Source organism: Ceratotherium simum, chromosome 10 (genome assembly GCF_057802395.1).
Source record: "Ceratotherium simum simum isolate JZ-2026a chromosome 10, ASM5780239v1, whole genome shotgun sequence".
Classification (NCBI taxonomy): Eukaryota; Metazoa; Chordata; class Mammalia; order Perissodactyla; family Rhinocerotidae; genus Ceratotherium; species Ceratotherium simum.
Genome location: NC_141909.1, coordinates 79,993,967 through 80,066,055, shown reverse-complemented (window position 1 = coordinate 80,066,055; position 72,089 = coordinate 79,993,967).

Below are 72,089 nucleotides of genomic sequence, written 5' to 3'. Positions count from 1 at the left end.
GGAAAGCCAGAGCAGAAAACTCTACAAAGCTCAGGGCCCAGACCAAGTCCCTGTTGCCTAGGTCTAAGGGTAGGATTAGTCCAAGTTTATTATCAGCCAGAGCAATTTCAAAATAAAGGATAAAGCACAATTTTGGACATATCACTTCTCATATCATTTTGAGTTCAGAACGAAGAAGTGATGCCTTTCTTATTAAAAGTTCTTTTGGTCTATCTTTGTTATTTTATATGGGGGGAATTTTTTGTGCTTTTATTTTTGTCTTAAAAAAAATTGAAAAATCCTAAAACTCATATTAAAAATAATACTGTAGGGCCGGCCCCATGGCTTAGCAGTTAAGTGCACACGCTCTGCTACTGGCAGCCTGGGTTTGGATTCCAGGCGCGCGCCGAGGCACCACTTCTCCGGCCATGCTGAGGCCACGTCCCACATACAGCAACTAGAAGGATGTGCAACTATGACATACAGCTATCTACTGGGGCTTTTGGGGAAAAAAAAAAAAGGAGGAGGATTGGCAATAGATGTTAGCTCAGAGCCCATCTTCCTCAGCAAAAAGAGGAGGATTAGCACGGGTGTTAGCTCAGGGCTGATCTTCCTCACAAAATAAATAAATAAATAATAATAATACTGTAAATAAATATCAGAGCAGTAGATTCTCACCTGGTAAAATAAGCATCAATTTTGTTAAACTGTTACTATCCAGAGAGAGACTCTCCAAAAAGCATCAGTTCAAAAATTATTAATTTTAAAAATATCTAACTTTAAACATTTTAGGCTATAGGCAATTGCCTATATATAAAGTGAACAAAAATTTTAATAGATGATTGTAATTACATAAAAACAATAGAATGAAGGTGAAAAAATTCTTGCTATTCTCAATTTATAGCTACATCTTTTAGATGCAATGATTTCAAGAAAAAAATAGAAAATAAATGACCAGTATCACTTAAAGATTTTTATCATACGTTTACCTTTACATCCAATTTCAGATAGGAACAGTATATAGATAGTTTGTTTCTAAATTGCATTGGTAAAAATGATATCACTACAGGAAAAGAAATGAAGGAGGACTTCTGAAAGTTACCTTTCCTGGAAGTGTGTTCAGTTGATAATCATGGACTTGTAGGCTATTTTTCATAAGATAGAGTACCAGTTGGTTCAAGTTTGTTTGGATAAATGAGGATGTTTCATCTGTTTTCCTAGTACTTTGTTTTTGATATTACAGTTCTTGGAGGTATTACTTGATCTGGTCCTCAGACTTAAAGTACAAGTGGGTAGTATTTCATTTGGAAAGGAAAATGTCTACTTGGTATGCTTTTCCTATTAATTTCCACGTAGGATACTGGCTTGTTATTATATACTGACAGAGAGATATAGAATTTATCTTCAAACACATCTACATTTTCTCCGGAAGATTTCTGAAACAGAGGTTAACGTATTTGGCAAATGATTGTAATTTTTTCATATTCATTTAATCATAAAGGGAAATACAAATGTGCAATGCCAAAAGATGTGTTCTTTATATAATGCAGCTTTTGGGTGCATTTTCTTCACAAAGACAGATCTTTCAGGTTAAAACTCTGTGGATGATGATAAAATGGTATTTTCAGTAGCTCAACTAATTAGAGAGTTAATAAGGCAGTTCAAGTGTTTGCAGACATAGTGCCTCACTGATGCTTCATAGAGATTGTCATTCACTTTGTTTTATTCAGTTCTTTATTCTGAAATTTTTTCTCTTATTAGTCCATTGTATCTTGTGTCATTCTTTCCCCACTGGAATCCTTAAAAATCTAGCTATATTTTAGCATAGATTAAGTTCATCTCAACAGAAAAATATAGTCTCTATAGTAAAGAACACTACTACCTCTGCTAGCCAACGTATTTTTTAAAATAATCTGTTCACTTTGCTCCATAATATGAGTAAGAAGCTTGTGCAATAAGAGACTTTATTTTCTAATTTCTACAATTTTAGTTTACTTTAAAAAAGAAATAAGTAAACTATAATACACAAGGGTTTATTTTTCAGAGGATCTAGGAAATCATTGTGATAATACTAAAAGAAATTTTGAGTGAAAAGGAAAGCAGGCTGCCCCCTATATAAGTGCCAGTGGGGATATAAAGACGAGAAGTAAAGAAATGAGAATAACACGAAGAAAAAAATTGCTAAAACCCTTCAGATTTGCTAAAATTTGCTAAAACTCTTATTAAACAGGAGGTATGAGGTTCTAGTTAATTGATTTTTGCAACAGGGGTTTGATGACTCAGTCAATAAGCTTTTGCTGAACACTTTACACTATATGGGTTCTGTAGATGTAGAAAGAATTATGCATGAATTGTTACAGGGTTCAAAATGTTTATAGTTAATTTAAAATATATTTTAACCATTATTATTAAAAAGTAGCTCTAAAATATTAGTGGTAACTCATGCTGTTATGTTTTTATGTATAAGATTGTTAGCATGGTGCCTCAAAGGAGTGCTTAGTGAATATTCAGCAAATACTTGTCGAGTACTTACTATGTGAAGAATACGATTTCAGTCATTTAGTATATAATCATGTCAGAGACAGCTGAGGTAGAGAAAGACTCTCAAATCTGATGAGCTCGTGGTTACCTATTATCCTGCTCCCTCCTTAGAAACTCACATCCTACTTAGCTTGTTGAGGAAATATGTGTAAATGTTGCACTAACCCAGTGTGTATGTGTGTCTTCAGTAATTTCTCTTGGTATCACCTATACTGGAAACCTAGGGAGTTTACATTTAAACTTGAGTCATTGCTCAAAATAGCATAAAATAAAACAAATTCTACTACTTAGGTGGAATGGGCAAAATTCTTGAGTTAAAGCCATAAAAATTCTAGAAAAGAAATCATAGGATAATACATTATTAACAAAAGATTTCTTAGATCAAACACAAAATGAATGAGTCATAAAGAAAATATTGATAAATTTGATTTTTTCTAAATTAAAACTGCTTATCAAAGGGTATAGATAGAAAATTAATAGGCAAGGAAGTGACACCAGCAAGATCATGGAGTAGGAGTTTCCAGCCTTCATTGTCCCACAAAAAACAACGATTAAACAGCTATCCATAAATAAAAATAGCACTGGAAGAGCTCAGGAGTCCAGCGAAGAAGCTGCAGCAGCAATACAGCACAAAGCAAGAATAAATATACAGAAAGGGTAGGAAGAGTGGTTTCATTTTGCCTGCATCATATGCTCCCCTAAACTGGCACAATTCAGTGTTAAGAAGGATCTCCTTGGCCCCTTAGTCCCCCTTACAGGGGAAAAGGACAATGGGATAAGCAACCAGCTTCCCCAACCTTTCAGGACCTTGTCTGAAGGACCCACTTTGGTTTCACTTCACCCAGATCACTGGGGTATATCAGCACAGCTGAGACATCTATAGTCAGCTAGTAAGAAAGAAGAATAGCAGATGCTATCAATGTCAGCCACACAGTGGGTGCCATCACGGTTCCCGGTGGTCTACTCTGCAAAGAACTCTAGCAGCCATTGCAGCTGGCAATCAAAAAGCCCTCACAGCTGCAACTGACCCTCCCCAAGGCGTTCACCACTGAGGACCCCTCAGTGCTCGCCATCGTGGACCTCAGTGGCTTGCTTTGCAGAGGACCTCAGCAGCTTAGCTGCTAAGGAGACAAACAGCCATCACAGCCAAAATAGAACCCCCACAGCTTTGGCCACCAAGGGCCTTGCAGTTTTCACCTTCAGCAACTCCAATTGCCTGAGCCACCATTACCTCCATTCCCTGCCCCCAGCAGAGCCTCCCCCGCCAGCACCACCACAGGTGCCTTTGCCTCCGCACTGAGTACAAACATTGCACATGTGCCTGCAGTCAACTTCAGCCCCTGCTGCATGTACAACTGCAGCCAGCCCCTGAAGCCATGTGCATCCACATTGCCAACTCCAAAGAAATATCACACCTTCAAAGGAGCACAATAAACCCATTCCAAAGAAATGGAGATCCATGAATTGTCTGACATAAAATCCAAAATAATTGTTCAAAAGTTCAGTGAGCTACCAGAGAACACAGATAAATAATTCAGTGAAATCAAGAAAAAAAAAAAGAACAAAATGAGAAGTGCAACAAAAAGATAGAAAAAATAAAAAGAAATCAAACACAAATTCTGAAATAATACAATGACTGAACTAAAAAGTGCAATAGAGAGCTTCAGCAGAAGACTTGATCAAGCAGAAGAAAGAATCATCAAACTCAAAAACAAGTCATTAGAAATCATCTAGTCAGAGGAGCAAAAAGAAGAAAGAATGATAAAAAGTGAAGAAAGCCTATGGGAGTAATGGGACTCAATAAAAAGAAACAACATACTTAATATGGGAGCCTCAGAAGGAGAAGAGAAGGAGAAAGGGGCAGAAATCTTGTTTAAAGAAATAATAACTGAAAACTTCCCAAATCTGAGGTGGGAAATAGACATCCAGACTCAAAAAGTCCATAGGACACAAAATAGATTGAACATAAAGAGGCCTACATTAAGACACATTATAATTAAACTGTCAAAAGTCAAATACAAGGAGAGAATTTTTAAAGCAGCAAGAGAAAAGCAATTCATCACATACAAGAGAATCCCCATAAGACTATGAGCATATTTCTCAACAGAAACCTTGCAGGCCTAGAGAAAGTGGGATGATATTATTAAACTACTGAAAAAAAAATGCCAACTGAAAATACTATACCCTGCAAAGTTATCCTTCAAAAATAAAGGAACAATAAAGTCTTTCCCAGGCAAACAAAAACTTAGAGACTTTATCACCACTAGACCTGCCTTACAAGAGATGTTTAAGGGAATTCTTCAAAGGAAATTGAAAATACAATAAACAGCAACATGATAGCATATGAGAATATAAAGATTTTTATTATCAGTAAAGATAAATATATAGTCAAATGTAGAATAATATAATACTGTAGTGGCAGTGTGCAAATTACCCCTAACATAAAAGGTACAAGACAAAAGCATTGAGAATAACTATAACCACAAAAATTTGCTAATGGATTAATAATATAAAAAGAAGTAAACTCTGACTTCAAGAACACAAAGTGTGGGAGTGGAATAAATGTGTAGAGTGTTTGTATGCACTTGAACTTAAGTTGTTATCAAACTAAAATAGATGGTTATAACTACGAGAAGATTTATACAAGCCTCACGGTAACCACAAAGGAAAACCTACGGTAGATACACAAAATATAAAGAGAAATGAATCAATCAAATCATTACAAAAAAAATCAAATAACAAAAGTAAAGATCAAGAAAGGAAAAAAAGAACTGCCAAATGGACAGAAAACAATTATCAAAATGGCAATAGTAAGGCCCTGCCCATCATTTATCACTTTAAGTGCAAATGGATTAAGTGTTCTAGTCAAAGGACATAGAGTCACTAAATGGACAAAAAAAAAAAAAAAAAAATGATCCAGTGATATGCTGTCTACAGAAGACTCACTTCAGATGTACAGACACACATGGACTGAATGTAAAGGGATGGAGAAAGGTAGTCCATGTAAATGGTTACCTAAAGTGCAGTGTCTATACTTATATCAGACAAAATAGACTTTAAGTCAAAAACTTAAAGTCAAGAAAAAGAAAGTCATTATGCAAGGGTAAAAGTGTCAGTTCAACAAGAAGATATAATAATTATAAATATATATATGCACCCAATATCAGAGCACCTAAATTTATAGAATATTGACAGATCTGAAAGGAACAATTGACAATATAATAATAGTAGAAGACTTTAATACCCCACTTTCAATAACAGATAGAACATCCTGACATAGGATCAATAAGAAAACAGCTTACTTGAATGCCACTATAAACCAAATGGACCTAAGAGACATACACAGCAGTCCACCCAACAGTAGCAGAATACACATTCTTCTCAAGTGCATGCAGAACATTCTCCAGTATAAATCCTGTGTTAGGTCACAAAACAAGTCTTAACACATTTAAGAAGACTGAAATCATACCAATTATCTTCTCAGACCACAATGGAATGAAACTAAAAATCAATAACAGAAAGAAAAAAGGGAAATTCACAAACACATGGAAACCAAACAACCCATTCTTGAACAACAATTGAAAAAGAAAAAAATCAAAAGAGAATTTTTAAAAATACTTTAAGACAAACAAAAATGAAAATACAAGTTACCAAAACTTATGGGATGCCGCAAAAGCAGTCCTATGAATGACGTTTATAGCATTAAACATCTACATTAAAAAAGAAGAAAGATCTCACTTAAACAAGCTAACTTTATAACTCAAAGAACTAGAAAAGGAAAAACGAATTAATCCCAAAGTCAACAGAAGGAAGGAAATAATAAATATTAGAGCAGAAATAAAGAAATAGAGAATAGAAAAACAATAGAAAAAAATCAACAAACTAAGAATTTGTTTTTTTAAAAAAGATAAACAAAATTGACAAACCTTAGCTAAACTAACTAAAAAACAAAGAAAGAGCACACAAATAAAATCAAAAATGAAAGAGCAGACATTACAACAGATGACACAGAAATAAAAAGCATCATAAAGGACTGTTATGAACAATTATAAGCCAACAAATTGGATAAACTAGAAGAAATGGATAAATTTCTAGAAACTTACAACCCACCAAGACTGAATCAAGAAGACTGAACAGATCAATAACAAGCAAGGAGATTGAATCAGTAATCAAAAACCTTCTAACAAAGAAAAACACAGGACCAGATGGCTTCACAGTTGAATTCTCTCAAACATCAAACAAGAACTAATACCAACCCTTCTTAAACTCTTCCAAAAAACAGAAGAGGGAATACTTCCATACTCATTTTATGAGACCAGCATCACTCTGATTCCAAAGACAAAGACAATGCAAGAAAAGAAAACTATCAGCCAATATCCCTGATGAACATAGATGCAAAAATCCTTGATAAAATATTAGTAAACCAAATTCAACAGCACATTAAAATGATCATACACTACAGCCAAATGGAATTTATCCCTGGGACACAAGGATGGTTCAACATCTGCAAATCAATGAATGTGATAAAACACGTTAAGAGAATGAAAGACAATAACCACGTGATCATCTCAATATTTGCAGAAAAATTATTTGACAAAATTCAACATCCTTTCATGATAAAAAATCTCAACAAAATTGGAACTTAACACAACACAATAAAGAACACTTATGAAAAACCCACAGCTGATATCATAATCAATGGCTAAAAATTGAAAGCTTTGAGAAAGACAAACACTGTATGACTTCACTCATATGTGGAATATAAACTACCACATGGACAGAGAGAACTGTATGGTGGTTACCAGGGGGAAGTTGGTTGAGGGACGGGCACAAGGGGCGAAGGGACGCATTTATATGGTGACTGACAAACAATAATGTACTACTGGAATCTCACAATGTTATAAACTATTATGACATCAATAAAAAAATTATAAAAAATAAAAAAGAAACTGAAAGCTTTTCCTCTAAAATCCAGACCAACGCATTGATGCCCACTCTTGCCACTGCTTTTTGTCATAGTACTGGAAGTCCTAACCAGAGAAATCAGGCAAGAAAAAGAAATAAAAGCTATCCAAATCAGAAGGGAAGAAGTAAAATGATCTCTGTTTGCAGATGACATGATCTTATACGTAGAAAATCCCAAAGACGCCACCAAAAAATTATTAGAACTAATAAAATTCAGTAAAGTTGCAGGATACAAAAATCAACACACAAATATCTGAGAGAGAAAATAAGAAAACATTCCCATTTACATCAGCAATAAAAAGAATAAAATACTTAGGAATTAATTAACTTACCCAATGAGGTGACAGACTTATTCACTGAATATTATAAAACACTGATGAAGGAAATTTTAAAAGACACAAATAAATGGAGATATCTTATGTTCATGGATTGGAAGAATTAATATTAAAGTATTCATACTACCCAAAGCAATCTACAGATTCAGTGCAATCCCTATCAAAATCCCAATTACATTTTTACACAGAAGTAGAACAAACTGTCCTGAAACTTGTGTGAAACCACAAAAGACCCCAAATAGCCAAAACAATCTTGAGAAAGAACAAAGCTGACAGCATCACCTCCCTGATTTCAAACTGTATTACAAAGCAACAGTAATCAAAACAGTATGGTACTGGCATAAAAGCAGACATATAGATCAGTGGAACAGACAGATCCCAGAAACAAACCCACGGATTTATGGTCAACTGATCTTTGATAGGGTGCCAAGAGTACACAAGGGAGAAAGGACAGTCTCTTCAATAAATGTTGCTGGGAATACTGGATATCCACATGCAAAATAATGAAATTGGACCCATATCTCCCACCATACACAAAAGTCAACTCAAAATGGATTAAAGACTTAAACAAAAGACCTGAAACTGTAAAACTCCTAGAAGAAAACATAGGAAAAAAACCTTCTTGACATTGGGCTTACAATAATCTTTTGGCTAAGACATCAAAAGCATAGGCAACAAAAGCAAAAACAGAGAAGTGGAATTACATCAAACTAAAGAGCTTCTGCACAACAAAGGAAACAGTTAACAAAATGAAAGGCAACCTATGGAATGGGAAAAAAATTGTGAACCATTTATCTGATAAAAGATTAATATCCAAAATATATAAGGATCTCATGCAACTCAATACTAAAAATACAAAAAACCCAATTAAAAAATGGGCAAAGATCTAAATGGATACTTCTCCAAAGAAGAAATTCAAATAGCCAACAGATATAGGATAAGCCGCTCAACATCTTTAATCATCAGGGACATGCAAATCTAAAACACCTGTTAGAATGGTTATTATCAAAAAGACAATATACAGCAAGTGTTGGACAGGATATAGAGAAAAGGAACCCTTGTACACTGTTGGTAGGAATGTAAATTGATACAGCCACCATGGAAAACAGTATGGAGATTCCTCAAAAAATTAAAAATAGAACTACTATACGATCCAGCAATCCAAATTCTGGGTATATATCCAAAGGAACTGAAATCAGAATTGTGAAGAGATTTCTGCATTCTTATGCTTATTGCAGCAATATTCACAATAGCCAAGATATGGAAACTACCTATATGTCCTTCAATGGATGAATGGATATATGAAATGTGATATATTTTTTTTCTCTTTTGAAGCTGAATTATATATATATGTATATATATACACACACATATACTTATATACCCATATGTGTATATATAACAGAATATAATATAATAACAGAATATTATTACATATATGATAGAATATTATTCAGCCTCATAGAAGAAGGAAATCTTGCCATCTGAGACAACATGGATGGAGCTAAGCAAAATGAGCCAGACACGGCAAGACAAATGCTGCATACGCTCCCTCATCTGTAGAATCTGAAAAAGTCAAACTCATAAAGCAGAGAGTAGAATGGTGGTTGCCGGGGCTCTGGGGGAAGGGGAACTAGGATGATGTTGGTCAAAGGGTACAAAGTTTCAGTTATACAAGATGAATAAATTCTGAGCAGCTAATGTGGAAAAAAGAAAAGAAAGTTAATAGTCAAGCCATATACAGGGCAAAATATTAAAAACATTAAAAATTATTATTTTTAATAGAAGATTTGTATCTAGAATATACTTAAAAACCTGCTCAGTTCACTACTACTACTAATGATAATAACAAATCAGTTTGAAAATGGGCAAAAGGCCTTACCAGATATTTCACAAAAAAAGACGAAGTAATTCACAGTTGGCAACTGAAAGGCCATTGCTATTAGTCATCCAGGAAATGCAAATTAAGCATTAAAGCCACAATGATTTACTATCTTACAACCAGTAGAATAGCTAGATTTTAAGACTTACAATATCAAATGTTGAGCTTAATGTGAACTAACTGAAACTCTGATCTGTGGTTGATGGTTGCGTAAAAAGGTAAAACCACTTTAGAAAGCTCTTTAATCGTTTCTTACAGTCAAATGTACACCTACCCTATGACCTAAAAATTCCACTTTTAGTTATTCCCTCATGAGAAATAAATGCAAAAGTTCACAAAAAAAGACATGGATAATAATGTTTGTAGTAGCTTTATTCATATTAGCTAAAACCTGGAAATAGCCCCAAATTTCAGCAACAGAATGGGTAATCAAATTGTCGTGTTTTTCCTGTACTTTGTTTGTTTATTGATTTTAAATTGATTTTACTTTTAGAACAAATTTACATTTACAGAAAAATTGATAAGATAGTGAAGAGAATTCTCATATACCCGGCAGCCAGTTTCCACTCTTAACCTCTTACGTTGGTATGGTACATTCGTAACAATTAAGGAACCAATATAGTATTATATTAAAGAAAAAGTTCATAGTTTACTAAGATCTAACATCCTTTTTCTGTTCAGATCCCACCCAGGACACCACATTGCGTTCAGTCATCACAGCTCCTTAGGTTCCTCCTGGCTGTGACAGTTTTTCAGTCTTTCCTTGTTTTTAATAACCTTGACAGTTTAAGCTCAGATATTTTGTATGACATCCTTCTATTGGAATTCATCTGATGTTTTGATGTTTTTCTCACGATGAGACTGGAGTTATAGGGTTTGGGAAGGAAGATGACAGAGGTAAGGTGCCATCTCATCCCACCACGTCAACATGCATACAGCCAACACGATTTATCCCTGTTGATATTGACCTGGATGGATCACCTGGTGGAGGTGGTGTGTGTCAGATTTCGCCACTGCAAAGATACTCTTATTCCCCGTTTCTATACTTTACTCTTCAGAAGGAAGTCACTATACACAACCTACCCTTGAGGAGCAAGGAGTTATGCTTCCCTTCCTTGAGGATGAGGTAAATTCTGGTATATTTATATAATAGAATACTCAGCCATATAAAGGAAAAAAATACGCTATGGATAAAGGGAACAGCATGGTTGAATTTCAAAAATATTATGATGCATGAAAGAAGCCAGGCACAAAAGTGTATATACTGTAGGGTTCATTTGCCTGAAATCCAAGAATAGACAAAAATAATCTATGGTGATTGAAATCAGAACAATGATTGCCTTCAGGGAGGGAGATTGACCCAAAAGGGGCATCGGGCAGTTTTCTGAGGTGATAAAATGTTCTGTGTCTTGATTGGGATATATTCATTTGTAAAAATTCAGTTAACTCTAAACTTAAGGTCTTGATTTCACTTATATAAATCATATCTAAACTGAAATTTTATAGTTAAAAAGAGACTTTTGCATTTATTGTCAAAAAAGTCATTAATGGTTCTGGTGAAAGTAGTTTCAGTACAACTGTTGATGCAGAAGGTTTCTTGGCTTGTAAATTTCCCTGCAAGACCTGCATTAACGGAATGGAGTGAGTGAAAGAGCATTACTTATTCAAGAAGATGACGAATCAAATTTGAAAAATTAGAAGAAGACAGAGGACTAAAGATCTACAAGGATCAAAAATGAAACTGCGTGAGCACACAGTAAGAGCGCTGACGTCCTGGAGGAGCCCGAGGTCACTGAGCGTCCAACCGCTGCGGCAACCCAGCGGGGGGACGTGCAAGGAGCCCACTGACGCTCCCGCAGCGGGCTTGCCTCCAGACCCCAGTCGAGCAGTTCTAGTAGGGCTTACGTCTTTTCGTACTGACCTCTGGAGGTTTGCTAAACCCTTGAAACACTCTGGTGAGAAATGATCTCTTAAATTTTATGGCTTTTCAAGGACACACACAGGTACTATGGAACGATAATTTTAAAAGCATGTGTAAAAGGACGTATAATATATTGTATAACATATAAGAATCAGCACAATTTTCACGTGATTTTCTAGTGAGTTGTCCGCTGCATTGCATTTTGTCTTGTGTAATTTGAGAAAATCTCTAGAAATTAATAAGAGAACAGAGAAGATCATTGGAAGGGTAGGAGGAAAAACCTCTCTGAGAATAAATGAGGAAAATTATCCAGCATGCTGAAGAGAGAAAAATCATAAAAGCTGCTTTCTTGGAACATAAAAAGAAAATCTATTCTGCATAAGAAATCAGAGCTCTCAGAAAAACTATTTAACGTCTCATGGAGCTCTGGGTAGAAACTATATCTTAGAGAAGACACACAAAGCACTGACCATGAAAGAAAGAAAAAAAACAGGGCCTTTTCTTTGTATATTTGTCCTTGAGTGGGAGACGGAATCAAGATGCTTATACAAATGTTTTCCAGGATATTTATATTACATCTAGAACTATAAAAAGTAACTCAGAACTGGGAGTTTGAGGCTCTGATACTTTTAAACCTACATCAAATAAACATCATTTGGTGGAACTAAGTATTTCATTATTAAAGTGAGAACCAGTCTATGAAAGTCTAAATTAAATGGAAAGGATTGTTAAGATATAAATGCAGACAATCACATATTCCAGTGAAAAACAAAGAGAATATGGATTTTAATTACATCAACTTTAATTAAATCCTCCTTCCAGCACATTCCTTTTTTTCTTTTGGCAACCACTCATTCTACAAACATTTATTGAGGACAGATATTGTTCTGGGCACTTAGTTTTCAGAGATGAACAAGCAAAATTCCTGCTGTCAAATAACTCATTGTTTGCATTTTTCTCTATTCTTTTGTTTTGCCCTGTTTTTTGGAATAGTAGTATTTCAAGACTGGGAGATGGATAAGATCTCCTCTTAAAATTCCTTCTAATCACATAATTTTATTAAACATCTTGTTGCCAACTCAAGAGATCAGCATCACTACCTCATCTACATTGGTAAGAGCTTAAATAAATATATAGTTATTGTTGGGCTTTGAGAGAGGATATTAGATTACATACAGAGGGAGCTAAAGCCAACATAAAGGAACATTTGTCTCTGTTTCCTATGGCATGGGATTTTGATTCCAAAGAACTCCTAAGCTCAAGCTATTTATTTAAGCATTTCTACAATATCACAATATCAACTGGTTATTGCATTCTATGTACCTGTGATTGTTTACACTATTTAATGCATAAATATCTTAAGTTGTTTCAAGATAAACCTGATGTATTTAGATAACTAAACAGTTACTCAGACAACTGAGGGTTAGTTCTCTCTATATCTGATAGAGATAAAGGTAGAGATGGAGATAGAGATAGAGATGGACAGAGATCTCTAGCCAAAAAAGGATAGTAGAGCCTCATTAGTCCAGGAAATCAGAAAATAATTTTTGTTGTAGAAACATATATTGATTTTAACTATGAATACCAGTTCTAATTTGTGAAGTAGAAGTTCTAAATGGAGAATAAGGATATTGCTGAATCAAATCTTTCATGAGACTCAAGGATTGATTTTTGCGTTGATTCTCTCTGAATCTGTCATTCTTATTTGAGCTAGAATTGTTTTGCCTTGAGTGGAACTGAGCTGGGGAAGCTTAATGCATTATGTGGCACCATAATTTGGGATTCATTGAAGTTCTTCATTTTGTTTTCTTAAATTATTTCCAAAACTAACTTCAGAAACCATTAGGTAAAATCAATAAGAATATTCAACAAAGAAATAACTGCCATCATTTAAAGCCCAAATTCTTATACCCAGGGAGGGAGGAGATTTTATACACACACACACATTTGAAAATTCTTCAATGATTGGTCATTGCTATCAAATAACAGAAAACAGCTGCATTTAGTAAGGTAACAACTGGACTGCAATTGTAACCTTAGCTTTTCATTTGATACTTGAGGGGAGAAACCTTCCTCTACATATGATACCAAAATATGACCAGCACCATGTTTAGTAAGCCAATGAAGCAGCAAAATCAAATGAGCACTTATTAACTTATTTTTTCACAGTATCTTCCCTCTGCCTCTTTTGGTCATATACAATTTTCTCAAGGTAACATTGCCTTTCTTCACTGGGCAAGCAGCCTATCACATAGTAGGCATGCATATTTGTTTAATAAAACACATAAATGATCTTTTAAAATGCTCATTATTAACGTCTCTAGGAAGCTTAACAATTTTTAGCTTAAAATTATGGCAGTTATGGAGAAGCTGCTATTGGTAGAACTACACAAGTTCACTTTATCCTTAACCGTATTTATATTCTGGGGTTGACTTGGTTGGCTGAGTTCGGGTGCTCCAACGATGGCTTCAGAGCTGTGCCCATCTCTCCTCCCCTATTGCCTCAGCTTTTATTCTCTGGCTCTGCTTCAGCCAGTTTTATACAATCCTTTTATCTCAGAGTACTAGAAAACACAGCACCTATCCCAGTAGCTTGAACAAAATTTCCAGTGAGGATTCTGACTGGCCAGTCCTGTGTAACACATCAGTCCCTGGCCTGAGCAAGATTGTTCTGGAATGGTCAGGAAAAAGTCTTGACTAATGTCGCTGTCCCCCTTGATTGTACTAAGATTCTCTCAGTTGCAAGTGACAGGAAACTATCTTAAAGCAATTTAAGCAAATAAGAGAATTGATTAAATAATAGACCTAAGAAAATATTGAACATTTAAGCCTCAAGAAGGGCAGAGGTGCATCTGGGCTGCAAGAGGCCTGGAACCAAGGACTTACATGTTGCCACACACTCTTTCCATCCTTTGCCACATTTCTGCTTTCATCACAACTTAATTTTCTGTTATAGCAAACAGTCCTTTCCCTTGTAGTGGGAAGTGTGAAAACACAGGGAGATGTCCAGTCGCTGCAGCCTCCCACAAGGATAACCACTGTGGTCACTTCTCACACCACCCACAGAGGTCAACACTATTGTGACTTCTAGCACCATGGATTAATTTTGCTTATTTTTAAACTTTGTATAAATGGAAATCATGTAGGATGTACTCTTTTGTACCTGTCTTTTTTCAGTTAATATGCTTTTGGAATTCATCCATGCTATTGCCATTAGTTGTAATGTATTTATCATCACCATATAGTATTCCGTTGTATGAATACAACAATATTCACTTCTCAATTCCATTGTTGATGAAAATTGGGGTTGTTTCCCATTTAGAGCAGATAACATTTTTATGAACTGCCCTCCATTGTGTGTGTGTGTGTGTGTGTGTGTGCGTGAGCACGCACAGGTAAATATTCTGTTGGATAAGTACCTAGGAGTGGAATCTAGGTCATAGAGTACGTAAATGTTTAGCTTTAATGGACATTGCCAACCAGTTTTCTAAAGTGGTTCTATCAGTTTACACTCTTACCAACAGTGAATGAGAACTTCAGTTCCTCCACTTTCTTGCCTACTTTTGGTATTTTTAGGTATTTTGTTTTGTTTGTTTTTTAATTCTGGTAAGTATATAGTGTTATCTCATTGCAGTTTGATTTTCATTAGACTAATGATTAATGAAGATATCATCTTTTTACATATTTATTGGCTGAGAGAATTTCCTTTTTTGCTACATATCTGCTAAATTTCTTGGTCCTCACATTACTAATTCTGATTGTTTGCCTTTGTTTTTCATTTTTGACCTTTAGGATTTATTTATATATTCTGGATACAAGCTTTTATTCCATTATATGTATTGCTAAATCTCAGGATGTATGAGTTGCAATTTTACTCAGTTAGTTGTCTTTTGATGAACAAATTTTTATTTTGATAAAACTGAATTTATCAATTTTTTTCATTATGTTAGTACTTTTATTTTCTGTTTAAGAATTTTTTGCTTACTGAATGGTTACAAAAATATTTTCTGATGTTATTGCCTCAAAATTTTTTTGTTTTACTTTCCTCGTGTGATTTTATAATCTATCTGCAGCTGACTTTTCTATATGGTGTGTGTATAGTTTACTGATTTTATATACATTACATAGGAGTTGAGAATAATTTTTTCTCTAGAGATATTCAATCTGCCTAACTACATTTATTAAAACTACCATCCTTTCTGTATTGCATAGCGTATCATGAGTCAACTGACCTTGTACATATAGGTCTATGTCTGAACTATGTATTGTTCCCTTAGCATATGATCTGTTCTTGCATCAATACCACAGTGCCGTAAACAGTTCATATTAAGTCTTGGTATTTGGTAGTGTAAGTCTTCAAATTTTGTATTTCTCCTGGATATGTCTTGGCTATTTGGGGGCCTTCTGCAGTACTCTATAAACTTTTGAGAGCTCTTGTTATTTTCCACAAAAGATATAAGAAAAGCTCTGCTAGGATTTAGATTGAGATTCTACTGAACCTGTAGATAAATTTTAAGGATGACTGACATCTTTACAAGATTGAAACTCTTAATCCATGAACGTGGCATAGCACTCCATTTATTAAACTCGATAAATTAAATTTCTGTATTAAATTTATTCCTAGGAATTTGATTTTATGCTATTATAAATTACACTTTTAAAATTTCTTTTCTACTGGTATAGAAAAATATAACTCACTTTTATATTGACCCTGTATAAAGAGACTTTACTAAATTTAATTATTAATTCTAATAGATTGTCTGTAGATTGCTTTGAATTTTCTACCAACACAATTTTAATGAAGGATTAAATTTATTTGACAGATATAGGATTATTGATAAATTCTATTTCTTCTGAATCCATTCTGCATTACAAAAATTGCAATGCATCTCCCCATGTCATCTACATTTACTGCTACTGATATTATTTAACTATACTAGTTTTTTTAATAATGTTTATCTGTTATGTTTTTACCCATTCTCTTATTTTCCTTTATCATTATATATAGGGTGTGTTACTCTTAAATTTAAGGATTTATAATTGTTTTTTTTCTATCCAGACTGACAATCTTATTTTTTAATTGGAGAATTTAGTCCATTTACACTTACTGATATATTTCGATTTATATCTCACATTTTACTATTTGATTTATATTTTCCCCATGTGTTCTTTGCTTTTATTCATTCTTCTTATCTTCTTTTGGATTAAGTGATTATTTTTAAATTGTTTAATTGTTCAATTTTTTTCCAATATTGACTTACATTATTTTCCCTATTTTTTAGTGATTACCACAGAAATTAAAACACATTTTTTTATTTATTATAGACAATGGCAATCAGTTATTTCACCAACTAATGCATATTTAGTTATAATTTATTTTATTATAACAAATAATGCATATTAATTACAATATACTAATGTGTATTAGCTGTTTTGCTTCCCACACAACTCTTTATTCCTTAGAACTTTTTTTTACTACATTTAGCTTCTTCTCACTTTTGGTGTTAGTGTCATTATGCATTTTAGTTTTTTATATACTTTAAACCATCATACTAGATGACGGTTTATCTGTTTATAGTCAATATGTGTTTATAGTTTCTCATATGTTTACACCTTTTGTTACTCTTCATTCCTTTGTGCATTTTCATGTTTCCATCTAGAGGGACTTTTTATCTTTGTGAGTGACTCTCATTTAATGTTCATTTAAAGCAGTTCTAGATGAGAAGGATTATTCTGATTTTTGTTCACCATATCCCATATATTTTTTACTTTTTGTCTTTCTATTTTCCACCCATCTTTTAGTCTCAAAACTGTCTGCTGGTTTATTTTTCAGTTCACCAATTCTCTCTTCTGCTATATCATAGCTGCTGGTAAGCCCATCTTTTACTTCTTAATTTCGATTTTTACATATTTCAGTTCTAGGATTTTCATTATTATTTTATGAATTCTACATCATGTCATATACATTCTTGAACACATTAATCTTGGTTGTTTAAAATCTGTTTATCATGCTTTCATTAACTGGGTTATTTGTCAGTCTGACACTATTTTCTACATTTTTCTGCTTGGTTCTGCTTTTCTGGTGTGATTGTTAATTTTTTATTGAGTATTAGATACCACATATAGAGGATTGTTATCCTTCTCCAGAAAGGTTGCAATATACCTTATGTTGGTGAGATTCAGTCAAGAAAAATCTTCTTAATCTAATTTAAGACTAAGATGACTAGGAGCCGAGTTGGAATGTGTTGAAGGCTCCATCTCCGTAGTTTGCACTCATTCCTAGGATGTTGCCCATCAGTTGGCCCACTTGAAAGCCTGGGGTATCTAACAAAGGCGTGTCTCCTTCATAGTGCTTGAATATCATTTTTTTGTCTCCAACATTTCCAGAAGACTCCATTATATTTTTAAGTGGCTTTCTGCTGAGCTTCTTATCTTAAGAATTCAGCAAATGCCTCTAGGGAAAAAAACATAAAATATAATACATCTCTATATCTCTCTTTTCACCAAGAATTTAGCTTCTCACATTCTAGCTGTTTTGAAGTCCCAAGCTCCAGTTTCCTTGTCTCCAGCGCTGTGAAATTGCCAAATGCTCTGCTGGTTTCTATGCCTTTTAGCAGCATTTCCCTGCCTACGGCTTTGGCTTCCCGCCTTGTGGACAAATTGAAAAATTCCCAGAGGAGAGTGGATCTTAGAGTGGTCTTATATATCTCTGAGGTTTCCTTCTCTCCAGAACCTTGATTCTTCAATTTCTGGTTGTCTTGGCAGCTCTCCAATGCATTCCAATGGTTTACTCCACTTTTTCTATTGGTTTTCAAGCTGGCTAATTGGTCTGCTGCAAGCTACTATATAATAAATGGAAGCAGAAGTGTCAAAGCATATTTGATAAATAAAAATGGTGTATACTTCTTGCATCTATTACAGTCGTTAATAGATTATTGTTATTTTTAATTCCAGAGAACTGCAGCTTCTACCCCATTTCATTAAACAAGAGTACGTGGCAATCGTCTACTCTCTAAAGCGTTCTAAGGTGCTAGTTATAAACCAGAAGCAGAAAGTCCTCACCTTTTACCAATGCCCTTATATTTGAAGTTAGACATTAACATTTAGTAGGGCATGTGGCGCATCTCAATTGCAATAGCTTCCTGTGATTGCCTCAGTACCAGTCACCAGAACTACTAGGAAGACTAAAGAAGTTCAGCTTGTTTGTTTGTTCGTTTTTTTAGTTAGGTAAATATTGGACCATCTATAAAGTCAGATATGTAATCCTTGCACATCCCAAATACATTTTATGCCATTTTTATCAATACGAAATAATATGCAGTTTTCAATTAAAATATGCTATTCTCATACTACTCCTCAATTTAATTTATCTATATTTAAAACTTTATATTTTTTCTACAGACATATAGAAGAAACTTCTTGCCCTTTATTTCACGTGCCAAAAGATTTTGGGGTTTAAAAATAGTTCTATTCCATTAGTGATTAACACATAAGATATATAAATAGGAAAATATTTTCCATGTTATATTTTACCTAATGTATATTCATATAATATTAAATACTTTTCATTGGTACAACTGGTTTTATCATTTTGAGAATTTATATAAATATCAATGAGTGAGTTCAGGTGAACACTCATTCTAATGTCATATTGAAATTGTAATATGATGCAACTATGTGATATGGCTGGCTTAGTAAAAAGTGGTTTTAGTATGAATTAATAGAAGCAGAATGCTAGACCAGAGCAGTGCTGACCCTGCTTTACTCTGTTGTGGTTGGGACTCACCTTGACTTTAGTGTTCTGCTTAGACATCACACAGTAGGGGAAAGGTCAATTACAAGGTAGGACAGTGAAAGACTCTTAAAACACATTTGTGCAGAATAGTTCATAGGAATGAAAAGACAGGATTTGTCAAAGGACAAGTTTTCTAATATTTGGAAATCTCTAACATGGAAGCTTAAGAGACATTCTTGGTCATCATGAAGTACAGAGGCTTAATGGGTCAAAGCATGTGCAGGCTTGATTTGAGATCTATATTAGAAAGAACTTTTTAATAATGGAGTCATATAGCCATGGATCAATTAATACAGGAAGTAAAAATGCCTAAAAAGATTTCTTGGGTTTGGTATCAAGGGGATAAACACAACCTGCAGGGAATGCTCTAGATGATTTCTAAGATTTCCTCAACTCTAAACTCTAAGATGCGGCACTGTGTATAAAGTCAGATCTCTGCTTTCCCTTTTGATTCAATAACTTAAAACTTCTTTGTATGGAGCATCAAACATTGACTTTTATATCTTTTCTAATTTGGGGGAAAGATTGAAAATTTGAAAAAGAATAAACTCTGTATAAAATTTTATCATGTTATAGTATTTAGCTTATTTTTTCCTGTACAGTCATTTCTATACTTAGCAATAGTAAAGTAGAGAGAATCCATGGTTAAAGATCTTAAATCAAGCCAAGTTTTCTGCCACCTTATAACAAGGATAGCCTTTCCTCCCGTTTCCTTCATCTTTTCCTTCTGAGACCTCATCAAGAGCATGCTTAACATTCATGTTGCTACCAACATCTGTTCATGACGATCTATGCATTTTCTAAGAAGAAGAACATTAGAAGCTTTCTGTCCTGTGCTCCCCACATCTGACTCCTCACCAGAATTGCTTTTAATGTCCATATTTCTACCAATCATCTCTTCAAGGCAATCTAGATTTTCTTCTATCATGCACCTCAAAACACTTCCGGCTTCTACCCATTACCCAATGTCAAAACCATTTTCACATTTTTAGGTGTTTGTTAGAGCAGCACCCCACTTCCTGGGACCATAACTTGTATTAGTTTCTTGGGGCTGCCATAAGTACCACAAACTAGGTGGCTTAAAACAACAGAAACATATTCGCTCATAGTTCTGAAGGCCAGAAGTCTGAAATCAGGGTGTTGGTAGGGTCCTCTTCCCTCTGGAGGCTCTAAGCGAGAGTCTGTTCCGTGTTCTTGGGTTGTAAATGCATCTGTTCCATGATGCTCCTTAGCACGTAGCTGCAGCACTCCAATTTCTGCCCCCATTGTCACATGGCCTTCTTCCCTGTATGTCTCTGTCTCTTTGTATGTCTCGTCCATAAGGACACCAATCATTGAATTTAGGGCCAACTTAATCCAGTATGACCTCATCTTGACTCATCATATCTGCAAAGATCCTATTTCCAAATAAGGTCACATTCTGAGGTTCCTGGTAGACCTGAATTTTGGGGGTAAACTATTCAGCACACTACATAGGTTCCGTGTTCTTTGAGGCCTGTAGTGTGTCAGATCGCCTTTGTAGTTCTAGAAGTTAATACAGCGTCTGTCACTTGCAATGAATGAGTGAATAAGTGAATGTCTTCAATCACTAACTCTGTCAAAAGGGATCAGTTTAAGTCTCAAATATTAGATGAATATATTAAATAATGTCAACTTCATTTGAGAACAATTTAAGATTCAGCCTTGAATCTTAGCCACCTGCTTAGCCATGCAAGTGTTTCCCATTACACTAGCATCTCCTTTTAATTTCACTTCTTTGATTGTCTCCAAATAAGCTTACTTGAGGACACCCTCCACTCCATCCACCGAGACGAAAGTTTGCCATTTGTGGTTGAACCTATACTATTCCAGCAAAATTCTCATTACATCCTTTATTCTATTCTCACAAGAGAGGATTCTACTAGAAAAACAACATTTATATATACTCAGAATGTACCTGTGTGACCTTGCTAAATCACTTAACCTTTCTGTGCCTCTGTTTCTTTATTTGTAAAATGGGGTCAATAATGGTACCTACATCAAAGGATTGCTATAAGCATTAAATAAGTTATTATTTTATTATTTATAAACTGCTTAAAACTGTGTCTGGTACAGAGTAAATGCTGTGTATGTTTTTGCTAAATAAATAGTATTTAATATCAATTAATAAAAGTCAATGAAGTTTCTCTGTAAATGAATTATTGAGCAGCTATCAAATGCACAAAAGGTGCTGGGTGTTTCTCATAATTTTCTTAGAGACATAGCAACTTAGAACTGGTTTCATCAAGGTAGTTACTAAATTCAGCAACATGAAGGAAAATTTTCTGAGAAGCATTTTCCTGGCTAAGCTTAAAGGTCTGCCTCTCAAACACTTCTGTTTTGGAGATATGACATTTTATAGCATGAATGGAAAAAACTGCCTGGAAGCTATAGTGTTTTTTCTTTTTTACATAACACCCACTATTTGTACCATACAATTTATAGTTTACAGAACGTTTGTTTTAAATAGTCAGTAGGGTTGCAAAAAGACCGCCCGATGTGCACAGTGATCTGGGAACCACATAATCTGCGAACGCCCAAGGCCTGTTGATGTCCTTTTCTTGGCTCAAGCTCTGCATACTCGCTTGAAGGGCTGTCAAAGCTGGCATGGCTTAAATGTCATTTTTTAAATAACCGAGGATATAAAGTCAGGCTGAGGTTTTGTGTGTGTGTGCATGTGTGTGCATGTGTGTGTTGAAGATGAAAGAGTTTAGCAAATATCATCATTTAATTGAATATGAAAATTAACTCAGACTTCACTTAAAATGAGTCTCTTTTCTCAACTTCCTATAAGATTGTTTCAATCCAGTTCAATCAAGGTGACACTAATGAGCTGAGAATCTGCCAGATAAGAATGACGTTACCATCAGGAACAGTCTTTGGGCTTTAGCCCCACCTCTCCTATATCCATCCCCACACTCACTTTTGTCCTTTGCTAGAACCTGAAATCTGTTATTATTCCTCTTGGGAGGTCCGGTTACGTTGAAGGCACATCTGGCTTAATTAGGTTGACAGCTGCTAAGGTAGTGTTGGACAAGGTCCAGGCATCATAGTGCATTACTACCATTCACTTAACAGTTTAACCTTTCATAATCTCATCTTCAGATTGAAAATGAACTTGAGAGATGTGCTTTTGTTATTTGTTAATACACGTTCATTTTCTACCTTGCTACCAAAATCGTAATTGACAGAGACCACACTAAAAGGCAAAGGGCAGTTCCCTAGTGCCAATTGGTGAACTGCGAAGACCAGACTCCCAAAACCTGTGAAAACTAGGCTGAAAAGCGTAATAATAAGTGGTCCAGGGTGGTTGGAGAAAAGGCTGAGAAAACAATCTCACTTACATGGCTTATGGCTTGAGTTTGCTTATATAAAATATTTAGGCAGTAAAAAGTGATTATACTTATTGCTGCTTCAGCCACAGCCAACAAAGAAGGTGGTCTTCAGATTCTCCACATGCGCTGCTGTTTTTCATCTACATTGTTGTTCTTCTAGCAATAGGATGGCCAAAAGCTTTGCACATGCATATGGGACGAATCAGTTTGTTGCAAAGCCATGGATTCTGGTGGTTTAAACCACAAGCATTAAATGCCTTTGCAGTTGTTTCAATTAATTTGTGCATAGTTCTATTCCACTAGAGCTCCATGTAGAAAAGCATTGAGAAGAGCAACTGCTTTTAGCTGCCTCAACCCAAGCCCGAGCCCAGATTAATAAAAGCAAAGTCAATTCCAAAAGGCTCTTCCAAGAAAAGGTGGTTAGCGTTTCCCTACCATATTCACTTAGAGCAGGAAAATGTTTCACTTAACAAATTGCAGTTTGCCTTCCTGGAGGTTCAACTAAGAATGTTTGGTTCTCTGTGGGGTTTTGTTTTCCCACAGTAACACCTTTGTGAGGCCAGTGGACAAAGGGAATCTTTCGAAACTGAAGGTCATTCAGTTTGCCAGGAACACGATCTTCCTTTACTTATTATTTTCAATCACTACAAATTGTTTTTTTTCTCTTTTATAATTCATCTCTGCTTTAATTGGTCCCTGGACGTTCATAATACACCAAGTTTATTACACCACACCTCCTCTGAGAATTTCATGTTGAAATGTATTTTGTCTTACAAAATAAGCCCAACCATACATTCTTCACATGCAAATTTTTGTTAACATTGCTTCATCTTTAGATTTTAAATGCCTCATTTTACTTAGGTCACTTTTTGTGAAACTGATGATATTCCCTAGCATGTAACATTCAAGTGCAATCTCAAGTGTAGATTACTGAGATTCTAGTAAAACACAAGAATTAGTGACAGAAAATGTCTTTCAGAAAAGAATGATACCCAAGTAAAACGCAGAAGCTGTGCTCAGCTCCACCCCAAAACACACTCAATGGATCCCACAGTGCTCAATAATGGACTGCAGTGAGACGTTCTTTATTTGGAAGGGCATGCAAACCTCTTCTTCCACACCTCTTCCTACACATGAGGAAAGAGGCTTCCCACACCCTTAGGAACTTGTCATCAGCTGCTTTCTCTGCCTAGGCAGGGATAACCAGCACCAGCCTCCTCCTCCTTCCACCCATACTTGTCAGTCAGAGTGGAGCACCTTCAGGTGTAGGAAGGCTGAGGCCGCTCCTCAAAGCAGGTAGAGTTGCAAGGTCTATGTAGGCCTGGGAGCGGAATATCTTACTAAAAAGGTGGTACGTTAGGAATATGAGTTGATGAGTATATTAAGAAGAGATGGAGGCTCGGCCTGAAGCTCTCCTGAGTGTCCCTATGTGTTTGACAGCCCTTCAGAGGTTAGGACGGCTGCCCTAGGTCAGGGCGGAATTGGTTCCAGAATAGATTTTTCTTCCAGGAATGAATAGGACACCCTCAAGGCCACTAGGGACTAAGTTGTCTCCCTCTTTGCTTTAAAGTGATTGGTGGGAATGGTTTGGGGCCATCACTCAGCAGTCGTGTACTGGAAGTCCTGGGCGAGTTCCGTGGCTGTCAGTGGCTCCCGGCTAGCTGTATCCTCACTCCCTACCTGCACGCCTGTGAGCCACCTGCTTGGCCTCCCAAAGCCAGCTCAACTCAGGAAAGGAGGGCTAGGATTTCTAGGATGCCAATAAAACCCCAAAGACAAAAATTCAAGTGTTTTATTTGGAAACACAGAATATATAAATAATCATATTTCTTTGAGATGCTTATCTTCAGTTTTAAAAAAACAGTTTTTTACAAAAGTATGTTACCTACCACTATAATGTTGCTTACAATGTATTGGTAGATGTAAGACAATAAAGTAGCAAGATTAGAAAAAGTTCATCAGCCAATTAAACAGTGGGAGCATTTAATATATTATATTCTAAAAGTATATTGGCAATTAGCTATCATGTATGCTTTGAGCCATTTCCTAAAACAAACAAAAAATAAAATGTGTAGTTGTGCAAGCAAAAGATCGATTTGTGCTTCTTCAAATTTCAATTTGACAACAAAGTCTGTGCTTCTTGATCAAACACTATCAGAATAAGTGACTTTTTTTTACTTTTTCAAATCTGTACACAAGTCAGGTCAAATATCTGTTTTAGTTTATATAAATATTAATAACCGTGCAATAAAGTTTTATGATCTATTCAACACCATGCTCTGAATATTAGTCATAGGCCATGCACAGTGCATTGCTATCTGCTGTCAATCACTCAGCAGCTCTGGCTTCTTAATAATAAACTGTTCTGAGAAACGTAGGGCTGCCTTTTTCTCTGTATTAATTAATACCCGTGACAAAGGATAACCCATCCCAGGGACAACAAAACCTTTTGTTCCCCTGAGCCTCTAGGCGTCCACTTAGGCTCTCTTTGTAGGTGCTGATTAAATGAGATAAATTCAGGCTATTCTGTGAGTTCTAATCAATGACCAGGGATGAGGAAGCTTGCACTGGTCCGTCGTAGGCCCAGAAGTTGGTGAGTACCCTCTCCACTCCCCTGGCGACTCCAGTCTCCAGCCGGGAGAGCTGTCAGGGCTTTCAGCACTGGAGCAGCGACCTCTCAGCTTGCCCCCGCCACCTAGAGCCACTCCTGCTGCCTTTCAGAGCCACATCTGCAGTTTTCAGATATTCATTTTTTTAAAGGTTTTGACTGTCAGATCTAATAAGTAAGTACAAAGCATGCAATTTAACTCTGAAAAATATAGCAAAAAAATTTGACTATTTGACCTATTTTAGACCAAACATCCAGCTATGTGGAAATATCTGTTTTTGACTGAATTTGTACTTCCATCCAGATGTTTGGCATTTTGTAGACGTGGATTAAGTGCCCATATTAGTATATAAAGTGTTACATTCCTGTAAATTTGGGCAAACTAAGTGAGCTTGGCTTCTCTCATAGCACAATCAAAACGAACTTTTCACACCTCGCCTATAACCTCACATCCCAAAAGGGAAGGGGATGTCGATGACACAGCTGTTTTCATCCATTTGCTAATTGCTTATCCCGAGGAGAAGGAGTACCAGCTAACAAAAACACAAGTGGACACGCAGTCGGGGCATCTCGGAACGCTGCCCGCGCCCGCTCCTGCAGGAGCCGTCACACAGGCCCGGGCCGAGGGAGCACCACGCCCCAATGCGCCGGGCCGAGGGGGCACCGCCCGCCAATGCGTGGAGGATGCGGATGGAACTGTGACACTCGGAGGTTTCCCACTTCGGCGCTGAAGGTGTTAGAGGCTAAAGCTTGACCGCCTGGCCACATGCAGGGGCCAACAGGCGGAGAGGCGCCGCCCGGCGCCTCCCAGGGCTGCAGGCGCACAGGCGGGCGAAGGCGTTCAGGGACAGAAGCTCCCACGTAGAGCGGCTAACACTCCGTGCAGCGATCCTGAACACTGTGGGCGATCCATTTCGGTGACCCCAAATAAACTGGTTGTGGGACTAAAGAATAGCATTTGCTTGCACTCTGTTTTGCGGAAGTTGACGGACGTGGAAACTCGCAGCAGATCTGCTGCGGGTCCAGGCCTGTAGGCGCTTTAGCAAACTCCTCAGTGAGGCAGACAGGATCGCGCTGTGGAAGACGACGAGAGTAGGAGAGCGGTTATTGACAGATGTGCACAGAGATAGCAGGATATTTTGTACACAAAGAAAAATTTCTGCAGTCGGTAGTTTATGCCAAATCTGACTCCGATGGAAACAGAGAAGTAAAGTCCATTTCCATGAGGTCATAATATTGGAGGTGACTGTGGGCAAGCCAGATCGATGTTCAGTGTTCTAATGCATATGAAAGAAACACTGTTTCCGAGTGTTTGAAACTACATTCTTACCAAAACTTAAATCAGTATTATTAATCTCATTGTTTTTTAAGGTCAGGAGTTTGTTCATTGCACATGGTGGCATAATAGAAAGAGCTCTGGCTGGAAGTTTAAATTCCTAGATTTTATTATAAAGATCATATCCACATTTACCAACCATGCGATTTTGAGAAAATCCCTTAATCTTTCTGAGTCGTTCTTTAGGTTTCTGAAGTGAAGTTACAATTAACACCCACAATTAAGAGTTGTTAGCAGGGGCAGAAGAGACCATAGATGCGTGAGTTTTGTAAACTCTCAAGTGTAGAGTATGAGGCTACAGAGATGGGCACTTTTGCCCTGTACACTGTGGCAAAGCACTGGGAATTTAGCTGAATGTGTGGCAAAGCCTTTGCAAGGTTTTGTGCAGGAAAGTAATATAATCTGACCTGCATTTTAAAATGTCATTCAGGTTGGCATGTAGAGAATTGAATCTAAGGGCACAGGGAGGCCTTTAAGAGGCTATTGAGGTGTTTTATGAAAGAGACAGGCAGTTTGAATTAGGGTCGTTCTGATGGTGAGATGGTGGTACTGAGGGGCATGGAGAAAAGTGGCCCATTTAAGACACTAGGAGACAAAAATTCAAGTATGTTTTCTAGGTTTTTGGGCCCGAGCAGCAATGTCAATGGTGGGAACCTGAGAACACAGAGGAACAAGTTGGAGAGTAAACTATAAGCAAACAAAAACCAAGAGTCAGTTTGGCACATGTGCAATTTAAGATACCTGCAGACGCTTGGAAGAGGGTGTGAGCGAGTGAAAATCTGAGTCTACATACCAAGGGTGATGGCAGGGCTGAGGGATGAGTTCAGCATATCGATATAATTTAAAATGATAGCTCTTGGAGACCACTCAAGCTTAGGTGTGAGGCTAGATAGTAAAGGAAAGATGGCCACAGAATGGCCGCCCAAGTCCGTCAATATTTTGAGGTCAGGAAGAAGTGGAAGAACAGCACAGGGACTGAGTCAGGCATGACCTTCTCTGGGTGGTCTTCCTGACTCCATCATTCCCCAGACTGAGTGAGGTTGTGACGCTGTGGAAGGCTGTGATTGTCTATCATCGAGTTTATCAAGTTGTAACTCTTTTCAGCTAGATGGTATATTCTGTGGAGGCAGGGATTGTGTCTTGCTTGTTGCTTACATCCTGAAACTGACCCAGGAAAATGGTAGACTTTGAAACTACTATTTATTGAATGAAGAAATCTTAGACTTGAAAAGCTGCATGGATATTTCATAAGTCACTCGTGTCAGTAGCAGCTTCAATTCCATAATAGGTGGCATTTGAGTAAATGCTATTCTATCAATAATACGTGGCCCTTGGTGTATCTGGGATGTGACATTTTGTGCAAAAAGTTCTAAAAAATGTATGGCACAGGAAAAAAAAATTTCTCTCTCTCTCTTGTTCTCTCTTTCTCCTTCCTTCTTTCAGTTTAGAGAGCTGTGGCTAAAAAGAAATCCTCTAAGATGGAGACTACTAATTCCAAAATTTCACATTTTGGGTCATTTTTCTTTACTTTTACAAACATCACTGTAGTCTCCATTTCCATTCCCCCACTCTCCAGCCTTATTTCTAACCAACTGCACTACCAGCACTGCCTTATGCAAGTGTTCATGTCAAAAGATGACAGACACATACGCACGCTCATACATATTCATCATCCCCTTGCACCATTCTGGTGATATATCTCTTGCATCTTGCGTCTCCTAATTGGATTTATAAGTTATGTGATAATTCATTTTCTGTGTCAATTCCCTGCTTCTCATTTTGCAAATTCAATGCCCCATATCCACTTCTATTAATTTGGCACCTGGAACTGAGAGATTTGCTGTGTGCTATTACATCTCCAGTCAAATCAAAATAAAATGTCAGAACCGTAGTTCTTTCCAGTGCCAAAATTTTGTTGTTGTTGTTGTTTTGTGTTAAGCTTAGTCATGTCCTCTAATCATATGCCTCAGTTTTCCTGATCAGTTCAATGGGGATAATACCCATGGTTTTTCCTTCTCATCAAGATATTGTAAGTGTTCCTAAAGTAAAAATCATTTTCTTTGATAGTTGTGGTTAAAGAAAATATTTTCCTTATAAATCACAGGGTTTACCTGAGTGACCAGGAGGACCTGTTCATCTATAGCCAATGTTTGTTTGCAACAAAGCCCTGACTAGCAGTTTCAGCAGTGGTCAACCAAGGCTTGCTGATGGTATCTACATTTGTCAATGAAATCTATGGAAACAATTACTTCTGTAAAATTTGAAGAGGATTAGTTGCCTTGAATTAGAATAACATTTGCAGTTACACCAGGGAGGATAAAATTACCAGTGTGATCAATCCTTATCCTTCAGGATGTAAGCTGAACAACAGCTGGGTTTGAGAAGAAAAGTTCTACGCCTGGGATCAAATTTCATCAATGATCAGGCGCAAGATGAGTAGTGGACCACTGCTGAAACTCCCAGCCCAGACCTTTGTTACAAACAATGACTGTAGATGAGCAAGTCCTCCTTGTCACTCAGGCTAACTCTGTAACTTATAAAGAAATTTTCAGGACTTGCCATCCAGGAACCCATTTAAGCTTCAAGTATCCGTGAGGAGTTCCAAGAGAAGTATGTCACCGATTCAAATGTAAACCAGGCCAATGGATGCTAGGAAAATGCCCCAAAGTAACCACTGCCGGGGTGATTGATATGTCTGAAGTTAAATTAGGGCAAGAGTTTATCCCTGCTACCAGGTTTTAAAAATAGTTGGACATTTTTGAACGTTGTAACTCTCTTCCTCCTTTATACTCACTTCTTTTCCATTTTTAAATCTGTAGTGGGAAAGGATCATTGTTGGTAACTTAAACTCTCATCTTCAGAAAGTTCAAAGAAGGTGTGGAGTAAACGTTGTGAGAAGGAAATCCGAACCAAAAGTTAGTGTAACAAGTCCAGTCCCAGACAGATGAAGAGAGTTAGCAATGCCAGAAATAAACACAGCTGAGCGCAAATCAACAGAGAACGTGGATCGAAATCTCACCATGGGTATCACTGGGAACAGGAATAAAACAAGCAGATGGTGATATTGGAGGGGAAAGGAGAAACACAAAAAGAGGAGCTTTTGACTGTTTTTCATAGGATAAAAGAAATTTTGAATTGTTTTCTACTTGGCAAGTTAAGAGTTAAGAATCATGACGAAAATAACACTCATGAAAAGGATTATATAAAGACACAGAAGAATTTTAGGGTTAAAAATGAGGTTCAGTCAATTCTAGAAAGTAAGTACATATGTATCTGCCTAAATCAAACCATTGTTGCCTAAGATTAGTGGCAAAACTGGATATATCAAAATCTAACTTAGATTTGAGGAGATATAAAAGTCTACTGACATATGTAGTTTAAACAGATCCATTAAATCAGAAACAAAATGCAAAGCAAAATTCAAAAGTATGATTTTTCAAAACATTATTTAATGAGTGTTTTCCATCATTAATATTAACATTAAGGTTATTTATAAACATGTCATATTCAATTGTTAGAAATTTTATTGATAATTGAAAATTATCAATTTAGATAAATGTGTTATCTAAATTGGCACGTATTGCAAAAGCACTAAAATGGGCATTGCTTTTGTTGATGTATGGATTATTTCAGCAGCGTGCACTGTGTGTGCACCATGCTCTGGGCAGAATGCTGGGTGCAGAGGACACAACATGGCCCTGCCCTCAAGTGGTTTGAGCTAGTCAGTTAAATTACTCTGTTCACATAAATATCTTCCGATTTACACCAAGACACGTATTTCATATGAGAATCTATATATGCTTCCATTTCAAATCTAAGCAATCTCATCCATTTGTCCTTAAGCATCATTTCCTCTGAGACCTCCCTCCCTGACCTTCTAAATCCAGTTAATCCCATTCTATCAGTTCTTATGGAAGGTCTTCCCTATGCTTCCCCTGGCAACATACTCAACCTACTCTATTAGTTTTGTTTCCTCTCTGCCTGCTACTGTCTTGTTCATTACTATCTCCCAAAGGATTCAATAAGTGACTTGTGAATGAATGATTACATGACTGAAGGACTGAATAAATAAATGAAGTGATAAATAAACTGGACTGTCTCAGGACAATAATGAGATCAGGACAAAATCAATCAGCCTATTTACCTGTGCCTTATTTTTTTTTTTTTTTCCTAGAAATTAAACACTGTGAATTTGGATTGAAAATTCACTTTTCTTTTCTTTTTGCAGGGAAGGATTCTCCCTGAGCTAACATCTGTTGCCAATCTTCCTCTCTCTCTTTTTTTTTTCTCCCTAAAGCCCCAGCGCATGGTTGTATATTCTAGTTGTAAGTTCTTCTAGTTCTTCTATGTGAGCTGCCGCCACAACATGGCAACTGACAGACAGGTGGTGTGGTTCTACTACTGGGAACCGAACCCGGGCCACTAAAGTGGTGGGACCGTGGACCTTTAACCACTAGACCATCAGGGCTGGCTCAAAAAAACTCATTTTTAGTTGCAATGACGTTCAAATTTCTCAGCTTCTCTCTATTGCACTTTACTGGGTAATCCAGGGTCATTAATTCTTCAGATTAAACAATTCTTCTGCCCTCTTTTAAGAAAATGAAATGTACAACTTTAACAATGAAAACTACTATTTTAAAAATTGTTTACAACTGATATAACTAGACAGATAAATGTGGTCTAAGCACAATGCATATATTTTAAATGTGTAACAGTGCTACCACAACTGCTGATAAAAGAAAACTGTTCTGGTATATATGAACAAGTTTATACATCTTGAATATTTCTTGCAGGTTTTATTAAGAAAATATTTTCTATCTTGAACAATGGATTAGTTGTCAGAAATCTGATCTGTTCAGCAACAGAAAGAATCTTGATTTTCTGATGGAGGTGGATTTTCTGCCCAAGATTAGTTAGAACTTGTTCTTATAAAAACATACAAGAAAGAGATAGGATGGAGTCTTCCATAATATTTCAGAGAAGCAAGGTCAGAATTTAAAGATTAATTAGCTCATTGTTTTACTAATATACCATAATTAACTGAGCTTCTCAGTTCGAATTACTACTTGGGGGTTCCGATCACATATTTGAGCTCCGTTTCCTCTCAAGAATGCTCACTTCTAAACCTGCTGTTGGACCGAGTTACCGCTTTGTTCGCTACAGCTGCTGCTTCATAATCTCTCCCTTCATAAAAATCCCAGTCAGCAGAGACGTTGTCTCTGTTTTATAATTATTGGCTCCTACAAGGAAGACCAAAGAGCTGACAATAGCAACTCCAAGACTGCCCATACTTGGAAACAATGAAGTACATTCAATAAAGTGTAGACATGCATAGGACTAATAGAGTGGGTTGTACTTCAGAAGTAGAAAGCCCTTGCAACACCAATTATAGTTTTTTTCTTAAAACTAACTATATTAAAAATTGTTTGGAATTCTCTTAAAGTCACTTTAAATATATCCATTCTTCTGATTTTTCATCTTAGTTAACGTTACATTATATTGGGTGGCTTTGTCTTTAGTTTTGGGGGTTATTTTTCAAAAAATCATTCTACTTTCAAGTAAGAGAAAGCTCTGTTGAAAAATAAAAGTAAAACACAAAATCTTCTCTTCACTCAAACAGAATTCAACAGTGAGTTCATTGGTCCATGACACTAAAATGTATTTATCTATTAGCAACCAACACAAGAATTGAAGCAGAATATTGAGCTGAGCAACAGGGGCTGTTAGGAAATCAGGAAAGTGCTTTAGAGATACATTTACGCAGGCTCCACACTGGTCAACAGTGAAATGTGAAGGAGACTGTCACACTGGAGAAAGAAATGGCCATTTTTCCCCTCAGGGGATTTTGGAGCTGGGTGAAATTTTAAGAAGTCTTGGTTTTAGACAGCCATGCTTTGTTCCATAAAGCTGCCAAATATTTCCTAACTTTAAAGAATAATGAAGAAGATATGAGAAATAATGGAAGCTAGACGAAGGACAACACTGTTCTGAATTGCATGTTTATGGAAGCCCAGCCCTCGAGTGATCAAAAATACTCATGCATCTCATTTTATAATATGTTGATAACAAAGACAAGCTACAACGTGTAGTTGACAATTGCACACCAGGCAATGGGGAAATGGGGCCCAAATTAAGTGTGCCTCTGGTGGAAATAGGAGCCCCTCAGTGGTTTACTGAGTTCTCTCGGGCCTGGTTAGCTTCTGCATTTCCTGGAGATGCTGAGGGTCCTCAAGGCAGAACAAAGATAAGATTTTTGTGTTCCCTCAACTTTTAGCACCTGTACTAACTAATTTAGCAGTATGCCCCTCATGCTGGTGGTCTTTCTATCTTTCTAGATTTTTCCTCCAAAACAGTTTCTCTGCAGATGTTTCACATTATATAATTTGTGATAGATTAATGGATGGGTAAAATTCTGTCCTATTTTCTGAGGTGGCTAGCACCACACTTTCAGCTCTGAGAAGACTTCCATTTCTCTGGATCCAAATTAAGAGCTTTAGAACAACAGCAACAACAAGAACAAAATGAGCTGCCTGTCTTTGACCCAGGAAATGGGAAGCATTCTACACACCTTCAAATTCAGAATCAGTCTCATGAAAGAGTCTGACTTCTTTCTGCCAAAAAGTTCTCAAGTGAGCCCCTGATGGCACTGGTTAAATTCTTGTTTCTGGTTTTCATATCAGTTCATGACGCAGATTTTTTTTGGTCTATAGAAGGCACTATATGTAATGAGTACAAGGTCTGCAACAGAAACACCCATTTGGAAAAAAATCCATTTTTTTTTAAATAATGGAACTTAATTTCTATCTCCAGGCATGCCCCAATTGCATCCAGTGGCAGGAAGTTCATTTTGATCACTTCTGGGTAACCCATCACCAGAGGGCCTCTGAAGCCTGAGTACCAGGGCCGTGCATTGGTGGTCACAGATGGCTAGCCTCATTCCCGTTCATCCATCTACATGAGTCTCTGCAGGTCTGGCTGTCCCCACCAGCAAACCCAATCAGATCCTGGCTGGGCCACCTTCTTGCCAGGTCCCTTCAAGTCTGTTGGCTCTCTTTCTCAGGCTCTTCTGACTCCATTCTGCAGGAAGGAGGCACAGAAGCATGGAGGAGTTTTTACACAGCGTCTGAAGCTTTAAGGAACTCTCTAGGGTGGCCTCAGGCTCTGGCTTTTCCAATACCACAAACAGCAGTTGTTACTGGGTGCTCCAGTACCAGGACACAGGGCTCTGCTGTGAGTTTGTTGATTTCACAAGCTTCATTCAGCAAGTCAAACCCTCACCTTCTGAATCTTCAAATTTTCTGGAAAGTAGGAGATTTTGTCTACGAAAACCCACCAGTAAGCTGTAAAACAGCATTCACATTATCAGTCTTCAGAAACACATCAACAGCTAATGGATACTAGATACGGGGTTTCCTAATAATTCTAAAGACAAAAATTGACCCTTCTGGGGGGCTGGCCCAGTGGCGCATGCTCTGCTTTGGTGGCCCGGAATTCGCAGGTTCTGATCCCAGGCGTGGACCTACACACTGCTCATCAAGCCATGCTGTGGTGGCATCCCACATATAAAGTAGAGGAAGATGGGCATAGATGTTAGGCCAGGGCCAATCTTCCTCAGCAAAAAAAATAATAATAATAATAAAATTGACCCCTCCAGGGCCAAGAAAACTGATTTATAATCAAATTACTCCAGTATCTGACTATTCTATAAGCTTTATGCTCCAAGTCTTTTAAGGCCTAGACTTTATTTTTAACTAACCTTTTTATTTTGAGATAAGTGTAGAGTCACACGCAGTTGTAAGAGGTCCCAGGTACCTTTTACCCAGTGTCCTCCAGTGGTAACATCTAGCAAAACTATAGTACAATATCAGAACCAGGATATTGGCGTTGATGCAGTCAAGAGACAGAACATTTCCATCACCGCAAGGATCCCTCCCTTTCATCGTCCCTGCCCCCACCCCCTCCATAACCACTGGCAACCACTAATATGTTATACTTCTCTATAATTTTGTCATTTCAAGACTGTTATATAAATGGAATCATATGTATATGATATATATAATGTCACATATATAGTCACATACTGCATATATAATATGTATAAAATGTTATATATGTAATATATTACATATTGCATATAATATGTTATATACACACATATTGCGTATATAATATGCATATTGCATATATATGTCACATATTGTGTGTGTATAATATGTTATGTATGTAATATATAATATATATGTAATATATATATGTAATATGTAACCTCTTATGATTGTATTTTTCCCTCAGCATAATTCTCTAGATATTCAGCCAGATTGTTGCATGTATTAATGGTTCCTTTCCTTTTAATGGCTAAGCAATATTCCACGATATGGATGCACCACAGTCTGTTTAACCATTCACCCATTGAAGGACATCTGGATTGTCTCCTGGTTTGTGCTAGTATGAATAAAACTGCTATAAATATTCATGTATAGGATTTTATGTGAACATAAGTCTTCATTGCTCTGGGATAAATGCCCAAGAGAGCAAATGCTGGTTCGTATGGTAGTTACGTGCTTAGTTTTTAAGAAACTTTTACAAACTGTTTTCCAGAGTGACTGTACCGTTTTACGTTCCTACCAACAATGTCTGAGTGACCCAGTTTCTCTGCACCCTCAGCAGCATTTGGTGATGCCACTATTTTATTTTAGCCATTCTAGTAGGTGTGTAGAGACATCTCATTATGGCTTTAATTTGCATTTCCCTAATGGCTAACGATGTTAAACATCTCTTCATGTTTTTATTTGCCATTTGTAAATCCTTTTCAGTGAAATGTCTGTTCATGTCTTTTAACTACTTTCTAATAGCATTGTTTGTTTTATACTGCTGAGTTTTGAAATTTCTTTATATATTAGACACTAGTCATTTGTTGAATATTTAGTTTGCAAAATTTTTCTCCCAATGTATAGCTTGCCTTTTTGTCCTCTTAATGAGTGCTTTGCAAAGCAAAACTTTTTAATTTTGATGTAATTCAAATTATCAATTTTTCCTTCTATGGATTGTGGTTTTCATGTCATGTCTAAGAACTCTGTGCCTAGCTGTAGGTCCCAAGATTTTCTTCTGTTTTTTTTCTAAAAGTTTTAAATAGAATGATCTATTTTGAGTTAATTTTTGTATAAGGTGTCAAATCTAAGTCAAAATTCATTTTTTTGCCTATGGATGTCCAGTTGCTCCAGCACCGTCATCATCTATGATGAAAAGGCTGTTCTTTGCCTCCACTGAATTACTTTTGCACCTTTGTAAAAAAATCAGTGGGCATATTTGTGTAGGTCTATTTCTGAGTTCTCTATTATGTCCCATTAATCTATGTGTCTAACTTCTGCCAATACCACACATTCTTGATTATTATAGCTATATAATAAGTGATGAAACAAAGCAGACTGATTCTTTCTGCTTTATTTTTTTTTAAGGAAATAATATCTTTTTTTTTCTTGAGGAAGATTGGCCCTGAGCTAACATATGTTGGCAATCTTCCTCTTTTTTTTTTTTTTTCTCCCCAAAGCTCTAGTACGTAGTTGTATATCCTAGTTCTAGGTCCTTCTAGCTCTTCTATGTGGGATGCTGCCTCAGCATGGCTTGATGAGTGGTGAGTAGGTCTGCACCCAGGATCTGAGTCGGCAAACCCCAGGCCCCTGAAGAGGAAGGCGCAAACTTAACTGCTACACCACCGGGCTGACTCCCCACCCGCTTTATTTTTATTTTTCAAAATTGATTTAGCTCTTCTAATTCCTTTTCCTCTCCACTACACACCTATTAGAATGGCTAAAATAAAAAATAGTGACATTCACCAAGCACTGATGAGGATGCAGAGAAATGGATCACTCAGACATTACTGGTGGGAATGTAAAATGGTACAGTCGCTCTGGAAAACAGTTTGGCAGTTTCTTAAAAGCTAAGTGTGTAACAACCATACCAAAATTCCAGAGAGAAACTGTGTAGAGTAATATCAAAACCATTGTGGATATCAAATACCCATTTGAAAAAAATAATATTTATGTTGGCTTATCTCAAGAATAGGCATTGTTTATATTCCTGAGGATACTTTGCATCTTGGTTTTGGATTAAGCTGGACTGTCAGAGAAGCTGGGATCATCCTTGTGTTCTTCTTCAATGTGGTATGTATTGTCCCAGTGCTGACGAGGACATGGTTTCCTTTGTCAGTGCTCTGCTTGTGATAGCCCCGCTGTCCACGGTTCTCTCCGTGGAGGTTCCCCGTTCTGCCACTCATGCGTTCACTTGGGAGTAAGCGGGCGTTCGCATTTGTTTCCCTGCTTTCACTCCTCCTCTCTCTTATGCAAATGTTTCTCCCTCGACGCTTCTATTACTCAAACGTATCATCATCTCACCTTGTTTCTGTGATTGCCCAATTTCCTGGTTGCTTCCCTCATTCATTAAAGACGTGAACACCTGGTTCAAGATCTTTTCCTCCACCCAAGGCTTTCACGAGTCCCTTGAGCATCTTGGCTTTGCATCCACTCTAGTCATCAAAGTTATGGCCGCAACCTGGATCTGACCATCGCATTCTCCTTGCCCTCCAACTGTCTCTCTCACTTACTCCCTTTGCACCTTCACACCAATTCTTTGACTATGTGAAACCCTCCCATCTCTTAAAGGTCCTGTATGCCTCTGCCTATATATGCCTATGTATTTCCTACTATATTAATCTCTTTCCTTATTTAGTTCAAATTTCAAGTTTTATTACTTCAATCATACTTGTGCCAAAATCTCAAATCCTTTCGCCATTGTCTATCCCTTTCCCTTCCACATGATAAATACCTATTTTGGATCAGCTCAGCTGTACATCTCTACATGCATTTGCTACTGGCATACTACTGGAGAAAAATCACACAAACATTCAGGAAGACATCACTACAGATCCTTGGTCCCATGTCTCCACTGGGCCCTTGGTTCTGTTTGGAACTCATAGTCATCATTTTCTCCCATCCTCCAAAGGGGTATTTCATACCTCCTCAGGCCTATGACCATCCCGTTCCCCCATGGATGACCTCACTTCTTCATAGAGAAGTCTTTAGATGAAAACCCTGCCAACTTTCTGTCACCAAATAGCAAATGGACCTGGCCCATACCTTCTTCCTTCGCTCCTTTTTATTTATTTTATTTATTTATTTTTTGCTGAGGAAGATTTGCTCTGAGCAACATCTGTTGCTAACATCTGTTGCCCATCTTCCTCTTTTTCTTTTTTTCGCTTGAGGAAGATTAGCCCTGATCTAACATCTATGCCAATCTTCCTCCACTTTGTATGTGGGTTGCCACCACAGCATGGCTGATGAGTGGTGTAGGTCCACGCCCAGGATCAGAACCCCCAAACCCACAAACCCAGGCCACCAAAGCAGAGTGCACTGAACTTAACCACTACGCCGTGCGGTCGGCCCAGCTTCACTCCTTTTTATTTTATTTATTTATTTATTTATTTATTTATTTATTTATTTATTTATGAGGAAGATCAGCCCTGTGCTAACATCTGCTGCCAATCCTCCTCTTTTTGCTGAGGAAGACTGGCCCTGGGCTAACATCTGTGCCCATCTTCCTCCACTTTATATGGGACGCCGCCACAGCATGGTTTGACAAGCGGTGCGTTGGTGCGCGCCCGGGATCGCAACTGGCGAACCCCGGGTCACCGCAGCGGAGCGCACTCACTTAACCACTTGTGCCACGGGGCCGGCTCCAGCTTCACTCCTTTCTAAATGGAAGAGATGAAGCTTCTCTTTCAAAGTACAACTCTTCTTCCTTGATCTGCATCAGACTCATTCTGCCTCTTTCTGGAATATCATTCTATTAATTTTTCCTCCACGTCTTCTGCATTTTTACCTTTCTCTCTTTATTCACCATATCTCATGCGTATATAAGTAGGTTTTATGTCTCTGTCATCTTAAAAAACAAAAACAATCCCTTCTTTGATTCAACACCCCATTCTACCATCTCTGTCCTTTTCTTCACAGCTAAACTAATTTAAATGGTTTCCACAGTCACGCTCTCCATATTCTCACCTCCTATTCACTCCTCAATCCAATGCAGTTTTGCTTCTGTTTCTGGTACTTCACTGATACAGTTTTTCCCCAAAGTTATTGCATACTTCTTGCTGCTAATCTAATAGAAATATTTCATTTGTTGTATGACTTGGCCATCTCTGTGGATTGTTGACCGGTCTTTCTTCATAGAAACATTCTCTTCTCTTGGCTTCTATGGTACCACGCTCTCCTGGTTTTCTTCATCCCATGGTGATGCTTATTACTTGTCACTCCTCTACCAATCCCTGAAATGTTGGTGTTCTTCAAGTTTTCCTCCTTAGGCTCTCTGTTATTCTATTGCAGGGTAATATTAGCACCACAACTTACCTACTTTCCAAGCTACAAGCCAGGTACTATCATTATCTGTCCTGTCTCCTGCCTCCAGGGCTGGCCTCATGAAAAAAGGGAGCAAATGGCTTCCCTTTGCAGTCACACAAGGCCCCTTGCTTAGAAGGTCCTCATGCTTGGTTTCATGCTCTGCCATCACCTTTATGAAATTCTTCATTTTTGAACAAGGGGCCTTACACTTTCATTTTGCACTAAGCCCTGCAAATTATGTAGCCAGTCTTGCCTACATGTTATACGTTCAAAGTCTTATTGATTCTACCTCCCAAATGTCTCTTAAATCACTCCATTCTACTAATCCCACTGCCCTCTGATTGGCTATCTTCACTCCTTGCCATGATGGTTGCAACAGTATTTTATCTGGACCATGTTTCTAATCTTTCTCCTCTCCAACTTAATTCTAAGGAATAAAACAGGAGCAGGAGAATTTGAAGGTATGTGTGAGGTTACTATGTAAAAGGCAAACCACAGAATTTCTAACACTAATTTCAGCTAGGCCAGGCTGACTATGAGCTTTCTTGCAGCCAATGCAAAATAAGTAACTCCATTTCACAGTTTTTGACTATTATACAATATCACATCATATAAACACACTAAAATGGATTCCCTTAATGATGGACACAGGTGTTTCCAATACTTGGATAATTTCCAATTATCCAATGTTTGTAGATAATGTTGTAATAAACATCTTAATACATGTCTGCTTATTTACTACAAAGAAGAGTTTCTTCAAGAAAAATTGCTGGATAAAGAGTTTGAACAATTTCAACTTTGCTATAGAGTGAAATTGCTTTCACAGTGATTGGAGCAATTTGCATTCCCACCAGCAGTGTATGAGAAATATTGTGGCTCATTCTTTGCCAAACTTGCTATTGTCAGGCCCAACCTGATGGATGCGCGTGGTCTACCATTTTGCTCCTTTTACATTTCTCTGATTACTAGAGAGGATGGCTAACTTTAATATATTTATCAGAATATTAGGTTTTCTCCTCTTATATCTATGTTTTTTCTATGATTTTTCTACTTATAGATTTGTAGGAGTTCTGCATTATGTTCTAGATGCTAATGCTTTTTCAGTCACATACAGCAAATACATTCCTCCAGTTACTTGTCTTTGCACTCTGTTATGGTGTCTTTGCTTGTACACAATTTTAAAAGTTTATTCTTGTAAAATTTAGTAATCTTTTTCTTCTTGGTGTTTGCTTTTTATATCCTATTAAAACAAGAAAATAAATAACTAATGAAACAATCTTTTCTAATCCATGGTCATAGAGATATCCTTTTATATTATCATCTAGGTATTTGAAGATTTGCTTTTCATATTTGAACTTTAATCATATAGAATTAATTTTTGTAAGGTTGTAATATAAGGATCTTATTTATTGAATATTCCATTATTTCCCCACTGGTTAATAATGCGACTAGTATCATATATCATGCTCACATATTTACAGGTTCTGATCCTATCCTTATCAAATGTCTATTCCTAGAAAATGCCTTTCTAATTACTCTGTGTGTATTTAGCTTTGTAGAAATGATTTTGTAAGGAGACTCCCTCCTCCTCTTCCTCTTCTTCCTTCTCTTTACTTTCTCCTCTTCCTCTTCCTTTGTCTTATTGACAATTATCTTGGCTATTCCTTATTTTTCCATATGAACTAAGGCTTAGTGGTCAAGTTTCATTTAAAAATGCCCTTTAGTAATTTTATTAGAATTTTATTGAATCTGTAGATTAATCTGAGTATAATTGATATTTTTAAAATATTTACTTTTCCAATTTAGCACAATTATATAGATCTCCAATTATTCTGGGTTTCTATGTCCAGTAATTTTTTATACATTTTTCTACAGAGGACTTGAACAACTTTTGTTAAATGTATTCCCAAATGCCATATAGTTTTTGTTGATAATGTGAATTACATCTGTTATTCTACTATATTATTTTTGTTGTTCTTATAAAAACTCCCTACTATTTTCAAATACCAAGTATTTTGCATCTTCCTTTCCAATTCAAAAATTTTAGCTTTGGTTAAAACCTCTAGTGCAATATAGGCATAGCTCGTTTTATTGTGCTTTGCAGATATTGCGTTTTTTATGAATTGTACGTTTGTGTCAACCCTGCATCAAGCAAGTTTATCAGCATCATTTTTCCAATGGTGTTTACTCACTTCATGTCTCTGTGTCACAATTTGGTAATTCTCACAATATCTCAAAAATTTTCGTAATTGTTTGTTATGGTGATCTGTGATCAGTGATCTTTGATGTTACTGTTGTAATTGCTTTGGGATGCCACGAACCATGCCCATATAAGACGGTGAACTTCATTGATAAATGTTGTGTGTGTTCTGACTGCCCCACTGACCGGCTGTTCCCCCATCTCTCTCCCTCTCCTTGAGCCTACCCATTCCCTGAGGCACAACAATATTGAAACTAGGCCAGTTAATAACCCTACAGTGGCCTCTAAGTGTTCAAGTGAAAGGAAGAGTCGCACATCTCTCACATTAAATCAAAAGCTAGAAATATTAAGCTTAGTGAGGAAGGCATGTCGAAAGCTGAGATAGGTCTAAACCTAGGCTTCTTGCAGGAAATAGTTAGCCAAGTTGTGGATGCAAAGGGAAAGTGCTTGAAGAAAATTCAAAGCATCCAGTGAACACATGAATGATAAGAAAGCGAAACAGCCTTATTGCTGATGTGGAGAAGGTTTTAATGGTCTGCATAGAAGATCAAACCATCCATAACATTTTCTTAGGTGAAAGCCTAATCCAGAGCAAAGCCCTAACTCTCTTCAATTCCATGAAGGCTGAGAGATGTGAGGAAGCTGCAGAAGAAAAGTTTGAAGCCAGCAGAGGCTGGTTCATGAGGTTTAAGGAAAGAAGCGATTTCTGTTAACATAAAAGTACAAGGTGAAGCAGCAAGTGCTAATATAGAAGCTACAGAAAGTTATTCAGAAGACATAGCTAAGATAATTACACTAAACAACATATTTTCCATGCAAGTGAAATAGCCTTATATTGGAAGAAGATGACATCTAGGACTTTCATAGCTAGACAGGAGAAGTCAATGCTGGCTTCAAAGTGTCAAAGGACAGACTACCTCTCTTGTTGAGGACTAATGCAGTTGGTAACTTGAAGATGAAGCCAATGCTCATTTACCATTCCAAAAATCCTAGGGCCCTTAAGAATTATTCTAAATCTACTGTACCTGTGCTCTATAAATGGAACACCAAAGCCTGGATGACAGCACATCTGTTTAAAACATTGTTTACTGAATATTTTAAACCCACTATTGAGACCTACTGCTCAGAAAAAAGATTAGATTCTTTCAAAATACTACTGCTCATTGACAATGCACCTGGTCACCCAAGAGCTCTGATGGAAATGTATGAGAAATTAATGTTTTTTCATACCTACTAACACAGCATCCATTCTGCAGCCTATGGATCAAGAAGTAATTTTGACTTTCAAGTCTTACTATTTAAGAAATAACGTTTAGTAATCCTACAGCTGCCATAGATAGTGATTCCTCTGATGGATCCGGGCAAAGTAAATTGAAAACCTGGAAAGGATTCACCATTTGAGGTGTCATTAAAAACATTCATGATTCATGAGAAGTCAAAATATCAACATTAACAGGAGTTTGGAAGAAGTTGATTCCAATCCTCATGGGTGACGTTGAGGGGTTCAAGACTTCACTGGAGGCAGTAACTACGGATGTGGTAGAAATAGCAGGAGACCTAGAAGTAGAAGTGAAGCCTGAAGGTTTGACTGAATTGCTGCAATCTCATGATAAAACTTGAACCAATGAGGAGTTGCTTCTTAAGGATGAGCAAAGAGAGTGGTTTCTGCTGGAAAGATGGAATCTGCTCCTGGAGAAGACCCTGTAAAGATTGTTGAAATGACAACAAAGGATTTACATATTACAAAACTTAGTTACATAATTATATAAACTTGGTTGATAAAGCAGCAGCAGGGTTTGAGAGGACTGACTCCAATTTTGAAAGAAGTTCTACTGTGGGTAAAATGCTATCAAACAGCATTGCATGCTACAGAAAACTCATTTGTGAAAGGAAGAGTCAATTGATGTGGCAAACTTCATTGTCGTCTTATTTTAAAAAATTACCACAGCCACTCCAATCTTCTACAACTACCACCCTGATCAGTCAGCAGCCATCGACATCAAGGGAAGACTCTCCACCAGCAGAAAAGATTACAACTCACTGAAAGCTCAGATGATAATCAGAAATTTTTAGCAATAAAGTATTTTTAATTAAACTATGTACATTTTTTTTAGATATAATGTTATTGCACATTTAACAGACTACAGTATATTGTAAACATAACTTTTGTGTGCACCGGGAAACCAAAAAATTCATGTGACTCACTTTATTGCGATATTTACTTTATTGTAGTGGTCTGGAACTGAACCCAAAATATCTCCGAGGTATGCCTATATTAAACAATAGGGATAATCTCTACCCTGAATAAGAATGCATCTAATATTACACCATGAAATAGCTTTTAATAGATTTTTGTTTAAACTTTTTAAAAATCCTCCTATTTATTTTGCTAAGAATTATCGTCATGAATGTGCACTAAATTTTTTACTGCTTTTTATGCATTTATTGTGCTGAACATATTGTTTCTTTCATTTACTCTATTAATATGAGTGATTGCAGTGATAAATTTTCTGTCATACCACTACTGCATTCCTGTGTAAATTCCACTTGTTCATACTGTATTTTCTTTAAATACTGCTACATTCACTGTTCTTTTTTTTTTGGTGAGATTTTTGAAGATATGTTCATAAAGTAAAATTGCTCTAGGTTTTTACTGTATTTTCTTTGTCTAAATTTATGATTAAGGTTACATTTACCTCATAAAATAAGTTTCATAATTTTATTTTGCTATGTTCTCTAAATAGTTTACCTGAATTGTTATGTCATCTATAAAAATGCCTAGTCTTGTTGTCATTTGAAGGAGGGATCAGGAGAGAGTGGAATACAAATTTATTTCTTTTAAAAGTTATTGGCTTAAGTTAAAAAAAAAAACTCTTGAGACAATTTTGGTGAGGTATATTTTTCTAGATAATAGCCTATTTCATCTATATTTTCAAATTTTTGATACCATGTTGTATATAGTATTTTCTTATTTTAAAACATCTCCCTGTTCATTACAGTTATGCCTACTTTATAATTCCATGTGGAAACACCAAGAAATTTGTAACCGAGCAAAAAGGGGCTCATTCTGCTCGCCACAATCCAATGCCAATCAACTGCAAACAAGCTGGTGGTTAAGAAAGGAAAGTTTATATGATTAGCTAGCGCGATCGGAAGATGGTGGACTAGTGTCCTAAAGAACCATCTTAAAATCATACAGAATCTTGAGGCAGTTATATAGGAGAAATCAGCAGAGAAGGAGGGGGTTTAGGGATGTTGATCATCCAGTGTGACAAACTTCAAGGAGCCACATTTTCTCTTTCTTCTGTCATCTGTGCTAGATACCAACACAGAGTTTTTCTTTCTGGAGGTCATCATTTTGCTGGGGGACTCAGAGAACAAAGTTATCGTCTTATCACAGCTGGGAGTTATACGTAAGCAAGAGTCACAGAACTAGCAGATCATGTATTTTGCGAAAGCGAGAGGTGCTTAATCATCTAAGCTCCATGCAGGCTAGAATGTATTCACAGAGACTAGTGAGTCAAGGTTATAGTTACAATATTGCTTCCTTCCACTAAGATGGTTTCCCTCATGCTAACTTAAGATCTAGCGGTTACATTATTATTATTTGTTCATTTCCTGATTGATCCTGAATTTCTCCTGCTTTTTCTGTTTAGACTATGATTTATTTTTAATCCTCTTGGAGAAAACCTATGTCATATTTATGTTAAACATATGTATTAACTATATATTTTTCTAACAAAGTATGACTATTCAGGACATCTAACTTCCCTCTAAAAATGAGCTTAGCATTTTTAACTCTTCTCCTCTTCTTCTTATTGTATGCAGCTATAGTGTTTTTAAGATCAGTAATTAATTAAATTGGTAAGATTTTTTTAAACATTTTTCCCCATTCACTATTGTCTCTGGCATTGCACACACATTCAATTCTTCTTGTCTGTGTCTATTTGCTTCTTGCTGAAGTATACATTTTGTAGTTCTTTTAATAAGTGTTTGTGGTTTGTAGAAGCTTACATGTCTTTACATATCTTTATTCTGTGCTCCTTGTTGAATGAGAATATAGCTGGGTACAGAATTGAAGTTGACTTTGTTGTCTCAGTAATTTGAAGGCTCTTACTCCACTGTCCTCTGGCCTATATTGTTGAGGTTGAGAAGTCTGTTAGAATAATTGCCATTCTTGTATAGGTAATTAATTTTACCCATTATTAGTTTAACTTTTGTCTCCTCTATATAGGTGTGGATTTTTTGTTTTTACATATTGCACAGAACTAGAATGGACAATCAATCTAACAACTCCATACCTTTCTTTATTCCGAAAAATTCTCAACTCTTAGCCACCGTCTCTATAAACACTGCTTTTGGTCCACTTGCTCTGTTCTTTGTGTTCCTCTGTTCTTAACTAGAATTTGGCTTATCCTGGAGCTTCATAATCTCTTTTCCACTTTCCTTACTGCTCTTTCATATTTTCAAAAAACTCCCTTTGTCTTTTTGGGACACATTCTGAGTAAATGGCATAGTACACTCTTTCAGTTCTATAATTCTCTTTGGAATTAGAATGTTTTAGAAGTTGGATTTGTAGGCAAGTCTTGTCTAGGAGGATCTTCATCTTTCTCTCTCTTTCTCTCCTCTCTCACACAGACACACACACACATTCTTCACTTACCTTTCTAGGAATTGCAGTTGTGTACATCTTCCTCAGAAGCCCCACTCCTGAGTCCTATCTTATGAAGGTCCCGAGCTCCTACTCTGAAGTAGTATTGGGAATATAAGTGATCCTGTCACTGCAGCATCAGGCATCTTGTTTCAATTCCTGGAAAAGTGGCTTAGGCCACTTGTTTATTTTCATGACTTCTTAGACAGATGGGTTAGTATAAATCATGTTAGCATAAATTGTAGCCACAGCCAGCATAACCTAAGCTAAATTAAGATGCCTTAATCAGACATTCTTTTATTTATTCATTCATTTAACCAAAGTGAAGCACAGGTGTTTAGGGGCATATTGTGCCAGAATAACCTTCAACCCTTGGCCATGCAACACTTGCCACCATATTTCTGCTGGCCCTTTACCAAGAACCTCAGCATGACTCCTTTTTTTTCAAGGAAGTCACATTTTACTGTGAGAGAAAGACAATAAATAGATAACTTTGGAAACACAAATGTGGAAATGCAATGTTAGAGTTATACTCTGGAGACTAGACATCAAACCCAACTTGGGGGTAAGTTTGAGGAGTGCTTAATGGAATGGCTTAAAATATTAATAACACCAAAATGTCTCTTCTTATGTTCTTTATTAAAGTTGGTTATTCTTTCAATAAGTTCCTCAACATGGAAAGCCAGGAATTGTTTCCCACTTCCCAAAATTAGTCAGTCAACAAGATCTGACATTATCTCCTTCATATTTTTAGAATCTTGCTTCTTTATAACCCATCAAATGACCTTGCTCTGATCCTCATTATTGTTACTATTGCAATAGTCCCCTCACTGCTCATCCTGATCTAATACATATGTAAGAATTAAATCCCATTTTTAACACTGTTAAACTCACTCTTACTCACAGTATAATGAGTCAAGCTTTTTCAATGAAGATATCATTATATAACACTTAGTATGGGCCAGGCACTTTCTACACGCTTTAAAATATTTACTCATTTAATTATCACAATAACCCTGTGATGTAGATGCTGTTATTGTGCTTACTTTACAGCTGAGCAAACTAAAGCACAAAACAATTAATCTTGCAAAGGTCATGCAGCGTGTAAGTGGCACTCAGGTTCTGGAGACTGTGCTTCTAACCACTACATTTTACCACGATATCTATCGCATATGACCTCTGCCTCCTAGGGATATAGCAAAGCAAAACTTTGCATATTTGTAAGTCTTCAAAGTCTTACTGGAACGCAAGCTGGCTTACTCATCTGCATATTGCCCACAGCTGCTTTCAAGCTTCTACAGCAGAACTGCATAGTTTTGACAGAGACCTTGTGGCTCTTAAAGCTAAAATATTTACTATTCTGGCCATTTACAGAAAAATGTTTCCAAATCCTGCTATAGAGTAATAGTTATGCATCCTAAAAGCAGTCCTCTTAAGTGAGAACGTTTTCCAGCATTTGAAGCTGTGTTTGCACAGGCTTGTATATGCCTCTTTGTGAAACTGCTGACACAAAGAGAGGCACAAGACGCTTTTGCACTTAGCTTCAATCTGATTTCACAGAATCCTGGACATGGAATGTCAGAATTAAAAGGCTCCTTAGAGATTGCCTTCACTCTGTGAATAGGGCTACCAAGGACCAGGAGGTAGAATATACCTAAGTCAGTGGCAGAGCCAATACTAGCCTTTTGACTCTTTTTAAACTTTGTTCAGTAGAATAAGTGTAGGGAATTCTAGAATATATCTAAAACTGACATTAACTACATTATTTTGAGGTTAAATAAAATATTCACTCAAAGGATTAAGCATAGAGCCTGGAAATCGCCGGGTTTCACACGGGCGTGTGCGTGAACGCCCACTCACGATCACTGTGCTGTGCATTTTACTTCAAGAGCAAACTGCTGGGGCACGTGTGTCTTGTCTGCAGCCTGCTTGAGACGTGTATGTTGGAAAGATTACAAGGCAGTATGATTTTACCTACAGATCATCAGGGCTAGCTTACAACTTTGTTAAACTGCCCCAGGGTGTTATCAAATCTTTACCTCAGGTAAATTTTTCAATGATGTGACAACAGTTTCAAAAGGCTTAAGTGAAAGAAATATCCACATTTTTCCCTTCACAATTTTTAATAGGAGATATTAAATTAGATGAATGTGAGAAAAGATTGACCACTAAATACACCTTTTAGGCTCATGCAGGTTATTTGAAGTGGCACAAAAAAGATGTTCATATGGGAACATGAGTTACGGATACAAAACTATAATTGCCCCTTCCCTTAGCAGAGCACGGGTCTACTCTTCTCACTGTATGGGCTGCGTGGAAAAAAACATCTCTGAACCCACCAGACAAGGAATCACACTCAAAACTATTTTCAATCAACTTCCCAGAGACACTTTGTCATATTTCACTTTGAACTGTCATGTCCCTTCAGGGCCAAGTTCACTATCAAGATATTGTCGCCCTATATTTCTATAGCTAAAATTTAATTTTGGTATCATATCATGTTTTATATTGATTACATTAATACTCTGTCTTCTTAGATTTATTTGTAGGTCATTATAATGTCTGACTTATCATCCTAGTTTCTATTTTTGGCCAAAGTGCCTCATCCCAGATATATTAATCCTTTTGTTCAGCGAGTGTCTGTTAGTTATATTTAATAATTCAATGCATCAAATTCCGTTAAATATCTATAATGAGCAAAAATATATGAGACTTTAGTTAATGATTGTGTTAACTTTGTTATCTCTTTTTAAAAGCTAAGAGATGATGTACACATACACAATGAACTTATGGTAACATAAAGAGAACGTCATGGTTTGCATTTTCCACTATATCACACACAAATCTGCAGACTCCAAGAGGAGGTGTCGTGGTGGCAAATGGAGATGGCAGTCCCCAGGGCATTTTCTTTTCCTTTGTACACACAGCAGGCAGGTGTCATGATTAGACTTGACAGCTTGACTTTGGAACTCGAAAGGGGAAGCCGAAGGACAGGAGTTGGGGACGTGGAGAGGAGGGGTGGGGCTGAGGGCTATGGGAAGCCAGGAACCGCGTGGATAACCTGGGCTGGTGCCAGGAGCCACTGGCAGGGCTTGGGTCCAAGTCAGTCTGGCCATGTTCTCTCTCCCGTATCTGGACTCCTATGAATTGAAAGGCAGACACGAAAGAGAGTGCACACACCGCTATATCAAGATTTGAGGAGTCTGTCTGTTTGCGTTTTTGTTTTAATGATAATGATCAGCAACATCTATAGTGCAAGTTCTGGGACACAAGATTTACACCGAGGAGAGACTGAAATTCAGAAGCTATATGCCGCATTCTCATTTGGCTCTTATAAGACGTGGATATAGTTCCTGATGGAATACAGATAAAGTAGAAAAAATATTTCATCCGGAATATTTAGCACCTGATATTTTCTGAATTTAAAACATTTTCAGAGTTGGAATACATGAAGCCTCAAAGCTTACAAAAATTAAAACAAAATTACCTGGTATGGTATGGTACAGACTATGTAATTTAAATTTCATAAGAAATAAACAATTTTGAATTGCATTGTTAGAAGACCTTTCACTCAATATAAATATATCATAAAATCATTTATATGTATTAAATATCTGTCATTTTCAATCATTTTAAAACACGAGTTTAGCTAATAAGAGAAAATAATGCAATAAATCAGAGTTTACACATGAGTAAATTTTAATTGCAATTATTATGCTGGAAATCAAAATTTGCATTGGACCCTCATTTCTGTAAAAAAAATCATGCAATAATTTTTAAAATATGCATTTATTTATTCACAGTAAATACTTTTCGATGTACAGATGGGCTTTGGCAAAATCATATCATCAGCATTGGAATCTACAGAAACCAAAGGAAGAGAAAAATGAGCTCTTCGGAAAAGATTCATCTATGGCATCAGCGTCCTATTGCTATGCCTCTTCCTCCTAACTTCTATTTTCACCTCTACTTATGGAGAATCATCTTGATGGCAAATATCTGTTCCAAGAAATTGATTAAATGTTTTTAACATGAAGTCTTTTTTGACACATTCGTTATTACCTTCACAGTGCTGAATATTACATAGAGAGTCACTACCCAATCATTTATAGCCTGGTCATTCACAGCATCGCTACTCACAAATTCATCATTACACCATCACCAACAATTACAGCATTACCATCACAGCATCACCAGCTAACACAGCAACTCCAACAAACACAGCAACTCCAACCAACACAGCATCACCAACCAACACAGCATCACCAACCAACACAGCATCACCAGCCATCACATTGTTGCCATACCACCAGAACCTCATCACACCATCAGAACATAACCACACCATCAGAAATTGTTTTTTAATCAATTCAGTGGTAATATCTTAAGAATAGAGTATAAGAAGGAATACTTATGGAACAATTATGCATGTTTCCTGGGAGTTTAGACTGAGATAGATAAATGATCTACTCTTCTCTGAGAGGTTGCAACATAGAAATTATGGCCTGAGACTTTAGATTCAGTTAATTCTTTAACAAGAATTAACAGGCATGGGACATATAGGAGGGGAGTAGCAAGAAAGGATGTCAGATAATTAGAAAATATCACTGAAAGAAGGAAACAGACTCTCAGGGAAGCCGGAATCGCACCAACAATAAATTTTGCCCATTTCCTAGTTTTACCACCCTAACATGCCTCTCTCTATAATCCAGACGTCTTGCTGCTAAGTGCAGCCTCAATGACCACTTGTTTGCACATGTTTTATGAGTGGCCTCGTGAGTTTACATCATACCACTGCTCAAAGTGAGTCACCTCCTTTACTTACCTTAGTACCTGCTAAGGTTTTTCCCCAGGTTTGATCCAATTGTTAAAACCTAACAGACCCAAAGACCAAGTCTGTTGGTGATATTCCAAGCTCTCTGGTAGGGAATCACATGGGAAATTCTAAGCCCCATCTAGACATTATAAGCTTTCAGATCCAACAGGTGAATTTTTCAGAATCTAGTCATTTTAAATATTATTTGGCCTCAGGAATTAGGTGTCCATCATTTATGGACTGTATTTCTCATCAGGAATCTGAATAAGAAATCAACTAATCTAGGGTTAAAGCTGTGATACTGATTTTAATCTCTAGAAGTATATTTAAAGAAATTAAGATATTATCATCAAATTAAGAATGCCTTTGAAATGTATATAAATTGTATATAAATTGCTAGAAAAATTAAAAAATAACTAAACCATTATCATATTAAACTTACTCTTTGTACGGTTTTCTTTGAAATGTTGATTTCATTAGAAAAAAATACTGGATTTGCATGAAAAAACAGTTCTTCCTGAACTGGATTTTGTATGAACTGGAATGTTTCAGCAGGTAGGAGGTGAAAAGTCTGAGAAAAACATCATCAACATGGCTCCCTGAGTTTCTTCCTTTGTTGATTCAAACATTTTCCCATGCCCTTCTGTTTTGTCATAGGATGTAATATATAAACCTAGAGCCTATGTGTAAACGTGCCTCCAAAGACATAGAAGTGATTCTCTTTCCAGGGGCAAACTTGAGTTGTTTACTGGCCCCGTGTTTGCGCACAGCCTAGCTGTGTCCTGACCCCCAATGGTAGGCTCTGTTTCCAGTTCTCAAATCAGCCGGTGTTGAAAATGCCCATTGAGAACACAATTGCTACATCATGTGCTCTCCCCTGTCTACACTACTCCAGTAGCTCTAGCTACTATGTCTTATCATTTTCCCTTCTCATTGTCTGCACATACATGGCTCCCCCCAGAATGTGTTACCCCAAGGCAGAAACTGAGTCTCTCCTCGCTACATCCCAGCGCCAAATGCAGTACCCACACACAGTCGATGTTTATTTAATAGTCAGTGACTCACTGCATGGATGAACGGATACACGGAAAGACCTGTACCCATTTCCCCATTAGATGTATTCACTCACTGTAAAACTTCCATGACAACCAGAGTTGCTGTCCCACCTCAGGAATAGCAGACCTCTAAAAGCTATGATTCTATGTGGCTTAAAGATAAGGTGATGTCAAGAATAAATTTCCCTAGAGTGAAATTAAGGAACTGTCCAAATATTTTTTATATTACTATAATTGTTTATGCAGTATTGCTTATAAATCTGAACTATCTACAGAAAAAGAATCTGACTCAGTAAATAGCTAAATTTACTTGGCATTGTCTTAAGATTAAAAGCAAAATTATAAATAAAAATGAGAAGCTGTTTGATCTTTGGTACTCAGTTGTACTTCTTTATTAGAAAATTACATGTCCTGAATATTTGACATGCTGATACTTTTCTTAACTGAAAAATAAGATTTATGTATGAAGGCATTTATCATTTCAAACAACTAAAACGTTGCAAACGAATGACAAGTGTATAAACAGAAACAAAATAAAACAAACCACTTAACCAGGGCCATTTCCCTAATAGTTCCTGCTTGAGACCACAGCACTGCTGGGCATTGCTTGGGAATGATCACACCTCTACTAAGTAAAAGGAATGATATTAGTTTAGATGGCTTAGAATTGTCTTGAACACTTAAATAAATGCATTTGGGGGGATACATGCTCTTGGTACATTTGTTTATCTAATATGTAAAACGACTCTGTTTAAATAGAAATGGTCACAAACTGCTTCTTTTTATCTTCTAAGGCAGAAAAACGACATGAGAGACCCTGCCTTGGAAATAGTCAATGCGTGAATGATGAACACTCTTATCTTCACCACTGTAATGGAGAGTCAAATTGGCAGTGGGGTGCACGGTGATATTCTCTTTGACATTGGAAATTATTCTTCAAGTGTACTCTTAAATTTATAATCATTTCCTGTTTTTAAAAGTTTTTCCTAAAGGGTGTCAGCTAATCTATCCAACTGATTTGATAAAGAGAAGTGAATTAGTTCTTCCCATCTTTGTCCTCAGTCAACTCTACTTCTACAAACAAAACTACCTAAATGTATGCTAGTTAATGAAAACAAAAAGGAAAAGCTAAGACTAAGCATTTAAGAATGTGTTCTCATGTCTGAGATACTGTCATAATCTAGAGGTGCCTAGGATACAATGACTAAATGTAATGTGGAATCCTGGAGGATGGGATCTTGGAACTTCTGAATATTTGATAAAAGCTAAGAAAATCTGAATAAACTATGGACTTTAGTTAATAATAATGCATCAATATTGGTTCATTAACTGCAAAAAATGGCCCGTGTAACTAAGACGTTAACAACAGGGAAAAATGAGTTTGGGGTGTATGGAAACTCTGTATGACCTTCACAACTTTTCTGTGAATCAAAATCTATTCTAAAATAAAAATTACTAACAAAAACGCTTTCTCTTACTGACTGAATTATTTTGACCCAAATGAAATATTTTGGGGATGTTATGTTACAGTCAAAATCAGTCTAAAGATTTTTATGCAATCTCATCAATTAAGAGACGGAGCTGAACTTGTAACAAAATATCTCCTACCTTTGATTTTATAAAATAGTGTATTTGTCTATGCTATTTTCATGTGATTAATAAAGCATCTAGGTGAAAACGAGTTGACAAAATTCACCAAAATTGTAAAACATTATGAGTTGCTAAACATAAAATAACTGGAAATCAAATTTAGGAATTATACAAAATAGTCTCTTCCAGGGGACTAATGCACTGTGGAAATAGCTCATTTTTAATAATATTTCATTGTATTCAATAGTTGACAATGGGAGGAAATCATCATATTAAAGTTAAGGGAGGAATCCAAGGCAGTGAAAAGTATATGGCTTAACAAGGTCATAAATGGGCCAGAAACTGCTCTTTAGAGCACAACGTCCTACCAGCTGAACAATTACAGGAATCAAAAATGACAAGAGCATTTCTGAGTCTTTCATCAAGTGATTTTGCAAAATGATTCATTTCCAAAATCTTTCTCTCACTTACTGATAAATATCTACCATAGCTATGGATGATGGAGTGGAAAACATATACACATATAGGGAATTTTTAACATTTTACTGTCATAAAATTCATAGAAGTGAGGGGTGTGTATTTTTCCTTTATTCAAGAAATATGCTTTCTGTATGATCTAACGGAATTAGGTGCGCTTGTGTCCTTGCACGAGTGTGTATGTGTATAAAAGCAGGTCACAAGTGATGCAGAATCATCAGATACATTAAGAAAGCCATCAGTGAAAGAAATAAATCAGAGACCGTGTTTCTGCCCTTCGCCTGCTGAGCTGGGTTCTCGAGAATTCATGGGCTGTTTGGATTTCTCGTACCCTGCAGTAGGGAATAGAATTGTTAAACCTTCCTTGTGCTTAGATTTGTGAAAAGTAGCTCTGAAGATTTCTAGAGAAAGCAAAATTTTTATTTAATACATTTACACATATTATCAATTTTGAAGCAGATCTTTTTCTTTTGTGATAACAATAGGTTCTTGTCAGCATTCTGCAGTGTGGCTAGCTGCTTGAAAAGGTTTGTAACAAACAGGGGTCTGTGGAAAGGGTTACTTTTAAAAACCCAGCAGGGATAAACGTGAGCCTCGCAGTGCCATCTCCACCTGATGGCCTGTTTTCAAATGGAGAACATCGTGAGATCAATTCCACCACACATTGTGATTCCCAGAGCACAGACTAGTCAGAATGTTTGGGGGAAAGTGCATAAAGGTGAAATTTTCCCTGTTGGGCTTATTTACAGAATGGAAAGAGGAACTCAATATTGTGACCTTGCTCCCGCGGTGTGGAGGGGAGTTTCGCACACGAAAGGAATGTGAGGTGTTCAGTGAAACTCCTGCAAGGGAACGCGGGTCCAAGACGCCGACGCCTCGCAAACAGCCGGAAACACACTTCCATACGGGAAAATGAAGCCCCTTCAGGAGGGAGTGCCCTTGTTTTGCACACTCAATTTTTTAAAAGAAGTTTTCTTATGATTTTTCTTCATTTTATGTGTTTATGGTGAATTGTGGCATCCTCGCATCTATTCAGAGCATCTGCACATCCGTCTGAAGACCAGGATAGTGTCCATTTCCGAAGCGTGGAGTCTGCCTTCAGGCGCTGGGTACGTGGGTCGAATCCACGCCAATTGGTGACACAAAGTGCTCTTGGAAAGGCCCGAATGTTAACAGACTATTGGAAAGCACACATGTGGTTTTTGAAAGAAAAGGGAGAAAGAAACAGAACATTTCCATGCCCAGCAGAGAAAGAATCCAGCAGAAAGCATTTCATTTCAATAAAACTTCTCGGGCTAGACTGAAACCTGAGTTGGGTTGACTCGCTAGTGATACCCGCAATCGCTCTGCAGCGGGGGGATTACGGGATTACTGGTCACCCTCATTTTATATTGGGCGGATCTTAAATGGCTCCTTGGGCAAATAAAGCGCGGTTTACTTCACCATAAAGGGAGAAAAAGGGGCGTCCAGCTTTGCGCTCTCATTAGTCCTCTGCCCACTGCTTCCCGCCGCGCTTTCTCCAGGCCCGGTACCTTTAAGTCATAATGGGACATAACGAATGAACTGAACCCCTGAGGCCATGTAGCTCATGCTTACACTCGTAATGATTTTAAAATGTGTGGCTGCATCTTGAGAAAGAACAGACCTTGACATAATATCCGTTATCAAACGCCGGTAATTGACACAGAGACAGGCTGCGCTTTACACTGGGTTATAATGAATCTGCTCCAGTGACCTCAAAGCCTGCACTTCTGAGCAAGCCACGACTCAAGTCTTGATGCTTTGTCAACTACTTCAGGAGAAATGAATTACGAATGAGGTACTAATGACGTATTTCATCACCTGTTTACCTTCAGTGATCAGTTGCCCTCCTTTAATTTACCAGAAACACATTTTTTTTGAAGCTAGTGTCAGTGGGAATGGCCTCTTGTTTGAAGTGGTTATAAAGTAACACATACCTGATGCACCTTGGCTCTTTGGACTGCCTTCTGGTTCTGATACTAAAGTTCTACAGAAACAGAGAGGGAGAAAAAAAATCAGGGATTTCTAAACAGAGAGGAGAGAAAAGGTTAAATGCTCGTGATTTCTTCCTTTAATATGTTTTACTTCTCAAGTAAGAACCACCAATAAAGTTAATCCGTCAGAGATAAGTTCTTATAATTGAGAATCAATACTGCAGCAAAAATACCACATCACATGTGATGCGCTTCACTTCAGAATCCATCCCAAAATAGGTGGCAGGATCCCAGAGGCATCATCACCCAAAGGACAGATCAAAAGACCTGGCCCCAGACCCCAGCTCTGTGTGACTTCGGTAATCACCACCCTACGTCATCTTTAGTTTCTTTATCTGCCAAGTGGAGTAGCAAATGCCTTTCCCATTGGATTGTGTGCAAATAATAAGACAAAGTTAGAAAATAGTTTTGTAGTGTCTGATACAGAAAGCTGTCATAAATGTCATTTTCCTTTCTCTTCCATTTTAACAGCTATTTACATTCAATCCAATTTATTTCAAATCAAGAGATATTTTTGATGCAGGAAATAGAAAAACATCATTAAATAACTATAATAACCAAGTAGCTAGAATATAAGGTAGAATAAAGAAAGCAAATTCTTTAAAAACTTTCTTTTCTACTTAAGCTTTAGATTTTTTTTTCCATTCTTCATTTTCATATAAAAATATTATGTTAAATCCCATAAAATCTAGTTTGATATATCCTACTTTCTAATCCTAATGTAGTTCACCCTTGACAAAATTACACTGCTTACTGTTACCTACCACATAGAATCTAAACGCTACCTGGTTAGTGAAGCTGTGTGCATTTACTAACGATATTGGTAGACACTAAAGTTACATATGACAGAAACTGAACTCAAACCAGCTTAAGCAAAGTAGGGAATATATTGGCTCCCTTAATGGTTTAAGGGAGCAGATCTGCCTTGGGCATGGTAGGATTCAGGAATGTAAACGATTTTCTCAGGAACCTTTCTCTTCTTCATCTCTAGGCTCTGTTTTCCATTTTCTTGGCTTCCTTTTCAGGTGGGTCTTCTCCACAGGGTGGCAAAGTTGCCCCTTAGCAGTTCTAGGCTTATAATATCCTTTACAGCTAGCAAATCCAGAGAAAAGAAATCATGTTTTTCGAAGATATTCTAGCAAAAACATTAGGAATGTTATGCATGGTCCAGTTGGGTTATGTGCTCATCGTTGAACCAATCATTGTGGCCAGGTTGATGGAGGACTGATAAGCCACGCTAAGATGATATGGCCACTCCTATGGCTAAAAGGGAGAGAGATAAAACACAGCAAATACATAAAATGGAGTTTTTACCAAAAAAGGTGTGCTCAGTTTCAAGGAAAATTATGGAAGAGAAAAAAGGGTGTGATGACTAGTCCATCATACTCCTCCTCCTGTCAACTCTAGTCAAGTCCTTAAGTAGACCTGGCTCATGCTTTCCTTCTTACTTGGATCCAGCGTCTCAGGGATAGATCACAGGAGTCTTTGGCTACCTTCATGCAGCACATCAGACCCTGCGTCCCTGATGCTTTCCTGTAACTTCCATTTTTACAATCGGCCCCGAGCTCCTTCCTGCTTTCTACATTCTTCTGCGTCTTTACACTGTTGATCTTGTGCCTCTCTGATCAATGAGTTGTTTGAACTCTTAAGCTGATTCCTGAACATAGCTGACCTTATTAGGCTACCTGATTCTGTCACCCTAGTCACTTCAATTTGTTTTGTCAGGCCTGATTTCTAAGGAACCCACATACACCTCCCCAAAACTGTTCTGCGTTATTTCTTACTGGTGTCCAGACACAAATGTGTCCAAAGACAAACAGACAATTCTCTAAAATAGTACTTTTTTTTGGCCTAACTTATTTTGAGTTCATTTTTTAATCACCTTCAATAAATAGTCTAAACTAATATATTCTTCATATAATTATAGATAATAATTTCTAACTCCATTAATTTATTCATGTTTTTCTAAAAAGCCCCTCTATTTCCTCACTATTGGACTTTTACATTACTTAAAGTGCTGCAGAACCGTGGTAACATGGAAAATGGTATGGATTTAGATTTAGAAGGCCTGGGTTCAAGGACCAATTCTAACACATCTAATTAGATGATTCTTGAAAATCACTTCTCCTTAGAACACCTAAGTGTCAGGTGAATGGGACACAATCCTCAGGGAGTTGTTGTGAGACTCAGATAAGATATTGCATGTCTGCCGATTTCAAATATTTTTCAATCGTATGTTTCAATTTTGTATACCATTTATTATTTATTTCACATACTTGACTTTCATGATGGTTCGGTTTTGCTTCTTCAAACAAATTAGAAATATTTGGGAGAAAAGACCATGGTTTATGTACTATATATGCCTAGAATAGCTTTGGAACAGAGAAGATGCTCAATTAGTATTTACTTCGTGCATGGCTCTGAAATATAACTTAAGGAGAAATATTTGGCAGTTTTAAATTTGAATATCAACCCTATTATCAGTATACTCTAACTCCAAAGTCAAATCTTATCATTTAGGCAAAATGGAATAGATGAGTAGAATTCTTTCTACATAGAGCTGGCTAAAGAGAGCTATTAATTCATTTTCTTTTGAAGAAGGAGAAGGAAAGGCAATTGCAATATAAAAATAAGTACCCGGTATGTCATTATAAAGCTGGGAATACCTTATGAACCTGTAATTTATTTTGGATTCATTGAGTAGATTATATTCACCCAATCTTCTCTCCTTCCACTGTGTGAGGCAGAGTGAGAAGAGCGACAGACAGACTCCAGGCAGACAGGTGAACAAGGTTTAAAAACATCATCCTCATGAGAGAAAGTCTTGTTCCAGTTGTTCCTGAACTTAAACTGCTTTCCTGTCTTGTTTTCCATGGGACATCCCAGCATCCTCATAATAAATTCTCATGTTTACTTAAGATAATCTGAGTTGGATAAAAATAAGCCCTGATAAATAGTTTAATAGTGCTGTCTCCAATACCTGAAACTGATAGAAACCCCATCATTATTCACCTCAAGAAGGAAAACAAAATATTAGGTTCATGAGAAAATAGGATGAAATGGTGAGAGAGAGTTTATTTCTGTGTGGGCACTCACCAGAAGAGAGAATAGATATTCCCTTGCACTAGGAAACTAGTTTCTTTACTAATAGATTGTAGTGACTGAGTCCAGATTCCCAAGCTGGACTATTTGATTTGAACCAAATCTTAGCACTGTGACATAATAGCTGTGTCACCATTCACAAATCACACAATCTCTCTGTGTCTCCTTTTCCTCTCGGTAAAACGCAAATAATAATAGAATCTATCACATAGAGTTGTTGTGATGATTAAATGCTGAAATGTAACTAATATGCTTAGAATAGTGCCTGACATGTAATAATATTTAACAGCTATACTTGTTTTTATTACTGTGGTAGGGATTTTTGCAGAGGTTAAATCAGCAGTCTGCTCTTGAAAACAGAATACCTTAGAATTTAAGAATAGTTTCAGTCTGTTCAAGCTGCTCCTATATTAGTACACCTCAGCCTGAACATTCCTTCTTTTAGCGACAGCCTTGGCAATGCACCTCGAACCCCTGGCATGTGGTTGGACTTGTAATGGAAGCCGTTTATCAATAGCATCCATTCAGTTTTGTCATTGCTGTCTATTGTCCTATATCCTTTACATCCTTAGCCCTGGAAAATGACTATTGACATTCCAATCTAAGGTGCTACATCTTCAGCAATCACTAAGAAAATTAAAATAGTATTTGCTAAACTTGACTTACTATGAGATAAATATAGACTGTTATATATTGGGAAGATTTTTATCAAAGCAATATAAAACAAGACAAAGTAACAAACACTATCTTATTTATTCATTTATGACCTCGTGTCAATTAATGGAAGCCTTCATCCTATAAACAGTCCAACTACTGACCAAGTGTTTACTTATCAATCCATCTTCATAGCCATTCAATTAAATCTATCATTTCCTGTTATTGCTAGTCCCCATATATTATATCCAACTCTGTCTTTAAAGCATTACCTATTGTGTGTACCAGCGAAGTCCTAAATTGTTGTCACCCAGATGTGGACCAGCTCCACAAGCAAGTTAGGCTTGCTTATCAAGCCTAACTGCAGTTTGAGGAGGATCATGAAGAAGATTCAATTAAATCATTTCACTTTACTAGTTGTTAGTATTTCTGATAAAAGAGCTGGGTGTGGTAGAATACTGTAGTTAGGGCTAAAATAAAATCTGGAGCCTGTCTGTAGATTTCATTTAATTATACTTCTGCTTCCATTATGAACGTAGGAAATTAGGTGTTGACTGGAGAATCTGAATCACAAGGAATGACCTCTAAATAAAAGAGCCTTTAAAAATTCAAATTTGATGTCTTGGTTGAACAATGTTAAAAATAAAATAAAAACTAGGCTCTTTCAGGTGAGATATTAAAATATCATCATCTAGGCAGAAAAAAAATACTCTTTAAAATAGCATACCAATAACACAGATTTTAGATTTATTTTTTAAAATATTTGTTTCTTCTAAAAGTAAACCGTTAATGCAATCTTCTAAAAATATTTCTCAGGATCAAATCGCCTGCAGCTCCCTTTCTATGAACCTGTGCCTACTGGCCTTTTAGAGGCCTCACTCTGATAGTCACTTTCAACTTGTCTTGGACTCAACAGGGAAAGACTTCCTAAAGAAATAAGGACAGGCTGTGGTCTGAAAATGAAATGGTGATATTTTAACTTAGCATTTTTTTAGTTTACTCATTTTTGTCTTCCTTTAACATAGTGACCTTCTAATATATTTTTGCCAAAGTTAAGTAAGGTATAAACATTAATTTGGTGTGCATTTTTCTACATATATCTTCTGTGTACATATGTGGGACTGTCAGTTGCTAAAGACTGAAAATATTTTTTCTCTTTTCTAAACTTGTGTCCAATATTCTATATTGTGGTACAGAATTACATTCTTAAACCTTCCAAAAGTCATTAGAACCCGTTATCTGCTAGTAGAGAAAATGATTTTCATTTATTTGTAATTATTCATACAATAACTCTAGCTAACTTATGGAGACCCGTGTCCAGCATTAAGTATGAATTTCTACCCTATTAGGTCCGGTCTGGATTCTCTGGAAGGTGATGGAAATTAAACAACTTTACTAAACAGAATTGCCTGCTGGTTCACAGTCATCATTTAGAAGAAGTTAAATGAGATGGAAAGAGTGAATTTTTCTTCTTAATTGACCATTTCCTACAATTCATAACCTCAGTCTTTTATAAAGAAATCTACCCTCAACACCAAGCCTGTGCCTGACCAAGCACCGCTATCTCAATACACGGGCGATATGGTCCCCACTAACCATTTCCTTGAGATTTATTAAATTATTACCTTTTCTACAGAATAAGGAAAACTATGAAAACAAATGTTATAATTCATTACATTGAGAAATAGCTTAACATGAACTGTAATTTAAACTCATGGACGAAGCTTGTTCTTGGTGACTTTCTTTCAACTCAACTCTTAACCCCATTCTTAAACAATTTTAGCACCTAAAAGTACACCAAACATACCCTTCTCATCTTTATGAGGTCATTGGTTCATTCCTAAAAGTCTATAGAAAAATAAATTCTGAAAGCAATGGATTTAAACTTATGGGATGTGAGTTCTGCCAATTTTACCTCTGTGCCCTAAAAAATTAATTTCTTTGAGTCTCAGATTTCTTATCCACACTCCCACTGCATCTAAATAAGATTGGATGTTTTCAAATCTCTCTTTTCTTCCACTATAATAGCTATATTTTAAAGTATGCTTTTGTGCTTAAAGGCTTGTAGTTACTAATAATACATTACCTTTTATATACCTTATAATACAATAATACATACCTTTTTATTAATCAATAATAGATATATATCTAGCTATTTAACTAATTATTTCATTCCTATGAGGATGAAATAGTCATTATTACCATCTTTAACTGACATAATTTTAGGCAAAAGGAAGGAATCTTGATATGTTAAGTAGTCTGCACTGCATCAGCACTATAGACCTTAGAAAGCTTCTTCCAACTTTGTGCTGAGAACTATTTCACCAGATGATCTCTCAGATTCTTTCTAATCAAATGGTCAATCATTCACAATCAACTTGATAAAGCTTCATTATGTCTTCAAAGCATAATCCTGCCATGTCGACTTTAAAAGGGAGACGTTTTTAGTCTACGCCATCAGTTGCAGCAAGGATCACATACAGATTTTCGAGCAGTTTTTCTTTTCCGTGGGTTTGCTGCGGTATTGTTCCATTGAATTGCAAAAGGAGGAGCCTGCAATGCACGCTGAAGGAGAACGTGCTGTTCTACTGGGCACAGCGTTATCAAGCATCAGTCATATTTATGGACCACCTTCAGGAACATACTGAGTTGTAGGCAGCATCTGTCCTCTTATAAACCATTTGGGCAAACAGGATATACCCACATTGTAAAAAATCTAATAGCACAGGGAAACAAATTGTCAAGGCCTGTTAATTAAAACAGCGATTGCTATGGGTAAGAAGAGTCAGAGCTTGCTGAGAGCTTGAGTGATCAGGGAACTCATCAGGAACAAGGCAGAATCAAGTTACCAGGAAGGATTGTTACAATTCTTACTGACTCAGTTAGGCTGAGAGGAGGAGCTTGCCAATCCCCGACCAGGCATCTGTTTTTACAGGGCAGAAGCAAAGCATAATGTGAGGGACGGAAAACATGTTTTCTTGATTGAACTAGCATATTCAGGAGGACTTAGAAAGTGACAGCCTTTGTAACTCAAATTATATGCAAAAGTCATTAAACAGAGCAAAACGTTTGCACAGATTACTATTTTGAAAAGAGATGATTCTTTCCCTTTAGGTTTATCAGGAAGGTAGCAGAAAGAAGGGCTTGATAAGCACATAAAGAAAAGAGTTTGTGAGTCCAACGATTTTTATCACAGAGACCAGCAGTAGAGCAGTTTCCTGAGAGTGGCCTAGAAGAAGCATACAAAGAAATTTATATGAAAGTACTGGTGTATTTCCCAGATGTTTCCCATGTCTAGACAGCTAGTGAATAGAGATGAATATCTTTAGTCTTACTTCATGTACCAAAAATCTCCTCCTTTTAAAATGTCTGCCTAGACGTCCAGAGCGGGTGTGCCCTAGGAGAGATATTCACAGTATGACTCAAACAATAGGAAGCTAAAATGAATTAATCTATTTTTTTCTGTGTTTTGTTTTTACAAGAACAGCTGATAGTTCCCTTGGTATCAAGACTTCTCAAAAAGGAAAAAAAAAATCAGAAACAGAAAAGCAAATAGTTGATTGGATTCTGTTGTCTGAGCAGAACACCTAGTATCAAATGCTGTTTTTAAAATTCAACTTTGTCTGAATTTTCCTGTGGCATTAGGACATTCCCATTTCCTAGCTCTCGTTTGTCGCTTCATTGAATTCCAGGGTGGGAAGAGATTTCAAGAATTCAGCTAGTCCAACCTTCAACTGCAGAAGCTATGATAGAGCCCACTGAGTATTTCTCAGTGAGCAAATAACCTCATCCTGAAGGCAACAGCCGCTCTGTGGTTGTTGTGAAAATACACAACTGTCACAGCCTGGTCAGAGAAGGAACATGTAGGCACAGAGTCACAGACCCATATCCACTCGTGGGGAAACGATGCCACATTTTCAGAGTGGGATGGGATGTCCATGGTCATTTATGAAGTCAACACTTTGACTTATTGTAGCTAAAAAATCTTTTAAAGGGGATGTTATTTCTGAGGAAGGAGCGGGTTGAATTAGTTTGTGGGAAATTTAAGCCTGAGGAAAGAACAGTATCGCTGTTGCAGCCCTGGCAACATCGCAGAGAATTCTGGTTACTCTCACATTTAAATTTTCATTCAGGGGCTTTAACAAGCTACTTTCTTATGAGTTTTGCTTGGGGAGGTATCACACATCCAATGACACGTACTCAGAGGTGTTCACATCTTGAAGACATTTCCTCCATACAGAGAGCCTATGATTCTATGCTTAAAAACACCCACATTCACCATAGGCGTGTTAATTAACTTTAGCACCTTACAAAATGGCTTTCCAGTGTCTAAGACGCTAAATGGAGCATGACTTCAAGCTTCAAACTTCGAGTCAAAACTCGGATAAATGTGGGTCAAGTGATTATTAAATTAAAGCCAATCAATGATTGCCCATTTATGTAGTGTGTGCTGCATTTAAAAAAATTTTAAATTTGGTGTTTTCATAGAAGTGGTCAACATGAACAAATAGACACAAAGAAAAAATATCAATATAACAACTCTAACCTTAAAAATGCTGCCTTATAGGACTGTAGAGTTATGAGAATTTGCGTGGTAGATTAGGGCATTTACCCTCCAAGTTCCCTTCCTCATCTAAGGGCCCGTGGATCTGTAAGCTCTGGACTAGAGCAGCGCTTCTCAGCCTCAGCACCTTGAACATTTTGCTGGATAATCTTTTGTTTAGCAGCCTCTCTGACATTTACCCACTACATACCACCAGAACCGGCCACAAGCCCACTCAGGGCAGACAACCTAAAATGTCTCCAGATGTTGCCAAGTGTCCCCTGGAGGGCAAAATCACCCCAGTCAATAAACATTGGACTAGAGAAAGGACTTTTTTAAATGTATTTTTTAAAAGATAACCATTACCCCATCTCCACCCCCCTCATCAGTTACAAATTCTGTAAAGATCGTAAGAGTGTCATCCCAATTGGAGACCAAAATCTGCTGGGCTTAGATGATATCTAATAAAACTTCAGTAGAATTAAGAACAATTAACCTTTCTTTTTCATTTATCCGTTTACATTCTGAACATTTAATAATATTGTAATGCTTTCTAAAGTTTCTTTTGATATTTGCTGTTTTTATTAACTTTTTATACATGGCTCTTTAAAGAACGAAAACCATATAAATCTTTCAGGTTTTATCAGTTATGTTCTGAATAACTCTTAAGTTTTCACTTTGAAAGATTAATTTGGAGCCTATGAATTATATTTTGTTTTATGAACAAGTATATATGGATTTCTTTAGCTATTTTAAGATAGATAATTAAGTTGTCAAATTTGTGTGGCAGTCATTACCTCCATGTCTAGAAAACAATTTAAGATCACCAAGAAATGATGTGGTAAGATTTCGCTATTTGTTCCGTGGGGCCAGCCACCATCCTTTGTAACCATCTTCTGACACGGCAAAATTTGCCACTATCTAAAACCCTGGAATAGAGCAAGTGCTGCACTTTGGCAATTAATAAGAGGGTCTGTGTGTGGTCAAGACAGGCATGACTCTTATTGTTGAAATTAATGCTGACTTGAGTCATCAGCATGGACTTCAAGTAGGGGTTTTAAACCATTTTGCTTCCTATTGTTTATACAAAGAGAGAGAGGAAGTGCAGAGCCAACTGTTCATGGTACCTGAGGCTTGCTGGAATCCTGAACATAGCTGTCCACATCCCACTGAACTCCAGCCTCAAGATTTCAAGAGGCAGTTCTTCAGGGTTCAGACTACCCACTCATGACATTCCCCCTGCCAGTTCTTAACTGATAATCTCCCCCAAAATACTTCATATCATAGGATTATTTTAAAAATACAGGTGAACATAAGGAAGCTCCTGGGTGATATTTACTGAAACTACACATAAACATATGGCCTTATTCCAAAATTTATACTTAGTAATTATATGGCTTCATTTTCTGATTATATAATATTAAGAAATTCTTAAATACAAATTAATATAAAACTACAACCAGAATCCTTTATCTTAATTCCCATAATGTTACAGTTTTATGAGAGCACAGAAGAAAATGTATAAAAAACTAGGGTAGTAACATCATTCTAGAAATTCTTTAAACAATTGAATAAGTAAAAATGTATAATTATGTATAAATATAGTATCCCCAGCGTGTGGATATTAGGCCCTCAGTAATTGTTGAATGGCAAACTTATAAGCTTGTTGTTATTGATTGTTTCTTTTCCAAAAGTGCAGGCATTTTTCTCCAAGACTTCTTTTTACCTTTTCCAAGAGACTTCCCCTTACTTCTATTCTGATTTGGATTCTGTTTTTTTGATCCTGCGACTTTCTCTCTCTAAGATTACTTTTCAGTTTAGGGGAAAACATTTTCCAGAGTTTCCTGAGAAATGGTACTTGGCAGGTTAATTTTTTGAGAAGTTGCATGTCTGAAAATGTCTTTATTATACTTATTCTTGATTTATGGTTGGCTAGGTATAAAATCTAAATTCCCTCAGCATTTTTAAGGTTTTGTTCCATTGTCTTCTAGCTTGCTGCGCTGCTGTTAAGAAATCCAAGTGCCATTCTGGAGTTCACTCTTTTTACGTGATCTGTTTTTTATCTGTGGAAAGGTTTAGACTTTTTCGGCTGTCTAACTTTTACCTCATTCTGAAAAGTGCCCCTACTTTTTACTAATCATTAGTCATATGCAAACTAACAAAAAACATTATTTTTATTTGTAAAATGTATAATACAACATAATGACAATTACATTTAAATGGTACATCATGAAATTTTGTGCCATGAAGAGATTGTCTATTTTTTTTAGTTGAATAAAAGTGTTACCAGAATTTGTGACCTTAACTCCATCAATTAAAGGAACTTCAGTGAGCTGCTAACCCCAAATCTCATAGTCCTCTCTTCCTTCTTGTTCCCTGGGACCTTTCCTTGGCTTTAGATTCACCACTCCAGCAGCCTCCGAATTTTCTCCTCTTTTGTTCCCATCATATCCTACTTTTCCTCTTCTCCTGCTGGTTTTTCTTGACTTTCTCTTTTTTGTCCCTGGTTCCTAGATGTGAATATGCCTTTGGATTCTTTGCTGGATGCTCTCCTGCATTTTGTGATATTCATATTGTAAGAGGCCTCGTTTAATTTTAGGATATTAAATGTCACCATTGTGATTATTACTTTCAAAACATGTCTTTGGTCATAACCTATTTTGTGTGTAGTCCTGTATTTCCACCAATATTATCCTCAGTGTAGTATACTGAAAAGAAAGCTGAAGCGACATCTTAGAGTAGGTGTTGGCAAGCTTTTTCTATAAAGGGCCAGAGAGTAAATATTTTGGGTTTTGCAGGACACATGATCGCTGTCGCAAACACTCAGTTCTGCTATTGTAGTGTGGACGTGGCCATTGACAATACCTACACAAGTAAGGGTGGCTGTGTTCCAATCAAACTTTATTTACAACAGGCAGCAAGCCGTATCTCACCTGTGGGCTGCAGTTTGCCAATGCCTGGTCTAGAGATTTGAGTTGTGTCTTGAATTTTGTACTAAGTAGCTGTTTGACCTTAACAGAATCATTTAATGTCTTTGAGCCTCAGTATCACAAAACTATTGCATTAGAAATTGTTTCTTTTGACTAGAATTTTCTTCCTCTCATCTGCTACCTTATGAGCCTACTGAATTCCTATTCATTTTTTAGATCTAGCTTAAATGTCACCTTTTTCACTGAAGCCTTTCTTCATTCATGCATACAAGATGATGTATTAAGTACCAGGTACCTGATACCCATCCCTAGTCAGAATTAGCTACTTCTTCTTTTATTCCGACATAGTATGCTTTCATGACTCAATTAAAACACTCCTAGTCCCATATTATAATTGTGTTTTACATGTCTCTTTTCACCCCTTGACTTGAAGCTTACCATTTGAAGCCTCAGTGTCTGTCGAAGTACCTGCTATGTAATTTACACTCAAAAGTTGCTTGCTAAGCATTTGTGCAATGTAATGGCCTACATGTTTCTTAAGTTGTCTTTCAGCTAAAATATATAATTATACATGTTTTAAACCAAACTCATACTTTTTCTTCCCAAATCTGTTTCTCCTCTTGTTAACGACATCCTAAGTCTTAGTTACCCAGGGCTCAAAATTAAATCTATCTGCATGTGGTTAAGAGAATAAAATTTGAATTAGACAGATGTGGATTTGAAGCCCAGCTCTGCCACTTTCTCAGTGTAGGATCTTGGGTACCTCATTAATCTCTCTAGGCCTCAGTTTCCTCATTTGCAAAAGGGGGACTCAAATAGTGTGTGCCCCCTGAGGATATCGTGGGCGTTCGAGAAACCTTGTGTTTTGAATGCATAGCTGACACTCTGCAAATGGTTCCTATGATTTCTTATTGCACTCATTGTAACATTTCTGGTAGCATGGTCTTTAACAAGTTTTTTAGTAAAATTCATTTTCCCTTTAACTTTTAATGGTTTGTGATTAAGCTACCTGATGACCTTTATCCTAACACATGGCATGCCTAGAACATTCGATGAGAGCTAATTCTTTTTGGAGACATATAGTCTCTACTTAATACTCAAGTAATATATGTTACATTAAATTTTATAGCCTAGAATTAGTTTATAATTAAGCGATAATATTTAATTGGATATGACTTTTTAAAAACCATGCGTTCTGTCTATAGAAGGAAAATATCTTGTTCATATTTTTAGATGTGCTGGGAAAACCCCAATGTGCTCTGGCTTACTGTATCTTAAATGCATCTAAACATTTTGTGTAGCCTTGACTCTCAGTAACTCAGTAAATTATATTATTTCATTAAACATTTTTTAAAAAGTAAGTATTTTTTCCTTTTCATTTATAATCGGAAATATACAGATAGCTGTTAATTTAGTATTTGTGCCCTCTCAATCTTCCTGCACAGCATGAATTCCTATTCATACTCTAAGCTGTGTTCCTAAAATTTATTTGGGTCCTAATATGTATTTTCTTGAGACAGCTCTTCAATTCTGTTCTGGAATAATATTTTAATTTTCAGTGTTATTTAACTTTTTATAAACGTGTTATTTTTTAAAATAGATTATCAGTTCTTGGATAAAAAAATATTTTATTAATGTATACATTCTCACACAACCTGGTGTAGTTCTGCCCAGTAGATGCACATTTTATTCTTTTCACATCACTGCATTAATGTAATATAAATTATAATTTCATAGACTAACTGAACAAATGTTTCTTGATTTCAAATTATAAACATGCTAGTTTTAGAGTAATATTGATTATTTTCTTTGAAAAAAGATCAGTGAATGAAATATATATATATAATTAATCTTCTCTGAGTGTGTAAACTCTAAGTATATATATTCACCTAAATCATATATTATATTATGCCTTGCAAACTTCATAATTCCCTTATAAATATCTGTGTAGTAACTGAGGTTGCAGTAGGAATACCATGTCCCACAACTTGCCTTCTTTAAAAAATGTTATCTCTAGTTGAAAAATCATTATGGCTATTATATACTTTTGCAACTTTTTAAGAACTGAGCTACCGAGACTGTGTATAAGAATTTTAAATAAAAGTACAAAGACAAATAGTAAGTTTCATAGAAAGATTTTCAGTCTTAACATGGTAGTAAATGTGGTAAAAAATAAAATCTCAAACATAGCAACCAGCAAAACACTGAAAACTGTATGAATCAGCCTTTGTCCACCAGCTCCACCATACGGTACTATGAGAATTTACAGTTTGTGTTCCAGGGGAAAAGGACCTTAACAATATATTTAAAAATACTTATTCATGATGAATTGACTGTCTCATAGCAAAAAAAAAAAAAAATTTAATTTAAAATTATAAGAAACACTCAACATTTTGTGAATAATAAATGTGCATCCCTGTATCTTGTTCTAAGTTTAAAAGGTTATAAGAATATAGCACGTTTTTCCCCTAGGGAAACAGATATTAAAGTAAACTAACTTTGAATTTTAGACCTTAACTTTTGCAGAATTCTATGCAACATTATTTACAACTTTGGATTAGAGTTCATGATTTGTTTCATTTTATCCAATATCTATTTTATGCAATAGTCTTGTATCTCCATGCAAATCATATGATTTCAAAAATATAGGAAGATATAAAATCATATGGTCATTGCTTTATAAATCTAAGAAGGCTTTAAAAATCTAAAAAATTATTTTCTCAATTTAACTTTCTGATCCCCTTCCACATTTTGGTCTGTTTCCTTAAGTTGGAGAATACAAGTATAATTTTAAAAAATGAATTCCACAAAACTTTTGTTGTGAGTAGCAGAATCCAAAGCTAATCACCTTAGCAAAAGAGGGAGAGGCTTTGGGAGGAATTTAGAGTGTCAGACCCAAGAAGGAGCAGTTGAATAGCACAGGTCAGGGGGAGGAGGGAGAGTGCTCTGAGTCACCCAGTTTCCAAGATGGTGATGCAACTCAGCTCTGAGTTCTAGTGTCTTCTGGGTCTCTGAGGTCTCATCTAAAAAACTTCAGTTGGACTTGCTTAGCTCAGGTGTCTGCCCCTGAGCTAATCAACTGTATCCAGGGAAGAGTTAGAGTCACATGTGCTCGTAGACTCCTAAGAAAGCAGTTACTGGGCAACTACTAACCGTCTACGACACCTAGGTGGTATAGATATAGACAAAAAAAAAAGATGAATCTAAAAGGTAGTGGAACTATTTAAAGTAGGATTTCGCTTCCAATCCCGCATTATCCAGATTAATTACTAAAATCAGCCAAATATAAATTGTGTTATTAACTAGATAATTGAGCAATTCCAACCCAATAGATTTAGGTCAAAAATTATCTTTATAGATTTTAGACAACAAATTGTGCATAGTGGGAGAATCACAAACTTGTCTCAAAGTGAATTTGGTCGTCTTTCTTTGGGCAGATCATGGGAGTAGCCAGCTAAATGAAAAGAAGGGGTAGATCATAAAGCATTTGCTCACATCCCGTTAAGTATTAAAAGAGGTTATGAGATCTATGACAGCACTCTGGACTGAAAGAGTGTTTCACAGCTGCACCCCTGAGAGATACTACCTGTTGCATCAGTAAGTTGATAGGTGACAGTGGCTCACTATGACCATGACACTAAAGTAGTGTCTGCAGGCAGGAACCAATCCATTTCTGTGGGAAGTGGTGAATCTCAAGGATTTACAGCTAATACATTAGCATGTGTGCATTTCTCAAAAATCTTTTAGATCCTGAGGGTAGTTTCTCAATAACAAAATAATTCCACCCATCATTTGTTGAGTACTTACTCCAGGTCAGTCTCACATCTACTTTACATGCACTAACACATTTTAGTTTTACAACAACCCCGGGAGGTAAGAATTATTCTTATTGTCCTCTTATACATTGGGAAACCAGGAAATGGAGGAATTTAGTAACCTACCCAAGATCACACATCTAGGAATGATTGAAATCCAGTCAATCTTGCTTTAGTGCCCACCCAAGGCTAAATTTCCCTACAAAAGCATACTTGAGGTTTATGCTGAGAGATAAGTTAGGCTTTCCTCAAACTTACTAAAAAATACAGATAGTGTATAGATTCAATTGCAATATAATTCAAATTGAAGGAGTGGATTCTAAACACCTACCTCATGCCTTGTTCTGTGTTGAGCTCTGGACATAATGAAGATGAGTATTCCTCACACTCAAGAATCCCCGTCTCCTAACCAGCTGATAGCACTAGCTACAGAATCTAGCCCAAAGAATTGCACAGAAACAGTTTTTAATGATTGTTTGTACCATTCATTTGATAACAGCAATCTTACATTGAGCACTTACTATAAATCAGTTGGTTTTCCTACATTACCTTATTTAATCTTCCCAGCAATACTGTCAGATTGGTGTTATCATTCCCCCATTACAGTGGGATTGCAAGAAGTTAATTAGCAAGTCTCAAGTCCCAAATTAAAGTCCTAGTGAAGCTGTCTTTCAAATCCACTTTTTTTGGTTTTGTTTTATTTTGTGTCAATTTTGAGGCTTATACTTTTTCCATTACAACAAATGACATCCCTAGAAAATTAATTTACTGTCATGTGTTTACTCTCATCTCCCCAGATATATAGTGAGCGGTAGGTTACTTCCATATTCCAATGAAATGCAGCATCACTCTGAGGGCTGTCATCAGTGTGTATTGTAGGCACCATGGCTGACTCATCTAAAATATATCTGGGCTGCCACTCTTTACAGCATTCAAATCGCAACACAGAGATGTTATGTGCCCTGCAAATGAGTGCCTATCCTGTTGAAGATTTTTGTAAGCAGTCAGTAATAATCTCTGCAGAATTATATGACAATTTATTCTGACTTTTTCGTCAGAAATGTGTTTCTGTCAACATTCTACGGCACCAAATGACGATCTACGGTAGTATTCCCAGAAGTCACTTTGGTGGTA